The 72,089-nt window shown below is 38.6% G+C and overlaps 2 protein-coding genes across 2 annotated transcripts; both read right to left on the reverse strand.

Annotated features, from left to right (window-relative positions):
• Positions 1 to 10,426: 10,426 nt before the first annotated feature.
• LOC145776680 (uncharacterized) lies at positions 10,427 to 18,659 on the reverse strand. The gene has a single exon (XM_082587911.1). The coding sequence runs from the start codon at positions 18,657 to 18,659 to the stop codon at positions 12,777 to 12,779; it is 5,883 nt and encodes a 1,960-aa protein (XP_082444037.1). The 3' UTR covers positions 10,427 to 12,776.
• Positions 18,660 to 27,076: 8,417 nt separating this feature from the next.
• Positions 27,077 to 36,377, reverse strand: LOC145777151 (interferon regulatory factor 8-like). The gene is made up of 11 exons (XM_082588454.1): positions 35,984 to 36,377; positions 33,952 to 34,132; positions 33,632 to 33,709; positions 32,086 to 32,247; positions 31,702 to 31,772; positions 31,168 to 31,423; positions 30,714 to 30,886; positions 30,187 to 30,336; positions 29,538 to 29,675; positions 29,056 to 29,166; positions 27,077 to 28,607 (listed from the first exon to the last, which is right to left on the reverse strand). Exons 1-11 carry the CDS (start codon positions 36,332 to 36,334, stop codon positions 28,290 to 28,292), a joined length of 1,989 nt encoding a protein of 662 aa, XP_082444580.1. The 5' UTR covers positions 36,335 to 36,377; the 3' UTR covers positions 27,077 to 28,289.
• Positions 36,378 to 72,089: the final 35,712 nt, after the last annotated feature.

Genomic DNA, 72,089 nt, shown 5'->3' on the forward strand with positions numbered 1-72,089 from the left:
TCGCGTAGACAACAAAGTGTGCTGTACTCCACAGTGCGCATTTCGATTATGATGCGACAGTACAACAAGCCTAGTGAAGGGGTGTTTCGAAGGCAAAACAATCGGATGCTTTGCTTCTAGAGAAATCTCGGGAGAATTACTTAAGCGCCCTTCAATGCGGATTACACCAGCATCATCTACACAAGGTCTGTACTTTTTAAGTGAACGCAATTCTTTCAAGCGTTTCTTCTCACGTTGCGAAGCGCCAACACTACCCCGCTTTATCACTTCCTCAAGTGCATCCGGCGATCGTTTGGTCATTAAATGTAACACATCGCCATACACGCTTTTCTGAACAAACTTCACAGTTAAGTCTAAGACTCTATTAAGATAAGAGGCGTCCAGTTTTGGCTTCATAAAGCTACGCTTTTTCGTTTTACAGCACAAAAATTCAACAAAAGCAACCAAATAAGCGATTCTCTTTTTCATAACATACAAAGAAGGTGCGGCCTCGATCAATCTGTGAAGGCCACCCTGTCCAACGTCAAGCGACCCCTCTTCGTCACGAAGATATAGGCTATGGACAGGTACTGGAGTGGGGTTTTCTACAGATGGAATTTCTTCACACTGATAGAGAAGACTAGAACCATTTAACCACAACTCTCGAAACTCTTTCTTTGTAATAAGATTTGGCCTTGTGCCAACATCAGCTGGGTTCATATCGGTAGGGCAAAAACGCCAATCCTGGGCTCCAGATAACAATAAAATATGCTCAACTCGACGCGTAATAAACTTATTCAAACGTAAATCAGGGTTTTTAACCCACTGCAACACAGTCCGAGAATCACACCAAAAATACTTACTGCAGTCGGGCATCTTCAATGCCTCGTAGGCCTGCTTCACGAGTCTTGCTGTATTTAAAGCGGCAACAAGCTCTTTCCTAGCTATCGGCCAAGAAAACTGATTTTTTACAACAATGGTAGATTTACCCAGAACGAAAGACACACTCGGAACTCTGTTAACCAGTCTACGTAAGTAAACAACAGAAGAGAAAGCTTGATTCGAAGCATCACTAAACCCATGCAATTGATATGAAACAATATCATCAGAACTGCACACACCAGAGTTTGCAAAATACCATCTCGGTAACGAAAAATCCTTAAGCAGGTCCAAAGAGCGAAGCCACGACTCCCACTCTTTAACAAAGCTATCAGGGACCTCGGTGTCCCAATCAAACTTGTCTATCGCCAATTGCTGAAGTATAAGGCGTGCTTTTAGAAAAAATGGCGCTCCAAAGCCTAGCGGATCAAAATTTTGTCCAAGCTGACTGAGCATACTTCGGCGCGTGTGTTTAGCTAAGGGCTTTAAGGAACATGCGATACGCATCTCGTCAGACTCGGTTTGTCACACACAACCCAATGTCTTCGCTGATGGCAAAGTCATATTTTCAGTCTGAAAGTCAATGTCACGAATCAAAGGTGAAAGCATCTCATTATCCAAATTTGACAAGACAATCATAGCCTCCTTGTTAGCACTCCACTTAACAAGTTTAAACCCACGGCTATCAAACAAAGCAATTGATTCATGAGTGATTTGCTGAGCTTCCTCTAAGCTATCAGCCGAAAATATAAAATCATCCATGTACATATTATCTGCAATATTGCAGAGAGTTAGTTCACCAGCACCGCTGGGGTTCTGCTCGACCATTTTCTTTATAGCCAAGCAAGCGATATATGGGCTACTCTTTATTCCCCAAGGGTGTACACAAAAACGAAATGGTACAATCTTTCCACTTTCAAGGTCATCATCTTCAAACCACAATATACGAAACAAATCCCTTTGCGACTCAGGTAACTTTATTTGAAAGAAGCATTTAGTCACATCAGCCATGAGACCAAATCTACCAAGCCGAAATCTAGCCAAGACATCTACCAGAGGGTTTAACAAGTCAGGACCCGAAAACATTACATCATTAACACAAGTTCCTCGAAATTCAGACTTGCCATCGTAAACAATGCGCTTTTTTTAATTGTGACGTCACAAAGTATGGTAAATACCATTCAAATCCCTTGACATTTCCTGCTTCACCAGCACGCTCAATATAGCCATTAGATTTAAGATCTTTCATGGTGTCAGTAAGGAAATCACGAAGTTCAGGTTGTTTTAAAGCTTTCTTTCTTAAAGCAGCAGCTCTATCTGACGCCAACACAAAATTGTTAGGTAGATCAATATCTTCCTTCAACGGAACAGGTATCTCAAATCGACCATCTTTCAACTCAATATTCGGTTCGACAAGTTCTCTAGCCAAAATATCATTGCGAGACAATTCACAGGTTTCATTTTGCAAAGTCAAATCCTGAATGACTTTATTCAGGTCTGCTATTTCCATATCACGAGACTCAATTTTACGCTGAAAGCCAGAGATGACATCCGACTCTGAAGACGTCTGCACTCTGCACACTTTAGCAACGCTTTTAACTAAGGGTGACTTACCACCACAAGCCAACCAACCGAGAGGAGTGAGTAAAGCATGCGGTTCACTGCGATTTTCACCAACACGTTCTTCTTTTGCCCACATCAAATAAGCGTTGTCGTTTCCAATCAGTACATCTACAGTACTACAATCATTCAAATGAAACATATTCACGTCATGAAAATGACGGAAACTACTTAAATTCTGCTTATGTGGTAAAGTCTTAACATCGTCAGCCCAAGCTGGGTTAACCACCGAAGTTATATCACAAAACAGTTCATTCGTCTCTAACGACTGAATGTTGAGTTTAACAAGTTCAGCACAAGTAGGTTTCTGACCAGCCAGAGTATCCATTTTAAACGACGCTTTATCATACGGTTTAAGACCAAGTTCGCACACCAAGTCACTCGAAACAAAGGTCAACTGCGAACCAGGATCATGCTGACAATACACCAACTTCGATTTGCCAGTCATTGGATTCAAAACACGAGCAGCAGTAACGCGGTTAAAAGCTGCTTTAACATTTCCAATCTTAACATTACGCACAGGAACTCTGGCACCAGCATCATCTTTACCGACCGAATCCAGAGAATCACGTGACGTCACATAAAAATCATGCAGAAGAAAATAGTGTTTCCTATCGTTGTTAGGCCCACACTGACGACAGTTGTTTGCATGATTACAGTCCTTAACCATATGCTGGCGCAAACAGTTCAAGCATTTTCCAGCTTTCACAATGACATCTCTCCGACCTTTAGGTGTCAAGCGCAAAAATTCTTTACAATTAGACAAAAAATGATATTCAACTTGACCACGTGATGAACAACAAAAACATGCCGGTATGTCACTACGTCTGGCCACACCGCCGCGCGGTGCGCCAACAGCAGTCGAGTACTGCGAACTCCCTGAAATCACATTATCATGGGGTTTTACCGACGTCTGCCTAACCGGACATGAAGGCAATTTTCCTTTGCCAAACTTTTTAAATTGCTGCGACTCACCAGAATCGCCCATTAGCATAATGCTAAAATCAGTCGACTTGCGCGTTTCCTCTCGTACTACAAATTCAAACAAACTCTGAAAGGTAGGTTCCTCAGTGCTACCATACTGATCACCTAAAAAGTCAAGATAACGCTGCTTAGCGTCAAACGGGAGTCGCTTAGCCAAATCCAAAACAAAACGTCCTTCTAATTTATCACGCTGACCATAAGCTTTCGCGTAAAGCAAACACTGCGACAATTCATCTTTAAACTCTTTCAAATCACTGGAAGAGATAGAAGTCAATTTGCTACCATAGCGATACTTTCTAATTTCTGGTTCTGCGAAAAGACCTCCACGAACTCCAAAACGTTGGGACAAGCGAGCTAACGACATTTCTATCCTGTCTTCCTCTGACAAGCCAGGAGTGTCAGAAACCAAATTAGCAATCGTTTGTGCAGCTGTTCTAACACAAGCTGCTTGCAACAAAGTCAAACGAGTTCCCTTAAAGGGCGAAGCTGCCATCAAGGCCATAACACGATTTTTAAAGAAGACAAATGGCATATTATTACCATCGTAACCAATCAAGGCCGCCTTATCGAAGAACGTCCTACTATTTTGGTATTCAAAAAAGCAATCCTGCTGTTGAGAACTCGATTTAGCGGGAGAAGACAAGCTATATCCCTTAAGGGGCTGAGTGGGCTCAGTCACATGCACAGCCCGATCACGATCCTCACACACGTTAAAATCAGGAGACACGATACGCCTCTCACAACCACCCAAATTACGTGTAGCTGGGCGATCAAAAACTAGCGGCGCTGAAAACTGTGAAGGGGGCAAAGCATTACTGCTAATGGCGGCCCCGTGACCTGTACGCTCTGGGGGAGGAGTTCGGTTGTAATTTGCAGACCTTGGCTCTACAGCCTTCGGAAGATCCTTAGCCGCGGCCCCGAGACCTCCTGAAACAGCTGGAAAACATGTGGATTGTACTGGTCCACTTACGGATTGAACAGGCGTGTGGAAAAGGTTAGGTAAATTAAACTGTGATTGATGTTCACTTCTGGAATGCCTAGAAGAGCCCTTCCTAGAGCTACGCCGGGAGCCCAACTCTGATCGATATTCGGCTAAAACTACCTCTTTACGTTGTTCAGCCCTCAACTGAGCGTCTTTGAGTGCGAACTCAGCAGCTCTGGCTTCGGCCTCAGCTCTCGCGGCAGCCTCAGCTCGTATGGACTCAGCTCTCGCGGCGGCCTCAGCAGCTCTCGCTTCGGCCTCAGCTCTCGCGATGGCCTCAGCTCGTATGGCCTCAGCTCTCGCGGCGGCCTCAGCAGCTCTTGCTTCGGCCTCAGCTCTCGCGGCGGCCTCAGCAGCTCTCGCTGCGGCCTCGGCTTGTATCTGGAGCTCCTCTCGTCTTAGCTGTAGGTTAATTTGTGCAACTATCCGTGACGAGCTCTCAGACATCCTAGTGCTTACATTTGAGGCGCTATCCTCAGGATGTATGTCAGCATCCAACCTATCTGAGAACTCACTTTCTTTTTGTTCGAAGTTATTTTTTAACGAGTTAAATTCGGGATCTACCCTATCACGAAGTTCTGCTAAGATTGCAGAGTTAAAAATTTTACTCAAGAGAGCATGGAAATGCCGTAATTCCTCTTCTAAAGTAGATAAGTTAGATCGAAAAATTAACAGTTCCTGCTTATCACTCAAAGAACCTAGGGCTACAGAAAGTTTCCCAATTTGAGTCAAAATATCCCGTCTAAGATGCCGGGCCTCTCGAACTGACTTAGCCTCATCGTTAATGGGTCCCTCCCCAGAATGGCCTGCCCGACCGCAAAGAACATCATCATGCTTAAACTCAGTCGAGTCGACGGCGGTCGAGTCCCTGTCACCACCGAGTGTAGACATATTAAATGTTAGGGCTAAATTTAACAATTAAAAAATTAAGTTACACAAACACACAAAATTACAGTAGTTATAAAAAACTTAACTGCAAAGACCGTAAAAATACAAAAAAGAATTTAAATGCACGATACCGTAGCTGTACGAGTATGTGAAGTCCAAACGTCCACAAAACTTGCTTGGATTCTTCCACTTGAATCTTCAAGCACAGATGGATTGCCTTTAATCTTCTTTCTTGCCAATAAATGTCAAAGTTATTTTTCTTCTGTACCAAACTGAGAAGAAATGTCTTTACTTTTTAGCTTAAAGTTCTTCAGTTGCCTACCGAGAAGAAATGTCTTTAATTTTCTTTGCTTCTTTAGACTACCAACCAATAAGATCTTCTTTTATTATTTCTTTGCTTCTAAGTGCTTCTTAGCCTACCAACTACAAACTTCGTCTTTTATTTTTTATGGTCACAGCGGTAAACCATAATTTCTTCGTGGGAAAATTGTAACTTAAAGTTCCCGGATCCTTTCGTCTGCATATAATGACCGAAGAAACACACACTTGAACTTCTTTTCAAAAAGTGTATTTCTGTAAAAATTAGCCCACGGCTACCGAAAACGAGGGGGTGCAACGCGTACACCACTGAAAACTGTCACTACAGAACAGATTACTTGGATAAAAGACGGAACCTTTGTCCAGCTAGCAAGCACTAAGCCAACAGTTAAATGTGCGGCCAACTTTCAAACAATCATTTTACGAATGACCAGAATAGATAGCAATATCTCAAATTCACGTATGCAGTACTGTGACGCAATAATGAAAGACAATTATGAAGTCATTCCAACAGGTGTTTAAAGCTGATGTAATATTTCCTGTTTAAACAGGCCCAAACAGGCCCAAACAGGCTTGACACAATTCTTATGAACGCTGGTGCAATTTTGGCACATGCTTTAGGAATTTCCATGACGTAATATTCAGTAGACTTGAACGGTTTTTATATGACGTTTGATTTGGTGAAAATTGTCGGGAACACACAATACCAGCACTTTACATAATACATTAACAATGGAATAACACAGGGCAACATAAAAAAAACTGTGTAGAGAAATAAGCGGATGATACGTTTCAGGAGTGATCATTGTACAAATTCTTTAATAAACATTTATATTTAAATTTAAAAACATTATAAGACTTTTCTTTTATTTCTTTTGGTACTTGATTCCATAGTTTCACTCCATTAAAACATAGCATCTTCTTACCAGAGTTTGACGTTGTAGAGGGCAAATATAAATCATTCTTTTGGTTCTGACGGGTTTTATGATGGTGAATTTCGTTTACAAAAATAAAGCAGCCAGCAAAGGCCCGGGGCAGCATTTTGTGCACATATTTGTACATAAATTTTGCTGTTTCTAATTTAATAATATCGGCAATTCTGGGCACATTAAATTGGTGATAAAGAACAGTTGTATTTGTTGACCTCGGCAAAAATAAGCATGATCGAATGAACTTGTTTTGTAACACTTGTAGTGGAGCAAGCAATGTAGAGTTTGCTCTTCCCCAATTTATAATCGAGTATTGGATCTTGGATTGAAACAAAGCATAATATAAAGTTTGTAATATTGTTAAAGGGGCAATGTATCTCAGCTTAAATGCTATGTCTCAGACCTTAGCAAGCTGCTTTCTAAGACTAATAATATGACTATCCCTTGTCAATCGCTCATCCAAAGTTACACCTAGATAGTTTATACATTTCTTCCTTTCGATGGATCGGCCACTGATGGACAGACTAAAATTTTCTGCTGCACTTTTTTTGTTGCAGAGGATCATATAAGTAGTTTTACTATAATTTAATGAAAGTTTATTGGATTTCATCCACACATCAATTTTTCCTATTTCTTTATTGACATTTTTTTGGAGAGATGTCAGGCATTTGTCTGACATATAAAAGTTTGAGTCATCAGCAAAAAGTGTAGTTGAAAAAGAAGATGCATTTGGAAGATCATTCACATAAAGAAGAAAAAGCAAGGGACCAAGGATTGACCCATGTGGGACACCACATTTAACAACATTGAAATTAGAATTCTTACCATTAATTTTTGTATTTTGCATTCTATTTGTTAGATAAGATGTTAAAACGTTTAAAAACTTGCTACGAAAGCCATAATGGTGAAGTTTTTTTTAAAAGTATGCCATGATCAACTGTATCGAAAGCTTTACTTAAATCAACAAAAACCGAGCATGTGTTTGTTTTGTTTTATTGTTTTATTATCTTTATCCTGCATTGCGGGAAAGCGGACTTGAGCGCTATGCATCGGTGTTCGCCTTCCGACGTACACCTGACCTACAGTCTCTATATTACTAGTCTGGAAGGCTAACAAAAAAGACAGTTGTCGTCGCTCGTGAAACAGCGCTCCTAGTGGTGGTAGGGTATATTATGAAAGCAAAGCACCAAAGGTATGCAAATACAGGCATATTGTCTACTATCAATGGTGAAATTGTGCAAGATATTGTGGTTGCAGACTTGTTTTTAACTAATGTAGAATGTTTAGGATGTTAGTTCCAGTAGCCTATTTATCTAGAAAAATTTGTTTGGTTTACTTTTCTGAGGCTTAGGTTAGCATGACTACAAGTAGTTAAAAGATGATGTGAGTTCAAATTATTAAGGAATTGAGTTTTGGCTTCTTCAGCAGAAGACCAAAACATAGGTTGTTGAAAGGCTGGTTAGTAGATAAACTTTTCTGCCAGGAATATTAGGCACTGGTTAGTAGGTAGGAAGGCACTTGTTGCCGATGGAAATTGACCTAGACTCAAGATTAAACAGTAGGCTACTTTTGTCTATTCAAAATCTATAAATATATATATATGTACACTGTACAGGATATTAATACTGAAGAATTTTTAAAAGATATTAATTACATTATGTAAATCTAGATAAGGTAAATGTAAATCTAGATAAGGTAAATGTAAATCTAAATTATGTAAATCTAGATAAATCTAGATATCAGACATGTGCAAATTATGATGCACTGGTCAAATCTATACTTGTCACAATCAACAACTTTGCTGTTCATTAAGAATATGTGAATTACAGTCAAAAATTTTTCCCATTCTTGTAGCTAGTTTTCTAGGTTAGGCCCAATAAGTTTATTCTATCTTGCCATTGAATATTTATTGTTTGTCAGTTTACACTACAGACTGCAGATGTACTGGCAAAAAACTTGTTTGTTTACTACTGATAAAAATATAAAGTTACGTATGTTATCTCCTTTCTTGTTCCACTTAAGATATTTTGCACCAAAATGAAGAAGTGCATTTGACATGACACATTTGTAGCCTATATATTATGAGTTCTTATTCACTACCATAATCATGGTTGATTTTGAGCCAATTCCATTAAAAATATGCTTGTGCTAATTCTCGTAAGCACATACATACGGTAAGCAAAATAACTATGTTTGAATTAAACACCGATGGGCTAAGGTATTGGTAACTTACTTTTGAATGCAAACAGCTAGCTTCATAGAAAAGAAAATACAGCACTTCTATATTTCAGATATGTCACATTTAGCATGTTACGCGTGGGCCACTCATGATATAGAAAACAATTTATATGCATAATACAAAAAGAAAATGTTCATAAATACAGTATATGTTTATTACAATACAGCAATAAGTGTACAGAAAGGTTTTTTATTATATTGTTTTAAATAGTCATTAAAATGTTGTCACAATGTTTGGAGGCTCTTCAAGACATGAGTGAAGAAGAACTTATCGTACAATATTTTTGATGAGGTATGTTTAACTACACTTAATACTTTTGCAGCTTACTCGTTAACAATTCTCCGCAACAGCATAATCTGTTAACCGGGTTATTGTGATTATTCTTGTATTTTTTGTTTTTGTCTTTTTGCATGTATGGTAATTAATATGGATAGCCGAGTGGTGAGAACCCTGGAACGGCAATCGAAAGGGCGCCGGTTCGACACCGCTCGAGCATGCGGCTGTGTCTGTGGCAGGACACTTAAAGGCATGCCTGAAGATGGACACGAAGATTGGCTTCCTTCTTCCCGTCCACTTAATCTAAATCTTCAACCACCGGGTGTAAGCCTGGATACGACAAACAAAAAATATGGACTTATTGGTCTGATGCAAATAAATAGTAATAATCATATTATCAATATCAAATTTGGAAATGTAGCCAATGAAATACATAACTGCAGGTTGAAAAAGTTAGCTTTCGAAAGCATGATAGGCAATATACATGGGGGCACCTTGACTTAGATAACCGCATGGTTTTTTCGGTGCCTCCATGGTGTAGTTTCCATATCAAAAAAGCGATTTGTTATATCTACTGATGTGTACATTGAAAATGAATGTGGAGCTATACCGAAATAAACTTGATTGATTGATACACCATTATGATGGTGCTACTATAGAAGTGCATTAATTCAATAATTCCGTAGCTACTAGCTATATTTACATTTTAAGGTACCGGTAATGAACCTTCTTTGGGTGCCATTTTTTGCATTTGAACGTGACTTATTTTACACAAAACATATGCATTACATTACTGGTATGCTAAAGAACTATGGCATCAAATGGCCACCCAAGTTCGGAGAGATTAATTGCACTTGCGGAAGGTGATCCATTACTGAATTTATTTGTATTTTACAGTTGAATGAAGATTTGGAAGGTGGAAGTTCGCCTATGACGGGGATATTCCCTTCGAAAAGTGGGGTATTACACCGACATATTGCGCGCAATGAAATTAACAACCTTAATCTGCCTAAAACATATCATGACTATTGTGAAGAAAGCTTATTGCCGGACTTGGACTGTGCAAGGTGTACAGCAATCCATACAGAAACCCTCTACGAAGGCGCTTTTGAAGAACTTTTCTAGGCCCTTACTATGTTGACGTGTATTGTTTTCGCTGTGATGGTCAAAAAAAAAAAAAAACTGAACTTAAGTGCTGTATGCGTAGCCTATGAGAAGTCATATTTTTTGCTACAAGACTTTTTACATGGTAGAAAAAAAACAGCTAACCAATCGCATAAGCTGAACAGCAAACATTGAAGGAGAATTCCTGTTGTATTTTGTCATCCGTTTTTGATTTGTACAATAAACATCACAGCATACTTTCATCGTATGCTTTTCAAGCTGATTTCATAGCACATTACTTTGAAGAATAAAATAGGCTTTTAGGCGGGTCAATATAAGGTTTGACCCCAAAAAAATTTATACAAAAGGTTTTATTGTTCTAAGTGTATGATTAGGTTGTACTATACCCCAGAAAAAAAGTATATAAAAATCTGACCCCGGGAAAGTGGTCAATTAAATAATTTGAAAATGGTGACCCCCCAAATTTTTCAATGTACACAAAATTTTTTTTTACTTCAATTAACACACTATAAATGTATTAAACACATATAAACATGGTATCTATGCACCAAATGAACATATCAGAATCCGTCTGTGATGTCATTATGATGTCATGGAAGACATAGGCGTAGATTTTTTAACATGTAAGAAAAAATCTGAGGGGGCAAGATGATAAAAAGTGTGAAATATGTACCCAAATTTGAACAATTCCATAAAATTACACTGTCAAAGCTACAAAAAAGAACAAAAAAACAGGGTGGCTGCCCCCTCAAACAGTTTCTACAGGGGGGCGCGCCCCCCTGCCTCCCGGGAATCGACGCCTATGATGGAAGAGTATATGCACTAAACGTCAGTAGATGAAGTACCATTTTTCAAGTTATGATTGTTACATACTGTACTAGTAGTCGTCACAATTATCATCGGTACTGTCTGTGTCGTCTTGATCCAATGGAAGGACATTGTTTGGGTTTTCACAGGACACAAGTTGGCATTGTCCACAAGCAGAGGTACACGGAAATCCGTACCTCCTACATGTACATCGCCGTGTTGTGCAAGCGATCGTGCAATTACAATGCATAATCTTTAACAGATTGTCCGGTGCAGGGTTTTTCAGAGTCATTACTGGTGCGAATTGTTTGTCCTCAATCTTCCAACCCCAGCCAGTAGGGTCCAAATTGCTTTCTAGTCCTAACCATATCTGTTGACACCAATATCAACGTGATTCTATTTAATGAATAAAGCACTAACAAATAACACTAAAAATGCAGACAGTTACAATACAAATAAAAAATGGAAATGTACTTTGTGGGGTAGCCGACAATAGCACATGTGAGTGCCAAACCAAATGATCCCAAGTTATGATCAAGAAGGCCCAACCCACCCAAATACTACAACTAACTGAGCTAACAAAAAAACCAACCCAGGCTAGCTCAGAAGAAAAAGAGAGGGGAAAAATGGCAACTCCAATCCAGAGTTTCATATGCCACAGATTACTTGCAAGTCAATGTTCAGAGCTTAGTTCAATTGTCCAAATGCTTTAAGTCTGTTATATCTGTTTATCTGATTTTTAAACATTAAGGTTAAGTGCTGCAAAATAAATAAACATGTGATAAGGAGGGAGGAAGGAAGTTTTCTTAGAAAGGCACTAGATCTAAAGGTGGATGGGAAGAGGAAACGCGGTCGTCCAAGAAGAACGTGGAAACAACAAGTGAAGGATGATTTTAAAAAAGTCGGACTGAAGGAGGAAGATGCAAGGGACAGGGTGAAATGGAGAGAAGGGATTAGAACAATTGCTGCGCGGAAACAATCGGCCACCCCCACTAGTGGGGAACAAACCGACGATGGATTATGATGATGATGAGTTAGCACAAACCTTTTGAGAGAAGCCACGCTGGGAGTCGAAGAGGCCATGCAGTGAACTTTAGCACACCCTCATGCTAGGGTAGTTCACACAAAAAGAGATTCAACAGATTCTGCACGCCAGAGATTGTTATGTTTTAGTGGCGGCAGCAGAGAGCAATACGAAGTGTCAAAAAAGGGGCAATTCTTCAAGCGGATTCTACACCGGCCCCAATATAACTGTACCAAACAGATTATATTCATATTAAGACGCTTGACACAACACAATGGCCGACCCCAGCAGTGACAAGTAGGACTGAGAACAGCTAGATGAGCACAAAGAGGAATGGTTAGATAAACGATAAAATTTAAAATGTGAAGGCTACCCCTACAACGAGTAGATACAATTGCAGCAATAAACTTGATGCGGCATGTGACATAGTAAAAAACACAAAAAAAAAAATAGAAGGCAAGCAAGTTCAAAAGTTCTGATTCAGACAAATGTTCTGTTGATTCCGTCGCTCGTCGAAGGCCGAAAGTCTGAATCATAAGAGTACACACAAATAATACAGTAATTATAAACAAATGTCCTGTGCATTCCGTCGTCGAAAGGTCGAGACTATGAAGGTTTACACGAAAGGCATGGTTTTCAAATAAATGTCCTTTTCATTCCGTTGTTGTCGAAAGGTCTAACACAGGAGTGTCGACACAAAAGGCATGATTTCAACAAATGTCCTGATCAATCCGATGCCTCCAATAGGCAAAGTTTGCGGATGTCCCTATTGTATGACGATGCCGCGGTCTTTACTCGTACTGTTCGAACATGACCGTCTGACCCGGGAAATACCTCCTCTACTCGGGCTTTGGGCCACATACCCCTTTTCAAGCACTCGTCTTTCACAAGTACAATGTCCCCAACCTGCAAGTTGCGCTTGGGTTGCAACCACTTTTGCCGAACTTGAAGAGTAGGCAAATAGTCTTTCAGCCACCTACTCCAAAACTGGTCAGCTAACCAATTTGCCAGACGCCACGAACGACGGTAGCCGTCTGCTTCGATAAATACATCGGTAGGTAGAGATGCAGCCAATCGTCCGGTCAACAACGAGCTTGGAGTCAAAGCTTCCAGGTCGTCAGGATCAGAAGTAACTGAGGTCAAAGGACGATTATTGATGATGCGCTCGACCTCGGTCATGAATGTGATGAGGCTCTCGTCATCTAGTGAACGTTCTTCAGTCAGCGAGAGCATAATCTTGCGGACGGTACGAATCATACGCTCCCAGACACCTCCTTGGTGACTAGCACCGGGCGGATTAAAACTCCACTGCGTACCGTGTTGACTGAACTTCTTGTGGATGATGCTGTTATTCCATCGTTGTATTCCTTCTTTTAGTTCTCTGGCCGCACCGACAAAGTTTGTACCGTTATCGGACACGATCTTCTCTGGTGTTCCTCGACGGTTGGTGAATCGTTGATATGCCAGCAGGAATGAATGGGTGGAAAGGGAATGTGAAATCTCTATGTGAATGGCACGGGTGGCCATGCACGAAAAAATGCAACCATAACGTTTTACCCAGCTACGACCTAACTTAACCATAATTGGACCCATGTAGTCGACACCCACACATGCAAATGCCGGCTTACCTGGAGTAACACGAAACTCAGGCAATGGCGCCATAATCTGCTCACCAGCAACAACGTTTCGAAGACGACACTTTCTACAAGCGTGCAAAACACGTCGAACTACAGAGTGACCACGAACAATCCAAAATAACTCTCTACTGGCAGCAAGTGTGTGTAGGGCACCCATGTGACCCTCACGTTGGTGGTAAAACTCAATAATTAAATTCGTAACATGGTGCTTACTAGGCAAAATAACAGGGTGTTTAACATCCTGAGAGACAGGGGACTTGTGCAATCTGCCACCAACTCTAAGCACACCATGAACCACCACAGGGGACAGCCTTTTAACAGAGGAAGTTTTCAACACAGTTTGAGATCCACCCACACCAAACTCATTACAATTCTGGAGCGAACTCATCTCCAAAGGAAATGCTTCTTTTTGCACTGCCTTTACAATCTCAATTGTGGCAGTTTCTAACTCAGATACCGATAAGTCGCCCTTGAGATTTACAGATGCACCTGATTGATTGGGAAGCTCAGTCTTTGACCTCAGGTATCGCCGAAACCGCAATATCCAAGCAACTGCCCTCTTTAGACGAACAAACGAAGAGAAATAGTTTAACAAGCGATTGAGAGGGGACCCTCCAATAGGTTCCTCAGTTTCAGTTGCATTCACTCGGTACATGTTTTTGATCTCAGGGTCATCTTCAGGTAAAGGAACCAAAGTTTCAGGACCGGCTGGCCAAAACTCGTCACTGAGTTGCAAGAAGTCTGGTCCTTTAAACCACAGGTCAGCTTTGGAAAGCTTGTCTGGACCAAGACCACGAGACGCAATATCTGCTGGGTTTTCTTTGGTTCCAACGTGACGCCACTGTGATGGTTCTGACCCAGCATGAATTGCTGCAACCCTGTTTGCCACAAAAACTTGAAACCTTCTAGCAGTGTTCCTAATGTACTGTAGTACAGATGTGGAGTCAGTCCAAAAGAAAGTCCTATCAATCTTCAAATCAAGCTCATTTTTCACTGAGCGAACCAAATTGACACCAATCACCGCAGCTGACAGCTCTAACCTCGGAACAGTCATGGGCTTCACTGGAGTCACTCGTGACTTCCCCATGACAAAGGCACAATGCACATTTCCACTCTTGTCCACCATCCTCAAGTACACAACTGCGCCATAACCGATATTACTTGCATCACAGAAACAATGCAATTCTGTCACAATAGGTTTGAACTGTGCTGGACGAAAACACCGACTTACTTTCAAGTCTTGCAGTGCTGGCAAACATCTTACCCACTCTTGCCAAGCTAAGGCTTTAATTTCAGGTATTGGATCATCCCAACCCAGGCCACTGATGCATAAATCCTGCATGATACGTTTTGCAGGCAACAAGAATGGCTGCACAAATCCCAAAGGATCGTAGACCTGGCTGACCATTGATAAAATGCCACGGCGTGTCACTGGCTTTTGTTGCACATTGATCTTCACTCCAAAATTGTCATAAAGTGTGTTCCACTGCACTCCTAAGGTACGCTCAACAGGACCCTCGTCTAGATGTAGATCTAAAGAAGGTTTCACCACACACTCATCAGGCAAAGACTCCACCACTTCTTCCGAGTTACTAATGAATTTAGTAAGCACAAAACCACTTTGCTGCAGTAAGTCTTTAATTTCCAGAACAACTCTTTTAGCATCCTCAGATGTCTCAAAGGATTTAAGGAAGTCATCAACATAAAAATTACTTTTTATGGCATTCACTGCCTCTTGGCTGGCCCCTAACTCATTGTCTTCTGCCACTTTTCTGAGTGCAAAGCCACAGCAACTAGGGGAGGATGTTGCACCAAATAGATGTACCAACATTTGGTAGTCTTGAGGAGGTAAAGAAAGATCATTATTAGGCCACCACAAAAAACGCAAGCTGTCACAGTCATCTGGCTTCACCCTCACCTGGTGGAACATACTTTTAATATCTGCAACTACTACAACTGGCTGCTGCCTGAACCGAAGGAGAACTCCAACCAAATTGCTAGTCAAGTCTGGGCCTTGAAGCAGATTCTCATTCAGGGAAGTTCCTTTGAACTTTGCGGCACAGTCAAAAACCACTCTGAACTTCCCTCCAGTGGAATGGTGGGGTATGTACCAAGTTTTGGATGAGGGAGAAAGTAAATCATTTGGTACTGGACGGGCATGACCATTTTCTACATATTCCTGGATCTTTTCCTTGTAAAGCTCAAACAAGTCATTGTCCTTTAAAAACCTGTGTCTCAGCTGGTTCAGTCTTTTCTCAGCAAGCGATCTATTGTATGGAAGATTTACATGGCCATTCTTCCAGGGCAAGGCAATTTCATAGTGTCCATCAACCTTTAACACCGAATCCTCCATTATGGCTAGAGCTTCTTTGTCTTCAACTGATGGCGCTACTTCGACTACACCAGCATCTTTAAAATCTGTGTTATACATTTGCTCCATTTGTTGATGGAGCAAGACATTTTCACTCCTAACAAAGTTTAGGTGCACCATAGATTCTGGATTTTCAACGCCAGTGGGACCAACTAATGCCCAACCTAATCCTGACCGACATGCTACTGGCTCATTACTTCTGCCTTGACGGAACTCTGTAGCAATGTGCGCTGCCTGGACATCTGCACCAATTAAGATATCAATTTTCCTTTGGTCCAACATAGGAAAGTCCAGACCATGAAGATGGGCATGACGCTCTACAATGTCGTTGGAGGGGATGCTGCTTTCCAAGTCTGGCAAGCTTGGTACTGCTAACACATCAGCTAAAGGGATGACCTTTTGTTCTCTAATGCCCCTTGCTGACAGTTTGAGCTTGAATCCTTCTTGTTGGGTTGTCCCATTTACAGTTGAAAGGGAATACCCAACTCTCTTGCCGCTGCTTCCAAGCTTCTTCATCAAACTCATGGTGCACAAAGTGGAGTTTGAACCTTCGTCCAGAAATGCATACGTGTTCACACATTTCTGAGAGTCAGATCCCCACACAGCCACTGGGACTACCTTAAGTCTCACCTCACCATGTATAGAGTGTTGCAAAGTGGTGGTACTACACACTTTCTTCTCTGGTGCTGCATTGGACACAACACCGGCCCCATGAGGACTCTTGGCATTCGAGCTTGGGCTATGATTCCTACGTCCATCCTGGCTAGACTGATGTAGCAAGGTGTGGTGCTTCTGTCTACAAATTTGGCATGTCCTGGACGAAGGGCACCTTCTGACAAAATGGTTTCCAAGACAATTAAGGCAATGCTTGCTGGACCAAATTAGCTTCCACCTATCAGGTCCAGACTTGTCTTTGAAGGTTTGACAATTCCAGACTTGATGTGCACCTTTACAAGCCAAACACCTCGTAGAGTCTCTGACTTCCTTCGATTGACCAGCCTCTGCATTCTGCGCTACGACAGTTTGATTCAAGAATGTTGAAACTCTACGTGGTTGTCTAGCAGTGGGTGCGACAGTACTTGATGCCTTTTCTTTTCTTCTTCCAACGAGCTGTCCAAGGAAACTTCTATCTGCCTGGGCCTTCCTCTGAACAAACTGAGAGAGCTGAGAAAAGGTCACAGCTTGTCCTCTTTCCAATTGATGGCTGACAGAAGATACAAACTTGTCTTGCATATAGATAGGGAGTCGACCAAATATGGAGCCAATGACTTGTTGTGTATCTAGACCTGAATTGGGAAAGTCACTGCAAGCAATCTCACAGCTACGCATGTCCCTAGCTAACTTAACAATACTCTCTGCATCATTAGGTTTGATGGAAGCTCCCTCAGTTAACTTTCTAGTATAGGCACTTACAATGCTGTGCATTTGACCATAAGAGCTTTCCAAAATTCGCCTTGCTTCCAGGTAGCCCAAATCTGGAGAAGAGCTGAGGATGCAGTCTGCAATGCTTTCTCTTGCTTCACCAACACAGAAAGAAATTAACTTGTCTAGTTTTGTCGCTGCATCAATAACTCCCCGAATGGTGTATGCTTCAAAATGCCGGATGAAACGCCGATAGTCTTCTGGGGCACCATCAAACGGTTCCATGCTGGATTGGTTCCGATTTATGGAAGTAGTCATAGTGTACAATGCGTCAACAAGTCCATTGATGTCAGGTTCATGAGGTCTTCTGTCTTGAGAAATGGATGTCCAATTTTCATCTTGAGTTGATCTAATTCCAACAGAAGGAATTGAATTGAAAGCAGGCGGGCTCAAGCGAACAGGTTCCACTGGAAAATGTTCCATAGTATAGCCGGAGGGAGTCAAACGGCCAGGCCTACGTTCCTCTACTCTGGTCCTATTTAGTGACGGCTCTGAAGGGCCTACTTTATCGTATGTTACATAATGACTGCCTGTCTCACCCTGTTCACTATTTTGAAAATGATCACTGGACTGAGAAGGGGGCGGTGGCCGAGGAGGGTACATTTCCGACCTGTACTGAAGGCGATAACCAGCAGACCTCTCCTCTTCTTTTTGCTTCTTGTAGTCATTTGCAGCCTCCCTAGCTACACGAATTGCCCTCTCACGTATGTTTTGTTTGACAGCCACTCCAGGTTGCACAACTTGTCCAATAGTGGCTGGTGCTACAGAAGACTGGCGGAAGGTTTGGGCATTACTCGACGAGCTTGGCATTTTAGGACTAGTTTGCCCAGAAAGGCGGGCATCCATTTTATCTTTGCGCTTCTGTACTTCATCCCATCGCTGGCGAGCATCTTCCAATTCAACAAGGTATTCTTGCTTGACAGGGATTGCAAGCATGTATTGCGAACATGCCCCTATACACGACTGGTACGCTTTATTGTACTCACTTCGAAATTGTTTCACTTGATCCACACCAATCCCATCAGCTAAGGCACCCAAGACATCTCTTTCTCTTCTGGTGAGAAGACCCAAGTGAGACTGCCGTGTCTTTTTTAAGCTGTGCAGCTTTTCTGCCTGGTAGCCCTCTTCACTAGCTACATTTTGCTTAACCTGTGTCCCTATACTCTTTCGAGTATGCATACTTATATAATTACAATACCAAAAATTTACTTAAACACAGATGCCAAGTTATCACAACTACTGATACTTGAACAAAACAACCCAAATGTACTTAACAAAGAGGCAAATTAACTTTAACAACAGTGCAACCAATACACTAGAATAAGTCTACAGTATAAACACCAACTGTGTTTACCAAGGCAACTTAATCACAAGTTAACATACATACCGTACTAAAAAATCAAATACCTTACCAAGCTATTGTGACTAACCACACCAAAATGGTTTAACCAATGAACCAGAGTTAGGCAACAGTAGCAAAGGCAACAAATTAAACTTTCAATATTCTCAAAGACAAGCCAATTAAACTAACTACACACAAGAGTTCAGCCAATGAACTAGAGTTAGTTTACCAAACAATTACCTTGTTTAAAAATGATGTTGACACCAATATCAACGTGATTCTATTTAATGAATAAAGCACTAACAAATAACACTAAAAATGCAGACAGTTACAATACAAATAAAAAATGGAAATGTACTTTGTGGGGTAGCCGACAATAGCACATGTGAGTGCCAAACCAAATGATCCCAAGTTATGATCAAGAAGGCCCAACCCACCCAAATACTACAACTAACTGAGCTAACAAAAAAACCAACCCAGGCTAGCTCAGAAGAAAAAGAGAGGGGAAAAATGGCAACTCCAATCCAGAGTTTCATATGCCACAGATTACTTGCAAGTCAATGTTCAGAGCTTAGTTCAATTGTCCAAATGCTTTAAGTCTGTTATATCTGTTTATCTGATTTTTAAACATTAAGGTTAAGTGCTGCAAAATAAATAAACATAGTTAGCACAAACCTTTTGAGAGAAGCCACGCTGGGAGTCGAAGAGGCCATGCAGTGAACTTTAGCACACCCTCATGCTAGGGTAGTTCACACAAAAAGAGATTCAACAGATTCTGCACGCCAGAGATTGTTATGTTTTAGTGGCGGCAGCAGAGAGCAATACGAAGTGTCAAAAAAGGGGCAATTCTTCAAGCGGATTCTACAATATCATTATTTGATAGTAAGCACGCAGGGAATGGAATATTGTAGAAGATGCAGTTGGTGGGAGTCGGGCTGGCGCCACGAAGGATGACACTGAAACTACTTTCTTTTCCAACACAGAATGTCGCAAAGATGCCAGCGAATCGCTTTGCTTTCCAGCATAGAGTAGAACCATTGACTGTTTGCCATACTCTTCAATTGCATCCACCCTCTGGCCAGGTTTTGTAAATGCAAGTGCCAAGGATTCTAGCACTTTGTCGCCTTTGGTGGCTTTCTGAAAGAGTGTTCTCTTTCCTATTCCGAAGATTCGTGAGGTAGTATCGCATCCTGTAAACGCATGGATGAAGAGTAACTGAGAACATAGCTGTTGTCCGAGACATTCCTTTAGGGTATTAATATTGTACACCCTCTGATCTTTAGACCTCTTGTCCGAACGAAAATACATTGTCTTCTTCCGACTGTCCATATGATAGAGGAGAAGGATCAAGAGATCTGTGTCTTCTCCAACCACGGTTGTAGTGTGGTATTCAGGAGTCTGCTACTATTCGGTGAGTCCGATTCGGTGAGTTCCTAACCTCTAACCCCTAACCCTAAAACGGCAATGATAATTAGGCCACGGTACCCGATAATTTAAAAAAAAAAATTGAAAAAATCCCCCGCTAAGGGATCGGACTCACCGAATCGGACTCACCGAAACGGGCCATTCCGGGTATTCAGAAGCTGCAATAGCTGCCTGAACAATATCATAGTCGGCATCTCCTTCAGCGTTTATAACTGTGGGGCCTTTCTCTCGCAGTTTGTTGCTTATCATATTGATCAGCCCTTGCTTATTGCAGCCCTGTGACAAGAATTCCTCCTATTCATATTCGAGTTGCAGATGAGAATAAAAGAGAATGCATTCTTGAGACAATCTGTATGTTCCACAGACATACTGTACGTATATTGATGCTTACTCATCAAAGCAGAAGACTTGCTGTGACGTTTTCATAGTCCATAGAAAACCTGTACGAAATTTAAGTTTGCGCATTATCAGTCTGGAATGGCACGAAAAAGTTAAATCTTGTCAGCCTTCATTAAAACTCATACCTGGAAAAAAACTTTGTTCCAATTGCAGAATGAAAATTCAACAATTTATAGATACTTCTGGAAGAGCTTCTTCATCTAGTGAAAGCGATATACAATCACTGCAGGTAGATAGTGTCAGTAGTGACTCATTGAACATTTTAAATGAAAGTTTAGGCAATTTGGGTGAATCACCAGTGAAACTTCAAAATAGGTCAAGAAAGAGTATGTACCCTAAGTGACAAAATGTTGTTCTGGAATTTAGAATTTATCATTGTTGCTCAGATGGATCTAAGGCTTAAAATTTTTAAGTAGCAGGACCCATATTAGTTGAAAAACATAAATTTTTGGCACAATCTTGTTGTTGGCTCCTCTCCCTGAAAGTCATTGAGGAGGAGCCATTCCAAGTTGTTTAGTGGTTAAACCATGGCCTCCCCCACACAGCCACAAGCTTGGTCGCTTTTGTGGGATTTGTCCATAGGGTGGTTGTGTCCAGGGAAGTTGGGAGCTTGGGGCATTCAAATAGGTGTCTTGGATGTGTGGAGGGTGTTTTTGCATTGTTTGGCACAATCTTCTTCAATTATAATATTTAATGAGCCTATTTTAAATTATAAATATACAAAACATCACTAGGGGAACTTGGCATAGCGCACTTGCAATAAAAAAATAGTACTGATTTTCAGACACAAGCTTTTGTTTTCACTTTGTGAGGTGAAATACTCAATAAGCCATTAATTTTATTTCTGATATCAATTCTCCTTGAAAATACCTTTAAAATGATGCATTGCATGTGATTGTAACTAGTGAGTACCATGGGTTATTTATGATCAAAAATTATGTTCCGCATGATTGAGCACAATTGGGTTACTAATAAACATGAGGTTAAAGGTCAAAGGTGATGGTCAAGAGCTTTAGTTTTGAGTGATATGGCTGAAGAAGTAAATGTCCTACAATACCTGAAAATATCAATCAGTACAATTTTTTACAAGCTGGGAAATATCTTCCTATAGTTAAACTTGTGAAAGCGAAATGGACTTTACGCTTCAGCGATCACAAAAAGCAGTCAACTTTAAGTGGCCGTAACTTTTGTTTTAGTTGACCAATTTCAAAAAAAATTAGTTTTTTGAAATCAGAAAGAAAAGTTTTATCAGTGTGTGAATTTTCATTAAAATCTGAAACGGAGGGTTACGAAATCCCATTTTTCTGGATCACTTGACATGGAATGACCCAATAGTTATGTTAATTAACTACTTTCCCGGGGTCGGATTTTTGTAGACTTTTTTTCTGGGGTATAGTACAACCTAATCATACACTTGGAACAAAAAAACCTTTTGTATAAATTTTTTTGGGGTTGCCCCCATATTTTTCATATATTGACCCGCCTATTTCTATTAACATCGTAACTTAAATAAGGCGCAGTATGCCGGAGTAGTTAGTCTAATGTTCATTCTCGACATTAGATCTCTTCACTGCAGAGTACTTTACCATATCTAAAGTTTTGGTGGTACTGCTAAACATTCGAACTGTAGGCGCGGTATCACATTCAACTCTTTGACATTGTCGACCGAAGTAGTGTTCTGCACCAGCAGTAAATGTTTCTCAAATTATTGCTGGTAAGGACAGGCATCTGAAGCTTTACTTAGTAGCATCTTCTCTTTATTGACATCCCCAACTAAATCTGAAAATCAATGACCTATATCATAAATAACATTTAACAATGCATGTTACAATTAGCACACGTGTTCATCACTAATCTCATGCCAGATTAGTGAATATTCTCAATATACGAGTACATTAGCAGTGAGCACCATATGCTTATTGCTTAAATTTAAAAAAAAATTAGATGTGTGACACGTTACGTGATTCACTAGGCATAAGCTCTTAATTTTTACTAATGTCAACCATCATGACATACAACATAAAATTACACTATTTTATTATGTTGATCTTACCCGATGAAACTGTTTATCCCACTGTGCTGTTGAAACAGAAAATCTTTTGTTTTCACCACTTGGAACTTTGTACGTACAAACAAAATCCCATATTTGTAGTGCTGTTACATTGTGGTAAACAGCAGTTTATTCCACCACATTAACGCTTAACTTGTGACATTATCAAGTTAAATAAACATAACTAAGACAATAAGTAGACTAATTGACCTTCAAAAAATGACATGCTTAAGATAATAAAGAATAAGAAATTACAACACAAAGGAATTTTTGGGAGTGACTATTTTGAGTGCCACAGATTGAAACATATCAACTTTTTGTTGTATCACTAAATAAAACAACTTTATACACTTTTTTATAATAAGTGTCAACTGAATTAGTTGATCAATCAATGTTTTTGGAAATGATGCTGGCTAAGTAGCATCTGCCAATTACGGTACTAAGTTCAAACCTACTTCAGCTTAAAGCTTTCACAAATATTTAGTAATTAAACCCTTCCATTATTAAGCTGCTGTATATACAGTACGGTACTTGGTACATTGAAACTTATGAACTTTAAAGATCACTACTTCAAACTATAAAGTAATCAATTCCTTAGTAATTTGAAAACTCACATCATATTTTAACTACTTGTAGTCATGCTACATATTAACTGTAACTAACATCCTAAACATTCTACATTAGTTAAAAACAGTCTGCAACCACAATATCATGCAGTTTCACCGTTGATAGTTAGCAATATGCCTGTATTTGCATACAGGCCCGTAACTAGGGGGGGCGCAGGGGGGGCGAACTGCAAAAATGTTGGCACCCCCTGGAAAAAATTATGTTAATTAGCTCTGTTCGCTGACTTTTCAGTTTTATACTCAATTTTCTTGTGTTATTTAATTGTAAACATTGTGTGTTTAAGGGTGTGGTAGAATGTTGTCTCTAAAACAAAGTTTGCCTAATTTTAAACGAAACTGCATTAAAAGAGCGAGTTTTGCCAATACCAAACATTCAAATATCTCAGCCAGGAATTAGCAACAAGAAAACATAGAGACTTAGCTTTATTACCGAAAAATGCCCTAGAAAACATGATCTTATCCTTTTGCTATGCCACCGGACAGCACCATTTTACAGGAATATTTATACCCACATGTTTGTTGAAAATGCTTTCAGAATGCACCAAATTCAAAGTAATTTTTCAAAATTTTCTGGGGGAGGCCCCCCAGACCCCCCGCTGCTGGGTGTCGCCTTTGGCGAAGACGCCGTCGGTCTTTGCCCGTCGGCCGTCAACCCCCACCCCCTTTCAAAATTCCTGGATACGCCACTGACTGTTTCTATGATAAACTAGTCTAATGTAAACGTTGTATTAGGCCTACGATTAATGTTCTTGCGTAAATAGGCTATACCCACATTGTGTACAAACGTCGTTTTCGTACATGATACGGTCGGTAAAAGTTGGGCCCCCTCTAGAATACTTTTTGCCCCCCCTGCTGCTCCAAGCTAGTTACGGGTCTGTTTGCATAGCCTACCTTCCAAGCAGATTCTGTGATTTGACCACAGTCTCTATATTAAAAACTTAAGACTAACTTAGTAGGATAATCTGGTAATAAGAAAAAATAGCCTAGGCCTATTTAGCGGTAATCTGCAAATAAGAATTTAGCCTACTTAAAGCTAAAACAACCTGCAGTTGACATTACTCGGCTAAGCCTGCCTATACTTTTGGCTACGAATTGCAAAAGTACCCAACTACCACTTGAGGCGCTGTCTCCAATGCTAAGACACTGCCTTGCATAGCAACGCCATTGAGCTTCCAGACTAGTAATATAGAGACTGTGCCTGACTCACGCTGCAGCCGACTGCAATGTCTGTTTCCGGTTGTCTACTTTACTTATGACTTAAGTTTGGTACTACCCATTACTCGAAATCGATCACTGGCTAGAGGCAATTATCGTAAAGTTTCTTGCCTGGAGAAACAACCGCAAGTGCGGGTGGCTGTAGTCGAACATGCAGGCTCTCGACTGCGAGCCCAACGCGCTAACCACTCGGCCACTGCTGCCGATGTGTATTTGTGATCATTCAAGTTAGAAAGTAAATCATCATAAATTTTTATTAATGCTAAGCTTGTTGAATCATTTTCACGAAAACCATGTTGAGCTGGGGTTAAAATATTATATTTGTCAATAAAATTCATCATCCGTTTATATACAAAAATTTCGAAAATTTTGGAAAAACTTGGCAATAAAGAAATTGGTCGCAAATCTGTAAAGTGTAAAGGTGAACTAACTTTTGGTACAGGTATTATTAGACTCTTTTTGAGTACATCAGGAAAGATTTCTTGCAAAACACATTTATTCAGTACTTTTGTTAAAAAAGGGCATATAATTACATTAACCATTTTGATAAATTTAGAAGGTATTTCAAAAATGCCTGAAGCTTTATTTGCTTTGAGGCTCCTTATAGCATCAGATACTTCTATCTCATTTATATCAGGAAAGCCAAAAGAAGAACATTTTCTGTTTAATATGAATGATTCAAAATTTACATTTGAATTTGGAATTTTAGCTGCCATTGAAGTTCCAATATTTGTGAAGTAATTATTTAATAAATTAATGAATTCAATAGAATCTGTTTTATAGCTTCTATCATTTATAGTCATAGTTGAAGGAAGCTTTTTATTATTCGAATTTCTTTTCCCCTCTATCATCTCATGAATGATATTGATAGAATGATGAGCTGTTGATTTCGATTTCCCCAATAGTTTATCACTTGCCAAGTTGCCTTTATGTTTGCTTTCATATTCACAAGCTATAGTTCGCTAGAAAGCCACTTTTTTCTGTTGAATTGTGTGGAAGTATAAGTTTCTTGCAGTTAGGCTACATAATTAACTTTTGATCGTGCAGTTTGTTTTTTAAGAAACAATTTATACTACCGTTCTTTTCTTCTCATTAATTGTCGTAGTTCGGTATCAAATTAGCAATTTGTTTGTTTGCATTTTTTTGACAATTGCTTTTTGACAACAGTAGTTGACAATTGCTCAGTTTTGATCTCAAGCCGTTCTTATTTAAGTCTATAACCGAGAACACCAGCTCCCACAAATATGTCCAACCAAACAAGCTCAACATTTTCTTTGCAAACTTTTGCATTCATGTTTTTTTTTGTCCGATTGGCTGGTAAAAAGGTATGAAAGAAAAAGGTTGCTGTCGGCTTCACAAACCAGCTCAATTGGCTGCAGGTGAGCTTAGCAGCTGGAGCCTCGTCAGGGTTCAAGCAGAAAGAATTAAAAAGCAATAAATATTTACATTTGCGACAAAATCCCGAAAGCGGTCGTTGCATTTGCTTTATTGCAATTATTGATTGATTCAAGCATATTTTCCAACATTATGTGGGTGGATTGGAGTAAGAAGCAGAGACAACAGAAAACATTCTTTCCATAATAACATTAAGCCTATTCAGTATTCACAGAGATGGAGAATGGAAAAGCAAGTGATAGCATAGGCTACAAAGCTATGTATAGGTCCTTGAAGTTTGAATGTTCAAGTACTCCAAACTAAAATGCGAGAATTTCCAAATAGCAATTTATTTAACTAGCGTTTTTTTCATCGCAAATCATAAAGGAAAATCAATTCCATTCTTTTTTAAAGATTATGCTACATGCAATACGCTACGTGGCTTTGCGTTCATCGGCTTATCACAAATCGCTCAGATAGTTCAGTTGGTCACTTCGTGAACGAAGAAGCTTCAAGATCAAGCGGCGCTGGTTCGACTCTCGGGATGTGCGCTTGACTTGAGCAAGTCTAAGGACTGCTTTCCATTTAGCGGTACCGAATGGATGGTATAGCCTCATTCCCAGGCAACAACACTTCAACAATCGGAAACTTCACTCTGTCAACCTCGGTAACCGGCTCTGCGTCAAAAGCCTCTGCAAATATGCAAAACTATACTAGAAATAACTTCTCAAGGCTTTGTCAATCCGAGGATAAAGATTCAAAACCAACCAACAACCCAAGCTAAAAAAAAAAATTTGCTTTGGAAGGAGAGTCAAGGATAGAAGATTTGGATGATGGAATTATTGCTGTTGTTTCGACAAAGAAAAATAAATTGAATTGAATTCTATCATTCCCTCTCAATTCCATCATAAACTTTTTGACATTGTATCAAAACATAGGCTACAGCATTTTTAAAATTGGCAAAGTTAAATCAAAGTTTCCGTTTGATAACGTTGCTTAAACTGAAATACCGCAACTAATTCATTAATTCATACCTCGCCAGTAGCATAGTTTCACTTCGGTTTATCTACAAATGGAGAAATCATCAAATTTGTAGATGAAAGATGAAATACCGAGGTGGACTGATAGTGCAGAGTAAGGCCAGCCAAACTTTTTGCAACATTGCTAAAAAGCAAAGTTTCACTTTATTTTGCATACGGTAAACAAATAAACAAGAAAAGCATATCGATTATGTACAAAGTATTTTTTAATATAAGCTGTCAGCCTGTCACCTAAATATAATAAACCTGAAACCAACATATCCACGAGGAAGTTATGGCTTTCATCTGCTGTTCAAAAAGAAAGACAAATTTAACTTAAGCAAGAGTCAAAATACAGATAACAAAACTGGAAGCTATACAGTTAACTACGGTAGGCTATGCCATGAGATCATCAAGTAGATATCATTTTGTTCAAACAACAACAAAAATGTTTCTAAGGCCAGCACTGTCGTTGTGGCAGGACCTTCCCAGGTGCCTCAGTGGAACAAACCGTTGTGAGAATACCAAATGGAGACAATTTGAAACACATTAAAAGGCTTGATTTTAAAACAGGCAGAAGCCATGGAGTGTCGAGAAAATCATAAGCATTTTCGCAAGTTTTCTGAATATTTTTGTACATGGCTTACAATCTATCACTGATATTTCTATAATAAAGCCTCGTTATGTGGCACAACAACTTTGTAAACAGTAGAAAGCTTGGTTGGCTGGCATAAACAGTTTTTAGGAAAATTGTCACAAAACAAAGCATCAAAGAAAGATTTCAATACTTTTGCAATGCCATTCAGTATCGCGGGCTACAGCTTTCTCCACCCTAGCTTAGCAGTGATTGTCATTGACACCGATAAAACTATTAGCAAAGTTGTCACAATAAGTCAAAACGGCAGAAAATTCGCAGCTCAAAATGCAGTAGGCATACTTGATTACCAACGATAAAAAACGCATAAATACAGTAAGGCCCCACTTTTCAAGTTAACCAAACGATCGACACTTATGAATAACATGCAACAGCGCTCGTGTAAATGAGGCATTTAAAACCCAAGCAAATGCAGATTATAGCTTCACAAAAAAATAAGAAAGCTAACTTAGCGCAAAAAAGACAAGCAACATGGAACTATAAAACAGAAACACGTTATTTCAACGTATTTTTTCATTCGTTTGTGATGGAAGCGTTTGCAGACAATAGAGTTGGATTTTTAAATTACTGTACAGAAGATCACTTTTCCATCATGCTTTCAACTTGTGCTGGCTATATTGTGTGGAACCAGATAGAAAAGAAAAATAACAAAAACTGCATCTGAATACTTTCCACAAAAGTGTTTTTTCGGTTTGCTGTTTAATCTATGATCTTGTTACATAGCCCGTCATGTCCACATCCTCTTGGATTGGCATGGGAGGGATTCGGAGGACATTTTCCTGAAAGAAACCACTGGTAAAGTTATTTTGTTGTTGGAAGGCAGGCATTCGAGTATCTGGAAGGTTCCGGAAAGGCTGTGGAGGATCAGAGTCCATACCAACCACACCAAGTATGTGTGTGATGAGGTCGTCAACGCATCTCCCAGACCGATTTGTTGCATGCTCAGCCAGTAAATCGTTGCTATCCAGGCTTGGGCCGAGGAGACTAGTGTTGAAGTTATCTGATGGATCGTATGGACCAACCTGCAAAAGATAGTCAAAGTTGTTTTTTTTTGTTTATTATCATGCCTAACAATCGAAACAAGAACACGTTTTGGTTTTAAACTTTTTTTTAAACTTTTGCATGTAAAATGAATGTTACGAAAAAGCATTAATCAATAGATCTATGTATCAAAGGAACCACTGTAAAATTTGGCATATATGAATAGTCCTAATCCAATGAAAATGATGACCAGTGCTTTATGCAAGGCCAATATAAAAAAAATTCAATAAACGGGTGATACGGAAATTTTAACAGCCCAATTCAGCTCAAAACGTATCGTCAGATAGTAGTTCAAGCAGAATCGATCTATTTGAAAGCGAGTCTGAGATCCTTTTTGAGACAAAGAAGAACGTGAAAATTTCAAATTGTTATTGCGTTGAATCGAAAGTTGATATTTATAACACAGAAGAGTAGATCTTGCTTGCAAACCTTGTCAAGAAGATACTTTGCTGCTCTCGGAATCATTGTAAGAGTGACAAGATTCTTGGAAATTGGAGTTTGAATTGACCAGTTTTGGCTAAATGATACTTTCAATTCCATCTGCAAACAATACGAATTGTTATCGTAATTGATACAGTGACAAGTAGGCTAGTAGTATATTGCAGCCTCAACAAAATATAAATACATCCATCAGTCTATAGGCTAGTTAGTGATTTCGATTTGGAGATATAATGCACCCAATGCAAAGTGATGTGCATACTGCATAGGCGTAGCTTATTGTAGCTACAGTACATAGATGATGGCAGCCTGAGTTTTAGAGTTTGAACACATAAAATATGCATAACCTAGGCTAAATAACACAGGCTATATCAATATAGCAACGTAATTCAACTATACAGCCTGCTAAAGGAACAGAAAAAGATACGACAATTTAACATGAAGGTAGACTCAATTGGTAATCGGTATTTTACCTCAGGAGGACTTCCACCGGCTTCAGAATATCTTTGAAGTTGATTGCAAAATTTTTGATAGTCAAACACTTTTACTTTCTTGTTTCTTTCTAACTTTTCTGGCGTTGTTCCTGTGGATTCTGGTCCAAAGTAGAAGGCCTGTTTCAAAGATAAAAAAGTATAAAATTTCGTTCTGTGAAAAGTGAAAAAACACTCTTGCATTGATAAAGGGATGAGTTATATTTTTAATAACGGTATCTCAAGAAATGGTCACTACCAATGTTTATTTTTTAAATCTGATTCTCCGTTTCAAGATATTTAGCCTAAAGATGCCCATTCCACGAGCACAGAGGTTGTTGGGTAGCAGAAGTAGTCTACATCAGCGAAAGTTGGTGTGATTGAAGAATTTTGTAATAAATTTAGCCGGTGACATTTTTCGGACGTTTACCAAACAGCCTATCTAACAAAACAAAACGATATATTTTGATGGCTTGACAATAGCACTGCTGCCTGCAGTCGATATTTTACAGCTACCGATATATCAAAAGAGCTACAATTTTTTGTAGGTTTACTAATCTTCGATGAATAAAAAAAAACATTTTCAAATGCTTCTTGGATACTAGATAGCATATTAATTTACTACAATATTGTATAATGATTATTCTCTTACTCTGCTTTGGCACAATCTTTGAGCATAGAAACAGCCATCTTCAGAATTATAGTACAGCACTAAACCTCTTTTTATATTGTTTAAAACATGATTTGTTAACTCGATTTGTTTCATACAGACAGCAAAGGGAGTGCAATCCACGAGTCCAATCTGAATTCAAATAAAATATAGGGAGTTAAGAGAAAACTATAGTCTGCGGTGTATTTGTAGGTTATAGTCTAACAGTCACGTGTGTTGCTTTATCAAGCACGGTAACCTACGTTATATGCTTTATGAAAGTGTCTCCAAACATATACGGTTTCTGCTCAATCGTGCAGAAGCAAAGTGGCCTACAAAATTGGCTAGAAAGTTATTTGATCAATGCTAAGTACGAAAGTACAACGACATTGAGTGCAACGACTTAACAGCACTTTTGGTATTTTTCGATGCAGTTTTTCTAACTACTTTGTTAAAGATCAAAATAATAACAGCTTTAGAATCAACTGTTGTAATTACAAATCTCGAAATGATTCGAGTTTGACTTTTACCTGCTGCAGAGACTCCGATCCAAACACGTTGCTGGGTAATTCGTGCTGAGCCACAGCAATCAATTGCAAGCTAGCATCTCCATAGTGAACTCGGCAGCCTGTTGGCTCAATCACGTGAGAAGCTAGCACATCCAGACCGCGATATTTTACATAAATTTCCATCTCGTGCGAGCCTGTAACAAACACAAATGATACCAACATGTTTGTGCAGTTGTTCTGATTTAAGATTGCAGTGATCTTTCGATGTCAAGATAAATTCTGCCTTTGTTCATATTTTTACGATTTGTTGACGTGGCTGACAGCAGAGTGGCAACGACAAGATTACGTGTTTTAATGGCGTGAATTAAGTAGCTACTAGCTATGCGTGATTTAAAATAATATTTTTGCTGATCGACCGTAGTGAAAGGTTGATCAGTGATGTGCTAGGAGGTTAAAATCAATCAAAAAGACTTACGAGGCGCCCGGTCGGGTGGCTGCAAAAAGCAAGGTTGTGGAACTTCCTTTGCTCCAAACTGCTGCTGGAAGTCTGGAACATCAAAGGTTTCTATTTGTCCGTTCATTATGTCACTGCCGTCCGGGGAGACCAACCCTTGATGAGGGTGAGGAATATCTATGGGTTGGGTTTTAAAAGCATCTTGCTGATATCCTTCGCCCGATGGGTTTCTCTCGGAAAAAAATGGTGCTGGTGGAGGTTTTATTGTCAGATGTGTCTGCAATAAAGCAAATTTGTATGTTACGTTATGTTTTTCCCATAGCCTATTCTGTTGGTTCTGTAATAAACTGAACATGGCTTGATGACAATAATGGAATAAGTTTACAAATTAAATACTGAAGTAAAAACGCACTTTTGTTTGGGAAAAAAGTTTATCTCTCGTAAAACTCTTTATCAAGGAGTTATTCAAATAAGACTATTGACAAGCATGCAACTGACACAGTAATTACAGCAGCCTAATTAGACTGTGTATAAACAATCAACTGTCTCACTAACCTCTTGCAGGCCTATTGGTGAATAAGGAAGCGCTGGTTGAGGTGAGTTGTGATTGTCAATGGTCAAGCAGCCTGTGATGATAAAACTTGTTGAAACATTTTCAACTAGGCTATCAAGATTTAAAAGCAACCAATTTATAATCAAGACCATTATTTTCTGACATTCTTCAAGCCTTCCTTGGGATACATTATGATTACACAATCGAAATCGTTTCTTTCAATGACAAATTTTTCGTTCAAACTGTCGAGATATTATCAAATAAGAAAAGTAGGCTATTTCTATGGGTAGCTCTGGAATTAATGTTGTTAAAGTAATGGGCCACTTCTCGTTTTTATCATTACTTTGAGTTCACAAATAAGATTAAAATTGTCAATAGAATGTTACCCAATTGAAAAGCGGGATCTGTTGATTGCTGCATCTGTTCAGCCATGCATGACGACTGAGCTCCACCATTCGCTGCGGTATATGGTGACAAAGCATGATTGTTCTCGGCGGCCATGTTGGCGTCATGACCATGAAACTCCATGTAATCGTTTGGCTCAGCAGCTGTAAGAAAAACAAAATTGTATTACTAGGCTACTGCGCATATCTAATCAATTGTTAAAAGAATTTTACGACCCAGTGTTTACGGTGAAAAAAAAGAGTTGGGCCCGGTACAAAGCATATATCTCCTTCATTCTAATGGAAAGACAAGGCATTTAAAAAAGTATATGTCTGTAAAAAACCGAAGCAAAATAGTAAATATGCACACAATCTACTGCTCTCAAATTAGGCCTTTTCAAAATAACAGAGCCAGTGCTCTCTTTATGAAAGCCTCTCCACGATAAAAGACATCTTTGACAAAAAATAAGAACCTCGAGTTTTCACTTAGGCTATTCAAGGCCACTTAAAACTTTTTAGATCCCGAAAATGATCCCGGCCCAAGACTACAGATAATATTCTGCAACAGCACAAACCAAACTGTTAGAAATGTGTGAACTGTGCAATTGTAATTGGTTTGATTTGTCAAGCATGTCGAATGTTAATGGCCAAATAACATTGGTGGAATATTTAAATATCTGATAAATTTTGATTGTTCATATGATGAGGTAATGGCTGACTTTGGAACTTTTGCTCATAAAAAAAATGACCAACGCTTTCAGGAACCCAGCATGCACATGCACATGCGTTTGTGATGTCTCATTTACATATAGGTTTGTGATTAATTGGTTCCTCAAAAATCCTATATTTCACTATCAGTAGGTCAAGCGTTGGTTTTTTGTCATGCTTTTACGACAATGTTTCAACCAGTTTTGTATTTCTTGAGATTGGCCAGTCGAGTAAGACTGGTCAAAATCGTGCGAATCCAAACTTAAAATATTGCATGCTGAATTGTTTTATGACCCTCACTCATCAAATGTGTGTCATCAAATGTGTGTGCATTTATGGTAACAAAATCAAACGGATGTTTCTTACAAAGACCACTTCAAGTTGCAATTGTCAACAGAGAAAAATATGCTTTGCCTCCAGGAAGACAATGGTCGTATAGTCAACGCAAACAAATTTTTTAAGTTAAAGTGGTTTTACAGAACCAGAAATGTCACAAAATCATTTTCATCCGCGTGGTGGCTACATTGGTCCAATTTCAATGAAGTTTCGAATCAGATCTGATTTAGTTTCATTTTCTCATCTCTCTAGAGAAATGAATTGTGTTTTGTTTTTGGGTCCATTTGCACCAAAAAACAAACTACGTCCACCTACTTACAAAATTTTTGAACTGTAATGTTACACGCAATCAACAGAGCGTTTGATAAAATTTTCTCAATGAGAACTTGAAATTTTTATTGTTGTACATTTCAATCTTAGCCCACATACTGTAAAATTATAAAAGAAACCTTCATTTTCAAATTAAACGCAAATAAAATATATTTCAAAGAAAATCAATTCTTACATATCGGAGAGTGGTGAATTGGATTGATTGGAGAACCTCTTCTGCATGATGTTCTTGGAAAGATCTCGGTTTCTTGAACTAAACGTAAAAGATCCTTATAAATCTGTCATTGTTCTTAATTTCAATCTTAATTGAGAGAAATTAAAACGCAACCTAAACGTTCCGGGTAAGCAACGTGTGGTAAAAGTCTAAAAACTTCTTTGAAAATACATTAAAAAACAGAGTTATATGTGAAGGGCTCCTTTTAGAAGAAACCCTTTTGTAACGTATCCTTAGTCTGTAGTACAGAAGTCAAAGTCCTATCTAAATAACAAACTTACATTTATCTTGCTCCGGGAGCAGTTGGTATACGCGGTAAGGCTCGTTTCCTTCCAAGTTGCTGCGTTCCTTCATTTCCTTGATGTCCGGTAACTTATTCAGGGCACACCGCAACCTTGTTTTCCAAGTGGCTGCCTCGATTTTGTCCCCTTCTCGGTATTTTCCACGATGTTCTGCCCAAGCCTACAAAAAGATTTTGAGTTTTATCATTTTTGTTGTAACAGGCTGTTAATTTTTGCTGCAGTAGACAAAAGCTATTGATTTTAAGGATCCCGGTGGTAGTTGTCATCAAGTCTCCCGAATTGTGTATTTATGCAAAACAGGCTGTGCTAAAATCGCAGCATGACTCGAAAAACAGACCGAAAAGCTATAAAACCACAAACACTAAAAACTAATCTTTTGACTGGTGAATACTTAGAACCATCAAGAAAAATCAGAGAAAAGCGCATTTAATTTTTGTACAATGGTAACTGTAAACAATAAATCTTAAAATTAAAACCTTTATTCGTTTGAAATTGCATGCACGATGATAGTATAGAATGTGCTTCGGGCAATTGGTGTTTGTTTAAGTCAAACACTCATCACCATATAATAGCGTATCTGTTAATCAGGAGTTCTTCCTTAATCGCAAGAAGCGTTACTCAATGTATGATTCCGATTGCCTATTGAAGCCTGCGCTGTGGTGTGTTTTTCTCTGGAGAGAAAAGCCGCTGAAATCCCCGGCGAGCGAACGGCCGTTTCTCACTCGGGTATTTCCACCTGGCAAATTTCCCACATTGTAATAGTATGGTGCAAAGAAGCGATATTTACTGATTAGTTGTGACTGCGACTGAAGCATAGCTCGATTCTCTTTTGACAAAATGAAATTGATAGCCAACTACCAAGCAGGTACTTTTTCTGGACTGGGAAAAAGTTCAGCTTCGTTGATGGTTTAAATTTAAACACTAGCCACATACGAGTTATCGGGATTGACATGTTTCCTAAAACAATAAGTTACGAAACTTAACGAAGCATTGCAAAAAATGATTTTGACAAACTTTTATGATTATCTGGTTCCATTGTCTAGCAATAGCAATGCATTATATCAAAGCGAAGACTGTTTAGAAATGTTTTTGAACAGTGAAAAAGCTTGCGGTGATTTATCAGAAACAAATCAATTGCATAGTAAGCTACTTTTTTGAAGTCAAAAGATTGGACTCGTAAAAAAGGTATGCTACAGGTTTATCACAAAAGTTCAAGCCTTTGTGAATTCGGCGTGGTAAAAGAACAGACCCTCGGCCCTAGAGGCTCACACGATGAAGAAAATCATAAAAGTAAACCAAAAGCTCTTGTGCTTCCGCTCCATTCAATGCAATTGCACCAGATAAATCAGGACTTTTAGAAGGAAATTGTCTCGGCTATAGTGCAGTGACTTTGTATCAATCGAGACGTGACACAGCCTTTTACGCTGACATCACAAAAAACTGATCGAAACTCCGAAATGACTAGAAGTTGGCGCATCAACAACATTGTTATTAGTATGCGACTAAACTGCCTAACTTCCTGTCACGAAATGACGTAGATTGTGCACTCCAATGTGCAAAAACGTCTGTGAATTTCTCTCGAATTGTCACGTTTGGCAACGGAGATATCTGGGACTTGTGATCACGCTACAGACAAAAATACGAACCGAAAATCCATCCCACCAGGAAAAACATATCAACAATAAAACACAAACACTTAAAAATATTACACTTAGCAATTAGGCTGCCGTTAAACCTGTGATGTAGCTAAAAAGAAATTTTTAGTGGGGAAAAAGCGATTGTTGGGGGGGGGGGCAAATATTTTAATATTTGAAATGAGTTTCTTTCAATGTAACCTATTAATTAATTATTTGATATTTCAACACAATGAGTTTGTTAAAACGACGTTAACTATTTCTGCACTGAAAGCAATGCAATTAATGTCAAAATACCGATACAGGCCCGCAACTTGTTTTTCTTATCTCATATAAAAAAAATTTCAAGATCCAATAAAAGTTAATTGATAACGAACCTTAAAAATCTTGCTGTCTTCTTCTTTCCAGTTATTTTTTCCGGCATGCTTCCATGGAATTCGAAAAATGGTTCGGGAGGCATTTTCCCATCTCAAGCCAGGAATCTCCCCGCTGTCAATCATATCAACCAACCAATAGCGAAGTCGTTTTGGCGGTTCGGCTTTGCTTGTGCTGGCATTGGTAGAAGACGGAGCAGGAAACGGCGGAGAATCGGGTTTCGGCGATGAAACACCGTTTGGACGAGGAGAGGTTACCATAAGTTTACTCTGGAAAGCTGCGTGGAAATTTACATTTCCCGAAGTCATTGCGTTTTCTACAGTGTTGTATCCCAAAACTTCGGTTTTCATCATATTTAAGAATGCAAAATTATAAAAATGAAAACCGGAAGGCACTATCTCTGTAACGGAATAACTCAAAGATGAGAAAACAAACACAATAATCGGAAAAAATATTTTCAAAATGCAATGTACTGTAAATCATTACATAATGTGAGAATATGACTACAGTATAATCTATAATAATCTAATCTCTAATGCATGGTCAAAAACGATTGCAGTTTTTCCTTTTTAACCGTGATATATTCCATATTGTTGCTTGCCTTTGTGTGCTTATGGACAGCAAAGCATAAATCAGTTCACACAAATTGACACCATGCCGAATAGGTACAGTAAATTATCTTGCCATAATAAGAAACTACTTCGGTGAGCAGTTTAGAAATTGAGAGTGACGTACAACTTTGGAAAGGATATCTTTTATCAGCTGTGAGCCTGCGGCTTGCGTTTTTAGTCAATAGGCTAGGCTACACTTTGAAAAGTTATGACTAAATGAATAGACCGACTAAAGAACTGAACTTATGTTTCGTAAAAATATAAAAACTTAAGGCGTTGATTTCTGATTTACCAACGTCTGGCTAGGTATCAAACTAGGTCGCGCAAAAGTTGCTGTGATGTCGAAATGTCACATTTACTACTTCATTCAACACATAACTGTCGTCTGCTACCAAACGCTATTCTGACTGAGATGATAAATTCAGTACACTTACTACTTTGCCTAGCACAAAAACACCGAAGTTAGCAAATATAGACTACGTGAAAACCCTTCATGCTGCAAAGCCACAGGTTATATCACGTTCGTTGAAGAGTTGGCCTATGTAAAAATACTACCACGTAGTGAGCTATATACCATTTTAGTGACTTCATTTCCGGTTTATTTTATAAAAAAAATAGAGAAGGAAGCTCAGCCTCTTGAATAGGAAGCAACGTGAAAACCTGTCAACAAATACACTCAAGCGAACTTGGGCAAAACAATTTTTGCAGAAAAATTTTAGAAACATTTTTAGCTGCATTGCAAAACCGACGTTTGTCTGATCAGCAACGGCAGCCAAGCAGTTTTATATGCCTGCGCACAGTACGCTCTGTCGGACAAGTTCTTTTTTCTTTTTGCACTCTTGCTCGTTTTGACGAAAGCTTAGCAGAGCCATGAAAGAAGTGTCATAACTCAAGGAAGCGTTGAGAAATCGCCGGCGTCGAAACCACCATCTCTTAACAAGCTATTCGTTTAAACTTGATAATTTAGTTGATTTATTTCATTTACATAAAGTACGTCAATGATTTTAACATACTGTACTCTTCATTTAAATTTTTGTCATGCGAAAAAATATGCGTAGCTATATAATATAAATAACAAGAAAAAAACTTTCGAACGTTTTCTACACATCGTCATGTCTTCATCAGAAATAGTCAAATAATTATCACATCTGCAACAGTAGCTAATCTCGGATTTAGGGGGGTACCTGGTCACGTGCCCCCCCAAAGTCAACAAAATTGCCATTTTTTTTTAAACTTTTTACGATATTTATTAACCAAGTCGGTGTAATTGAGCACGCAGGGTTTTAGCAGTGGATTTAAGGGGTGAAAAAAACTTACATGCCTCTCATAAACCTAGAAAATAATGCAAAATTTTAAAGTAAACACATTGCTTACTCAACTAGTTAACAATTAGGTACCTCACACCTATTTCAGCGTGTGAGGTACGGTACGTAAAATGTGCCTTGTAGGGGAAGGTCAGGGCCTATAATTGAAGTGGGACCCATAATACACTCTTGGCTTTCTAAATAATTTCAACTTTTTAGGTTTTTTACGTCATCATGTTTTTAATGCTTAAATAACCTTTCAACAATTCTCTGGTTGTTAAAACTGCACTGATAGTAAAGTAGGCTACACATGAGGACCTAAACTTTTACATGGTCCATTTTGTTTTAAAAATGTTACGTTGTTGAAACTTTGACGTCGCAAAACATTAAAATGAAAAGTTTCTTGATACGATGCTAATCTGGAATGTAAAGAGGCAGTGGCTCTTGAGGCAGATCTGAAAATTAGACAAACATCATGAAAGCTCTAAATATTAAACGCAATAACCCGTCTTTAAACAAGCAATTGTTTCCTCGCGGCTATTGGCTCTTACACCTCCCCAAACAACAAATCTGTCGTTTTTTTAAATTGATTCAACGTTGATTGCAGGCGTTGAATCAATGTAAAAAACGACTGATTTGCTACCTGAGTCATGTAATCTGTTTCTCGCTGAGTTGTTTGCTTGTTATTATTCTGGTTTCAGTTACTGACTTTCTGTACCTGAGTTCAATTAATTAAATTTCTAATTGCCATTTTCGTTTTTCATATTGCAGATGTTATCATTACTAAACTATATTCCTGACGAGGACACGACAATGTTTTGAAAACTTCACTAAAGTTTTTTACTTGTTAATTTGTTTATTTTTTGTAGTGTTAACAGTGATGCACTGTCACAGTGCACGAAACGTCAGTGAAGCAATACATCAACCTGTTTGTCGTTGCTTTTACTTTCACTTTCATCAGATGAACGTTGCAACTTGTGCTAGAAGCGGTTAATAGTGTTTGTTGTTTGCGTGTTAATTTATGCTTGTATGTTCTTTCACACGAAAAAAATTGAAATATAAAAATCTACTAAAAACACATTTACGTTACTAAGATTTCTACTGTTTTATTCAGCAATTTAATGAAAAACGCTTTGTATTTTCTACCATTTGAAAAACACACGTTCGTGGTTGTTAAAATAAAAGTCAAAACACTTGAAAACAGTTCGAGCGTTTTGGTATTTGACAACTTGCAAAATGCCTGTGAAATCTCATCTCATCTTTGGGAAATGAGATCCAATAAAAGTGTCGACATTTAGCAAACTGCGGCTGGTCAACATAAATTTTGTGGCTTTTGTATTGAATCGTGATATTACAAAAAAATTGAGATTAGGCCTATACTTTATAAATATGTTATCTGGGGCTGTCTACCAAACAGTGGCTTAGGCTACCTAGGGTATGGCAGGCATGGCTCGAGCCACGGGCGCCACACGCATAGGGGCGCAAAAATCGGTAGGCAAAAATTAAATTTGTGACTTACACTGTCTTCAAAATCTAATTTGCGGCCAATACAACACAAAGATAAAAAAGAGTCTCTCTTTTACTATAGCCATGGTTAAACAATGAAATTGTGACTTTGCAACAGCAGCTCATTGTGCTTCTCCTGGCTCATTTTGCGTTCAGTTAGCAACAATTGTAAGTTTAGTAAAGTCGCTATATATGCAGCGATTAGTTGAAGCTTAGAAGTAGCACCAGAACTTACTTATTCATTTTTATAAGAATTTATAACTTTGTAAAATGAAAACATCGTGGAACCTTGACAAATGAACACTTGGAAGAAATAATTCGCACAGCATTAACAACTTATCGTCCAAATTTTCAGAGATTAGTGAGTCAAGCACAAGACTCATATGGATAAACAATCATTGCGTCTTTATTGCTGTTGTGTTATTTTGTGTCAACTGATTTTGCGGCACGCTGGTGTTTATGGTTTATCCGCAAGCGGCTCTTTCTTTGAACAACTTTGCCCATCCCTGGTTTAGTTGAATGTTTCAGCTTCTCTCATGCGTCTGTGCAAGCTCATAACTTCAATTTTGGCTCGAAATTTTAAATTGGTTTTTAAATTTAAGCGTTATTTGGGCACCGAAGGTTTTAAACCCCTAATAAGGAGCTCTTATGGGTTTTCACTTGAACAAGTTCTAATCGAATGGTAAATGAATTTTAACAGCATTGATATATAAATAAAAAAAAATAGCCAAAAACGAAAGAATTCTGTTTCAAAACAGAAATGTTTGACAGTATAAACACATCCCCGACAGCAAATCATTTCGATTTTACATTGGTTTAATTTCTGCAGACATTGAATCAATGTAAACAATGATTAATGTACTGGCATGGATTGGAAGTTAGGTACCCGGTCATTTGGTCGACAGGACGTTAGGTCGACAGAGCGATTCATTTTAGGGTTAGGGTTAGTTAACTAACCTTACCCTAACCTAACCCTAACTCTAAAAAGAATCGTTCTGACGACCTAACGTCCTGTCGACCAAATGTTTTGTCGACCAAACGACCGTACACCGAAAGTTAGCAGGTCATCACAGAACGCCGTGCATTGTTGATAAATTGGGATTTTGTTAATTTTGAGAATTCATGTAATGCGTTCATACCGAATAAACCTGATGTCTTCCATTTTCCAATGTTGACTTTATCTGATTTCATACTCTCAGGGCCGTTGAGAAGATAATTTGGGCCAGGTACCAATGAGATCCTCGGGCCCTAAATTAAGACACTTAAAAAAACGCATCACATCCAACAAATATGACGCCGTTTTTTCAAGTTCTTCGGCACCTTGCAAAGATTTCGAAACCCTGAAATTATGGGTCTGCTACTATTCGGTGAGTCCGATTCGGTGAGTTCCTAACCTCTAACCCCTAACCCTAACCCCAAACCCCTAACCCTAATACGGCAATGATAATTAGGCTACGGTACCCGATAATTTTTAAAAAAAATTGAAAAAATCCCCCATTAAGGGATCGGACTCACCGAATCGGGCTCACCGAAACGGGCCATTCCGGAAATTATAGTATTCAGGATCCGGGTCCAAAAGTCCTCCCTTGACCCCTATCAACGCTGCTGCAACGCCTTGTTCAGTTTAGATTGTTTTAGGATGACATGTTGAATTTTATTTTTTTTAATTTTTGAGTCTGATGATGATTTGCTGAAGTTGAAAGGTGCCGCAATCCAGTGGGGATCATCATACAGATCCGAATTAGTTTTCTTGCCGTTTTTTTCGTGTTTCGTCTTCATCGATTAGCAATACACCTGTTTTGCCCTTCAAGCATCACAAATTTGATTGGGAATTGCGCTTTGCAGTTTTTATCTTGACTTTCTGATGCGTTTTATTTATCAATTTTTTAACTAAGGTTATACAACAGCCCATAAATTGTTTAAGAGCGAAATTTTTAGGTTTCGGTTCTTCATCTGGAGTCAGAAATTTGAAATGCGAACCAATTATAATGTGTGTGTTCTTCTGTAATTCCAGGTCCAACAACCAAACAAACAGTCGGTTTCGAGAGATTGATTTATGACTCACATTCGCCAATCTCAAAGAAATGTGATCTTAACATGAAACAAACATGCCTTACGTGTTTTACTGAAGATAGGCATATGCTCTTGAGCAGTATCGAACAGGCACCCTTTCGAGTGCCGAACCAGGGCTCTTACCACTCGACTACGTAGCCAGATTAATACGTAATAGTATTTATTATGATTACTGCTTTCATTATCGGCAATTCAGACTCGCCTCAAAAGGAAAAGTTTTAAATTTAGTAACCCCTCCATGGCTACGTTGCTGGTCAAAGAACATCAAATGTCGTTTTCTGGTTACGGTTATTTACCATACTTGATTTTAATCCGACCTAGCATCAAAAAAACTTTGTCCCAGAATGACCAGGCAGTCAACACGACTTAGCTTTAAGTGTACTTTTCTGTGTTAAAAAGAACATGTTTTTAGTCAAGATGTTTTTTACATGTTGACTCAAAATGCATCGTAGTTTCGTTTCTTTCGAAAAGCTGAGAGCTAAAACGTCGAACCACTACACGCCTTGTCACATGAGTGCACAATTTACTAAAACCGAAAAATGCTCAGATTCTAAGAAATCATATTTACATATTACATTATCATGTCAACGATAGTGAACGACTTGAACTAACGACAGTGAATTAAATGTCTGGTAATAGTTGATGAGCTCTTGGACTGATCCAGAACGTTGGCCGGATTAATTTGTTTCTGCGGATTCGAGTCGGGAAACACTGCTCTAAGGTAAAAGGTTCGAAACGAGAGGAAGTTCTTTTCTGCAAACATCATTCAGAACGAAATCCAACTTTGCAACAAAACGAAAAATTTGTCCAACTTTTTTTCTTCAGCACGCGAAAGTTTAAACATTTAATTTGTATTTAAACACAGTTAATGTAACGTTAAACAAGATTCATCATTTGGAAAGTTAGTTTGAAATGCAACGAAAGGAAACCAGGAGAAGAAATACTGTGCGAAAACAAAACATTTCAAAATTTGGAATATTTCTGTGTCCCAAATCCCAAATTGATAACTAAGGAGAACTTCATAATTATTTTTTGATTACACTGTGTTCTACGAAAAGGAGGTACGCCAAAAGAACTTTTATGGGTGTATAGATGGTATTCAGGGACAATATAATGGGAAGAAACTCGATAGTTATCAAACAAAAATTTTCCATTTTTTACTATTAGCTTGCGAATTAATCACCTTGATGCATTTCAATTCTTTGGCAGACTCAACTGTGTAGGCTTCTATGTTTGTATGCAATGTTTGGTTATTATTTTCTTGTGCTATGCATTGTACTTATTTGCGCTAATATGTTTTTTTGGATACTTGTCTAAGCAAATACTTCATGATTTAGAGAAACAAACGAATGACGCATAAATGTGTTTGCTTTAGCTGTTGGCTTACTCGGTTTGGCTATAAACATAAATTTATTTGAAATTGATGCAGACCATATGTTTGGTATAATATAAGATTTTTAAGCTACTTTGTTTTAGTGTACTGCAGAGATACGTCCACTACAGTGCTTGCCTTCTTGCTGAAGAATATTAGCTCATACCTAGACAATAAAAACATTAAAATAAACTATTTGACTAACTATTGAAAAAGGCACTGGATCACTATCAGATGACGTCATTATTGACATATAATTTCCACATTTATTGTGATGAACTAAGAAATAAGGTGCAATAAACAATTTGATGATGATGTCAATATGAAGCCGCATCCAATCCAGCGGTCATTTCAGCACATTAGGAATAAGATAATATTTAAAAAAGTCATGATATTGCGATTTTTGTTAATTGTCGCTATACAACAGCGAAGGTTTTTTAGCGACAGGGCTCATGTTTAATTTTGTATCAGATTTACGATGTCGCCACATTATCACCTGACTTATTCTCATTGCGTTATGCAAGAAAGAATACAATCGATGTCTTTTTTTTAAATCTTTAGTATGACCTGACTTAGAATCGATCTCAGCTTTACCAGCACAAGAGCCGAAGGCGAGACCTCTCGGCCACTGGGCTGGCATTAAGAAATCATCTGCGAACTTGTGAGCTGATTTTGATCTGAATAGGTTAACGTGTACAAGTTCATGTTTAAACATTTAACAGCGGGTTGCCTCGAGTGGCCTACTGCTTGAGAGTACTTGTCTTAAATCAACTCGGTTGCGGAGTTGCGTTGCCAAATATTTTTGACGTTGATTGTGGTACTAAAGCTGAAGTCAGAGGCGCCGGAAGCGGGAAGCAGGGGGGAGGATTCCCTCCTGCCCTCAATTTTTCTGTAGATAGAGGGGCAGGAGGGTAATGGTGCCCTTTTAAGGTCATGTAAGCTACTGCACATTTTGCAATATAACAATTTCTGCTATTCGCTTTTAGACTAATTATAATCTTTCATTTTTGCCTCAAAATGATATTCAGGGCACAAAATTCTGCAACACAGTAGGTTACCGTACATCATTATAACATACAGCATGATGCCCTTCTTTGTATACCGGACACTTGTAGGCTCTCATTACTCAATAGTGAGCTGATAAATAAGCATTATCGGTAAATCTTATCTTAAAACTTTAAAAAATTGGCCTTTTAATAAAAAAAAGTGTCCTTTTTTCATAATCCTGCCCCTCCCCCCCCCCAGTCAAAAATCGGTCCGGCGCCCCTGGCTGAGGTAAAAAAAAAACATCTTTCTTGGCACGTAAAGTTAACCGCCCTATTTTATCAACATCCTTTGCACTCAATTTCACTTTCGCACTGCGCACGTATTTCCTCAAATGCGCAACTTTATGCTTGCGTAATAAAAACAATTAGTAATGGAAAACAAAGCTTTAATTTTGAAAATGTTCTTACAAAAGATATTAGTCTTTTTTAAGTTAAAAATTTGTGAGCACACCTTAAAAATAGTGAAACGAAACGTTGGTTTAGACATGGAGAGAAACTTAAACGGTAGCGCCAGCTGATCGCTTAGCCTTTCTACACAATCGAGAAGCCAAGTCACTTAGCCTAAGTGTGAGCTAAATGTTAACATAAAAAAACATTGCCCATTCACCTCAAACTAAACCATCTAGAAGAATGATTCTTTCCCTATGGAATGCGACCAAAAGTTGAGTCCCTTAGTCCCTTGAACGGATGTTTTCTTTTTCTTACATGCTTTACACCATGTTGTTTTTCTCAGTGCTTTTCTTAAAAAACGTTAAACCTACGAGGCTGCTTGCTAAGTTCAGTTCATTTTGTTTTTGTTTAAATTGACTATCTGACACTGCGTTCATCTTAACTGTATACCACAAAACGTGAAAAACTATTTCCCTAAACATATTTTTGTATGCTAATGCAACGAATCGATTGGTCGTATCAGCCAGCTTAGCTTGAGGTGAAAAGACGAAAAACGTTTCATTGGCAATGCAGTAACTCTCGCAGTCTATGGATGATTGAAAAACTCTTTTAACGAAAATACCAATTCGCAGAAAGACTATTTTGTTGAGTGACTGCAACTTCTTATTTTCATTTAAAATCTAAACATCGAAACTCTGTAAAAGTTCAACAGAAAAAAGTTGGAAAAACGGCATTGCATTATGGACACAATATTTCAACTTCAAAAAGCATAAGTTGTCGTATCCAGATATAAGTTTATATCTGGGGTTAAAAATTGAGGTGAGGTGAAGAATACCCGTGTTATAGGATTTCGAGAGTTAGAGTCTCCATCGGTATCACACCTAACACTGCTTCTAGCAAAGCAGCAACGGTGCCACCAAATTACTTTCGACTGGGTGCAAATGGAATGAACAGTACAAACCATCGACTTCCCACATCCAGCACACCCTCCAAGTCAGACACTGTTTCTGCAAAAGCGATCGCTTCTTAGCTCGTGCAGAAAGAGGCCTGTGCGATGAAGGATCTCAAGCCATTCGCTTTGCAGTCAAGAAGTGTTTTCTTTGTGGCGAAATGGAAGTGAACACTGCAAGAGCTTCTGTTATTTCCTATTTAAGTTGACTTGCGTGCTTTGCTCTGTTGACACTTTAAAATGGTTAATGACGGAAACGCGGCTTTTACACCGACTCTTTTTCACAAACAAAAAAGTTGGCTAGATGAACTCTTGCAAAACCCAAAGAAATGGCTGGATGTTCAGGTGTACGAGCCAGGGGGCCAAAAATCAAAAGTTGGGGCAAAAATCAACCATTACTTGGATAAGTGTTGGCAGACAAAAAGCCGTAAAATTACTTTGGTTAAGTTACAAAAATTACAAGTTAAGCAAAATATGTAGCCTATGGGGAATTATATTTGGCACACGCATATTTATGAGTTATTTGTCTTGCATAGTGAAAAATATAACAAAAATATTATCACTTTTGTGTATTTACGACTGTATTATGTTGATTTGGAAGCCACAAAATATGAAATTATCTTGCATTTGAGTAGGCAAATTTTTTTATTACAATGCCCACATACATAAGCCATGTTCTTCAGCTCAATCGATAGCTGTTTTGATATACTGCATACTTGTGAAATAAAACTGGGCACAGTTGGGACATTTTTTGTTTAGCCTCCTATAAAAGTTTTAGTTCCGTATACGGCTATGACTGGGTGAACAATATTAACTGACAATCAGTGGCTGGGTGCGCAACCCATCAATCAAACTCTCATTGCTGTTTTCTAGCCGTTTTCTAGATTCTTCATTAGCGTTTACAGGTACTTGCATATAAGGTGAGAGTAGTTAATGACTTTTGCTTTTGACCATTTACGGTTACGCAATTAAAGGTATCTAGATTACAGGAAACGAGGCATCGGGTCAAGCTTTGTAGCCTACGGCGATGAATTAATTTGCATTATTGAAATAGTTTTAATCAGGGAGGTTTTAATATTGCAAAGTGACAAGAATAGCCTGCCAATTCAAATCTACGCACGAACATCTTGGTGTTTGGTTGCCCGAAAATAATTTCTATACTTAGGCTATTAAAAATGAGTATGAAAATACTACGAGGATAAAAATGCCACACAGTCATATCTAAAAAGTTTTAAAATATCTTTACAGCTTTGTTGTCGTGTGGTGTGCAAATGGCAGACCACGTAACGAACCTGTACACGACTACACGGCAACGTAGGGAGTGCACAAATCTTTACTTTGTCTGTTTTCAAATAATCACTTTTAAGTTTAAACACCGAAAATAGCTGTGGTTTCGGTCTAAATAGTTTTCAAAAGGAAATGTATTGCAGTCTCTTGAAAAAAGCTACTATTTCTCGTCTCCTTAAATTTTAAAAGAACGTAATTAAATGTTTTTGGTAAGACATAGCCACGTTTTAATGGTAAATGTCAAAAAAACATCTTTTGGGTAGTAGCAAATCCAAAGAGGTGGGGGGAAGGGGCACTTAGTCACATAACAAAAAAAAGTAAAAAAAGCACATCATTTTTACATGTTTTTGCAAAAAATTCTTTCTTACTGCATTCCCTCAATCCCAATTTATTAATCAAGTCGGCGGCATTGGACAAGAAAAGTTTCAGCAGTAGATTCAAAGGCGTCCTCAAAAACCAAGAAAATAATGCAATATTTCAAAGTGAACATATTGCTTACTCAAGTAGGCTACAGTAACAATTAAATTGACCGATTTCAGTGTGTGAGTTGTGAAGTTATATTAGGCTATAAATAACAAAAACATATTTTTCGAAACTTTGTTGATATTTCATGTTAAGGTATGTTTGGTATTTCTGAGTAACGTCAGCTCATGAAAGTAGCAAATGAATCAAAATAAAAGAATGTCATATTTCCAATACACAGTAGGCTACATAGCTTCAGGCTATGTCAAAAAATCAAAAACACGTTGACTGTTTGGGAGCTCAGATATTCTCCGATTGGAAAAAGATTCGATGAGATTTTTAACAACATGGCTTTGTGGTCGGTTGACAGAAAATTTGATTTTAAAAATCTTCGAACAACCGGGGGCGGCTGATCACTTTGCAGCTTCACTTTGTCGTTTACGAGCAAGATGCTGCGTACCAGGGGCTCTATCTACTTTTGGAATTCGGGAGGGGGGTGATTTTTGGACAGTGAGCTAAAATCGTCATAGTCATTTCAACTTTGTTTTGCTCACCCCCCCTCCACTGAGGGGGGGAGTGGTCACCCTCTTCACCCCCCCCTCTGGATAGAGCCCATGCTGCGTACCATTATTTTTTTACTTACTTTGTTAAACTAGGATTCTTTGTGCGCTGTTTCACTTTACAGTTATGCTGTAACTGGATTACACAGCAGAATACACCAATCAATAAAATCAGTCATCCTTACATCCAACCAAACATACGTTAAAACGATTCCGATTAGTAGGCCATCTTTGAAAAGGAAGGGCGAAAATAAATTGCCGATAATCACACAGCTGGAAAAAAGATTTATGCCTCTATCGCATGTTGGCTTAACGTCAACACTTTATAATGTATCCAGAGACAACGGATCAGCTCTTTCACGTTGAGATAAGATTAACTCAACACTGAAAAGACGGATTTTTCAGCTGGTTAAATGATGTATTGATAGAAATGTTGTCCCTTTTCTGTTACGTAGTAGCCTAGGCCCTGGTTTGAATTAAGGTGAGGGCATACCTAGTAGCAGACTTAAGGAGACACCTGGTCACATGTCTTCTCAAAGTCGTAAAGAAGCAACATGTTGCAACCAAGTAAGATAAAATGGCCAAAAACTTGTGGGTGGGTTACTCCACGCTCCGCATTTCTTATTTAGAAACAAGGTTGTGATGCTCTACCTACACTGCTTAGAGACCCGTTGCCAGGCATATCAAATAATTTTTTAAATGGTACGGTTGGGTTGTTTGTCATGTACAGCAGTAAGCACAAATCTTGGAAATGATGTGATTGAATCTAAAAATATAGTACAAAGTTGAAAAATTTCGCACGCTAAAAAACTTAACAGTTATGTCATACTGAGTAAAAACCTGTGTTCGTTGTAAATTTTATTCATCGAGATTTAGGTTACAAAAAATACGGAAAGATGTATTTATAAAACGTCACCGTTTTCAGTTCTAGAAATCCCTTCCCAGCCCTGGAAAATTACGTTCCCATTATAAAAAAATTTAGCGTGCAGTGTAGCCTATAATAGCTTAAACAAGCGAATTTTTAGAATAAACCGGAAATTTACTGAAAGTGATGCAATAACGACTTATAAGAGAGATTACTCAAATTCTAAATTTTGAATTAGGATGATATGAGTAATTACAAAATGTAAACCAATAGTAAAATATTTGCACTCAATCAAATCACAAATTCAACAACAAAAAACACAACAAATATTTTGAAAAAGCGAATTCAATCGCCAGGTTTATCCCAACAATCTAACTGTAATTCTAAAGTGTGGGCTATGGCGATCTACATACACAGGCCTTACCAAAGTGCAAATCCATAAAAATGACTCACTGGAGGTGGATGTGATTTTGATTTCGAACTCTTGGCTCAATGCACTTTTTTTCTCTGAAATAAAAGTTATGAAAGACTAAATTGCTGAAGTGTGATCGCTGAATCTCAAGTCGCTGCAAAACTCTTGGGTTCACTCCAAGAAAATGACAAATCTTTCCTTTAACCATGACAGAACAGCATAACCCGTATCTTTGTATTTGGTTGTTGTTGCTGTAATACTGTGTCATAGATAGTAAATAAAGACAAAGTACATTTATTGAAGATAGTACATTCATTGGAAAATATTAATGTATCTTAGAAATTATAATAATTATATAAAGCTTCTAAACTGGTGAGACGTTGAAGCATCATGGTAAGATTGATTTGCCCAAATAACTGGACATTTTTGCCCAAATTTCGACGTTTTTTTTCAGCGGGAGAGCGACCGCCCCCCTGCTCTCTATCTCCTACGGCTATGCATAACACGTGTGATTTGGAAGGGTGTAATTCAAATTTCAACCGTAGTTTGGTGTTGATAAAAGGCCCTGTTGGCTGTTGGTCCTTTTTAGATCGATTCAACGTCTACTGGCGTGAAATCAATGCAAAAAAATATTGATGGTTAGGCAACGAATTTGTTCATGTACGGGTGAAAAGGTTTGATGGCCACTTGAATTACAATAATGCGGTTTTTACTCTGAAAAAAAAGAAACTCTGAAAAAGCACATTTTACCATGCCAACATCAAGGATCCGTACAGCCATAACAGAACATCATTTTTATAATAATATGAAGGAAACAATTCTTTGTCAAACTTTTCAATACAACAGCTCAGAGCCATCTCCATTTCACACCATGCAGAACACTCGTTTTGATAAAAAGCATGCAAATAACGCTATCGTTGTGCTGCAAAATTCCCAAACAGCAATCAGCAGGCCTTTTTTGCATTTTGTCTGAATCAATGAACTGATTTGCTGTCTGGGTTTGTGTTTTAAACTGTCGTTGTGCAACAAGTCAACTGCATGCAAAGTTGACAAAATCCTTCATACTCTTGTCAGTATTTTTTTTTTTAAAGGCAAACTGAGCTATTGAGCATTGCAATGAATAGTTTGTAGGAAAAGCTTTGCGTTGAATCTAATTTATGACTTTTCACCAGTTTCAATGTAGTAAAACGTTAAACTGACAATAAATTCCGCAAGACGATATAAATAATGACATAATGACAGGTGGTATAAAGACCTTCAAGTCAGAAAATCTTCGAAACCGAACTATGCTCGGAGCGATTTCGCCTGTCTTGATAAAACTGTCCAGATTACTCTTTTTTGGTATATTTCAACGTCAAATGTATGTTACAAATTGTTTTGAAGGATGAACAACTGTTTAACTTCGTCAACAGCTAACGATGACGAATTGTTCACCAAAGAACTCATCTTGAAGTGAGCCACACCGAAACTCATGCTTTACCACAAACATCTTCATATATTTTATCAGACAAAATGCTGTCTGTTTGCGGTAGTTTGAAATGTGTTTACAACAGATTTTTTAAAGGGCGGGGAAACCCAAATTTACTTTTTGCGAGTTTTTTGTTTCAGCGTGATGTCATTGTGTACAACATGCGTTTTAGCAAAAAAAAAATCCAAATTTTGTTGCCCTTGTCTCGCTAAGGCCGCTTTTGTTTGATACCCGGTTGCGAGGTCTCGTTGCGCATCAAGCTGTGACGCTGTTCGCTGTGACGTCACAAGGTACATATAGTTGTGGCCAAAATTTCAAGACCAGACTTGATTTATGACCATTTTTGCATTACCTCAAAATAAGGCATCAGATATTGTTTCAGTTGCATCATCTTTATGCATCATCTTATATCTGATGCAGTATTTTGAAGTAATGCAAAAATCGTCATAAATCAAGTCTAATCTTAAACTTTTGGCTACAACTATATGTACCTTGTGATGTCACAGCGAACAGCATCACAGCTTGATGCGCAACGAGACTTCGCAAACGGATATCAAACAAAAGCGGCCTTAAAGTCCCCCTGACAGGTGGGATCTAAGTATAGTAACTTTTTAAAGCATTTCCTAGCGCAGAATTACACTTAGCGAACTTTTTAATCTTAACCTCGTAGCTCGACTGGTTAGGGCGTAATTTAATCAAACGACTGCTCCGCAGCGCCACCACAGGCGAAACTCCATATTTCACTGCTCTGGGACGACTTTGGTGGTATTACGTCATCCTAAGTGGACGTCGTTAGCAACGGATGAAACAAACGCTTCCTAGATGTAATTGGTGGATCACAGTTTGGTCGGAGTTGGTACAAGCGGTTGCTTTTTTCGAAGATTTATTGTTTTTTGCAGTTTAATAAAACTGTACTGGATACGTTCCTACAAAACCTAAAATATACTTTAAGTAAAAAATGAAGAAATCGTACGAATCATCATTCATATTTAATTCATCATCACTATTCAAAAATAAATAAAAGTTCTCTCTCTCTCTCATAATGTGCCTTCAGTTGGCCATTGAAATCCTGTGTAACGGCCATCTGGATCTGGAAAATTGTTTCGGATTCGCCAAACAATGCATGACGGCATCACAATCCGATTGTTGCTTCCGAGAGCATCACCTTGTAGTATACACTCCAACACATGCCTGTAGGCATTTTTACTTTAGTGGTATTAACAAAATCATCTTCAGTGAAGTGAACATATTCGACTAGTTTTGTATGGCCCATCCCACTTTCGAACACTTGAAGAAAACTTTGATCATTTTCTTCTCAGTACCTTGTTTTGTGGGAAAGTGGGAAAAGAAAGCACACGGTCTTTGTCAATGACAATGTCACATAAACAGCAATTTGTAGGCATTGCCTCAACCATAAATCAAAGGTGCTGTTTGTGAAATACTGTTGTTACACTGCAAATGGCTATAGCCAGATTAGGACAAATAAAAAAGTATGAAAATTGTAGCCCTATGAAACTGCAATTTCAATTGAATTGAGATGCTGTTTGATAAAAGTAAACTCAACCTATTTGATCGAAACCTGATAGTAATAATAAGTTCACTTTTTCATTTCGGTAATTCTTAGTTTGCGCATGCTTTAGATCAACAGAGCCCAACACATTCACGTTTTGCAATAGCCGTACCATACTTTACCAAGTCATCACAGAGAAAGAATGTATCCTTCCCGCTTACTGTGACGTCACAGCGGTGTTGCCGTTTTTATTTTTGCAATTGAATGAGTGCCAGATTCGCCGATGTCAACGAAAGTTTGCAAGCGTGTAACTTAGTAGCCTGTTGATATTTTTTACGATTTGCTGGTCAGAAAAGTTTGTTAGTGTCATCTTTTTGGTATCTTAGGTAAATTTAGCGAATTTATTTTCCTGTCAGAGGCACTTTAAGCGAGACGAGGGCAACAAAATTTGGATTTTTTTATTGCTAAAACGCATGTTGTAGCCTACACAATGACATCACGCTGAAACAAAAAACTCGCAAAGTTAATTTGGGTTTCCCCGCCCTTTAATTGTTTTGAGTTTTAGTGGAAGAAAAAAATATTGAATTATCTTGAAAAAGGTCGAGGCAGTGGCGTAGCTAGGGGGGGCGCGGGGGGGCGGACCGCCCCGGGCGGCACATCTGGGGGGCGGCACTTTCAGACAAGACGTTCTATTTTTTTGTTGATAATGCAAAAGTACACGGAAAATAAAAGCAAACAGAATGGCAACGTTCAAAACAGTGGCGTAGCCAAGGGAGAGGAGGGGTTTGGGGGTTACAACCCCCCTTTGGCAAGCATGTGATGTCACGATATTGAGAATGATGCTTTCAGTCCAAGACGGACTATAGTCCGTCTTGTTTCAGTCTCTATGTCTCTAAAACAAAGTTTGCTTAATTTTAAACGAAACTCCATTAAAAGAGCGAGTTTTGCCAATACCAAACATTTAAATATCTCAGCCAGGAATTAGCAACAAGAAAACATAGAGACTTAGCTTTATTAAGTTACCGAAAAATTCCCAAGAAAACATGATCTTATCCTTTTGCTATGCCACCGGACAGCACCATTTTACAGGAATATTTATACCAAGGGATTTATACCCACATTTTTGTTGAAAATGCTCTCAGAATGCACCAAATCCAAAGTAATTTTTCAAAATTGTCTGGGGGAGGCCCCCAGACCCCCCCGCCCGCGGGGTGTCGTCTATAGCGAGGACGCCGTCGGGCTTCGCCCGCCAGCCCTTACAACCTCCCCTTTCAAAATTACTGGCTATGCTACTGGTTCAAAACATACAATAATTCCACTTTAAGTCAATTAAAAAAATTTCATTTTCACATGCTTTTTCTTGAAGGGGCGGCAAAATCTGAATCCGCCCCGGGCGGCACATTCCCTAGCTACGCCACTGGGTCGAGGGAAGATGTAATAAACAAAGCTGTTTATTCTGAAAGGCTTCTGAAGTAAGTAGATAGTAGGTAGCACCTGAGGCTGTTCACATTTTTTCCATCAACGTTTTGATTTGAAACAAGTACAATCCAAGACGTTAGACGCAGGGGTCGGCAACCTACGGCCCGCGGGCCGGATCCGGCCCGCCAAGCAAAATTATCCGGCCCGCAGCATTTTTGCAAATTGTAGTTGGCGGGCCAAAACGAACATCCCATTATTTTATGCTGCCATTTGGTTTTACATAACAGAATTAAGATTACTAAATGTTATGTAAAACTTTCGCAATTTTTACTTTTCCATATTTATCGGTAACGCTCACTTGTAATCACGTAGCCTGTGTACTTATGCCGCAACAATGCTTAGTTAGGGCATTGTCGCCATTTTGAATTTCCTTGATATTCTTTCTCTGCGAACTGCATTTTAGAGAGAGCGACGTTGCAGGCCTGACAGATAGTTTGATAGATTTGAAGTTTTAAGAATTAGTTTGTTTGAAGGTTGATAATTTAGAAATATGTGTAGCTTAGGAAGCAGGAATTGGCCTTTTTAGTGACAGCCGGTCCAGACTTTTAAATTACTTTATTTTTTAGAGTTATAATTTACTCCCAGTTCCATTTTTCCGTTTTTTTCAACAAGTGATTCTTGTCTTTGAAGAATTTGCTGCTTGTTAGAATCCACCAAGCATAGGAAATTATCACAAAGCGCCTTTGTACCCGCGACCTATCGATCACGGGTCGCTTTGTTATAGTAAACTAGGTTTGGGGCAAAATTTAGCTTAAGCTTGCAGAAGGTAGCCTCAAGGTACTTGGCAGTTTCACCTTGAAGTCCGGTTATATTAGCCTATTTACTGCATGCTAGTTGCAGGCTACATGAGTTGCGTTAGTAATAGTCAATTAACCGTATATTTAACGGCAAGTTGAGAACACAACTTACTGATGACCACTTGCAAGATGTTATGATTCTTGCCTCATCCAACCTATCACCTGACCTTCAGAAACTTTCTAGCAGGAAACAACATCAAATATCACATCAATGTTGTGCTGTCAATAAATAAAGTACTTGGTGTTTTTCGTTACCAATTGTTACTAATTTTCTTTATATTAATCTATATAAGCCTATAGTAGCTAAATATGGAGATACTCTGATAAGAACGCCAATTTTAACAATATTATGAAAAGTAAAGAAAACGGAAGTGCAAATGGAAAACTTGTACGGCCCGTTGACATCTGCGCAGTTTTGTTTTGGCCCCCGACTGAAGAAAGGTTGCCGACCCCTGCGTTAGAGAGAACTTTTTTAAGAGTATTTACAGTACAATAGGATGCAATGTCCATATGGTTGATTGATGACCAGAAAAAAATAACCAATGTCGTATCATATTGAGATGCGCTTCATACGATTTCATCTTTATTTTCCATTTCGTCATCTTTTCAAAAAATAACAATCTGTGTCTGTTTTGAGACATCCCCAACATTACATAACAACTTTGTCAAACAACAAGGACCCCAGTTCAGCTTTGTTGTTGTTTCTAACTTGTCACAACATAGTAGAGGTCTAGAAAAAGGTAGTTACGCCAGAACGTAAAGATTGAGATATGGTTGAAAACAAAAGAGACACTAAGTAAAAATGAAGTTCAGTTGCCTCAACACCATGGTCAAATCGATTTAATCTCACTCATTAGCAGTGTTGTCAGATGCTTTTAAACTTTTCAACTCAAATTGCCCCTAAAGAATTAATTCATAAGTATCCCAATCGTTACAAGTTGAAAAAGCCCGAAATGAGAAAATTTGCGCAAAGTTAAGTCATCAAAAACATTTTTTCTGTTTAAATTTTATTTATTCTATGAAAGGCGGTTTAAAATGAAACAGAACCAAAGGTATCAACCAGCCTACACAACCAACAACTACCTAAGTTTTTCCCTGACTGGTAAACACAATTAGTCTAATTTTGCAGGAAAACCGCAAAACTGGCAACTCTGATTTGAGTGAAAAAAAACCAAGAAAAAGATTCAAAATTGAGATTTAAAAAGTCATCGACAGACCTGCAGCGTGCTGTATCAATGGTTTCAACTTTTGAGAAGCTTTGGATGCAGAATACACGCATTTTTTATATATCTTTCAAACGCTTGAACACTCTTTGAGGCAATCAACTTTAGAAATGGTGTCGTGCTAGAAAGCTTCAGTTTTCCAAAAAGCTTTTTCACTTAAAAATAAGGTTGAGGCCAGAGGCGTAGCAAGCGCCCTCCATATTCTCCGACCGGAGGGGCCCCCGCAAGAAATGAGGGCCCGAAAGGAATGAGACATTGACACCAACGAACTAATAGAATTGAATCGTTTTATTTATGTCACCGAGAAAAAAGAGGACTTACCATGGCAAGCAATAATTATTTTTTAATGTCGTTGTCGTCATTCTTTGCATTTGCAGTTTTGCATCTTTTGTATCTTTGCATCTTTGCATTTGCATCAGAATTTTTCTGACCGCACCAATTACTGTCGCCAGTGCTGAAAGGACCTTCAGCAGAATGAAACTGATGAAAAATATCCTGCGCTCAACCATGACAGATGACAAGCTTTCTACTCTTGCAATTATGTCCATCGAAAACAAGATTTCCAGATCCCTGACTATGACGCATGGATTAAGCAATTTGCGCAAAACAAGGCTCGAAAGAAGCGCTTTGCATAATTACAGAATACATGTACAGTTGTACACACTGTCACTGTAGACCTATGTATAGCCTACACAGTGGTAAGGGCAGCTAACGTAAAAGTTAGCTTTCAACAGTGGCGCCGGCAGAGGGGGGCAGGCTGGGCAGCTTCCCCCCAATGTTTTAAGCATCATCTTTTTAATTTTTTGTGATTCTATTCACGTACTTCGCCTGCTGCCTGTCACGTAACAATTACCGGCTTTTCAGCAGATTGGCTCTTGCTTGGTTCTTGAGTGGTGGCAGTTCATACAGCTGTGGGTCACTCAATGTTTCAACGATATAATGTAGATTTAACTCAACGAAGTCTACTAAAGTAATACAGTAAGTAACCAGTGGTTTGATGACTATCTCTGGCTGGAGTATTCAGAAGCTAAGGATACCACATTTTGCTTTCCCTGTCGAGTTTTCAACAGCTTGGTATGTTATAGTCCTGTTAACATTAGTTGAAGTTTATTCTATTAAACTGCAATTATGCTCCACCGATGTTAAATGATTTTTTATTCTTAATGTTTCTTTATCCTATTCACGAAGATTTCATGTGCAATATAATGACGATAAAGTTTAAAACACAAAATGAGCAAACAATTATATTATATACCGGTACGTATTAAGATGCAAAAAATGCAGTATGACGAAATAATGAAACTAAAGTCAACATGTTCCTACGTTTATTAGACGTTAAATACGTTTCACTTGTAGTAAAATTCTTTTCTCATTCTTTTATTTCTGAGGATATTGCGTTGCTTATTGCCTTTAATATGGAAGACTTGCGTCCCCGCGAGCAAGATTGTGCATTTTTTACATCGATTCAACGTCCTACAACGTTGAATCTATGTAAAATCAGCAAGTTTAGCTGGCGGGGGTTGGCGTTTTAATTGATTATTTTTACTTTTAGTGAAGCTTGTTTTTACGTCTAATAAACGTAGAAACATGTTGACTTTAACTGTATTGTTCCGTCATAGTGCATTTTTGGTATCTTAATAAGAAATATAAAAATTGTTGTCTAATGTTGTGTTTTAAACTTATCATTTGATATTGTGCATTTTCCTGATGAAATCTTCGTGGATAGGAAGAAGAAATATTGAGAATAAAAAATCATTTAACACCGGCTGAGTATCTATTGCAGTTGAACTACGCCCGGTGGCCGTCACAGTATATTTATGCTGTACCATTAACTTTTATTAGCCTCAATTCTCACAATGTCATAGGCTACGGCACCGGAATAAGGTCGCTTTTTGGAACAACCAAGGAGAAAATTGATAAATAATAAAACTGTAATAATCTCGCAAAAAAAGCAATCAACCTATGTCTCTAAAACAAAGTTTGCTTAATTTTAAACAAAACTGCATTAAAAGAGCGAGTTTTTCCAATACCAAACATTCAAATATCTCAGCCTGGAATTAGCAACAAAAAGTATAGAGACTTAGCTTTACTTCCGAAAAATGCCGAAGAAAACATGATCTTATCCTTTTGCTATGCCACCGGACAGCACTATTTTACAGGAATATTCATACCCACATTTTGTTGAAAATGCTCTCAGAATGCACCAAACTGAAAGTAATTTTTCAAAATTTTCTGGGGGAGGTCCCCCAGACCCCCCGCCGCTAGGTATCGCCTTCGGCAAACACGCCATCGGGCTTCGCCTGTCGGCAGTCAACACCCCCCTCTTTCAAAATTCCTGACTACGCTACTATCTTGCACTGTCAATATTCCCACCTCATTGTTGAAGGTCTGGCGGCGCCACTGGCTTTCAACCACTTTCAACAAAGAAATCACCGCATTTACAATAAATTTACTTTCTCTAATGAGTCGGCTAAACTTTCTAAAATATTAGCGACAATGCCAATCCGCTAACCAAAGCATTACCTTCGCTAATTAGCGGTTAGCGGAAATGTGCCTTCTACTGTGTAATATGAACCCTGCATACCGCATTCCAGTTTCGGCGTTGTAAGGGGCCCCGGACTTATGTTCGGAGGGGGCCACGTTCTTTGTTGCTACGGCCCTGGGTTGAGCGTTAAAATAGAGAAAGTTAAGTTTCTGACATTGCTAGAGAAACAAAATGCTTTAAATTGTGTGTTTTATTTTTGATGTGATTGCATAAATTCCTCGACATATTGTGTAACAAAGAAGAAATGGTAAGCTTACCATTTTCAAAATCGTCGGCATGTCTATTCTATAAACTGTATCCGGATTCCGGATCCACAGAAGGTAACAGGCCACCAATGCGATTGGAACAAAAACAGAAAGAGCATTTTTACATCGTTTCACAATCACTAGACGTTGCCAAAATAACCACGTTACCCGCTGAATGTTCGCTTAATCTCTATCAACGCTCTGCGGTCAGCAAAGAAGCCGTGGGCAAAATAAAGCTTTTTAACTTCAGTGAAAATCTTTCAAATAGCTTTGTAAGTCTGCTATTGATTAAATTTGATGCCGACGGTGACTAGTCCCATCACGTTGTTCGACTCACGTACTTCCAAGATTTTCGCTGTGCCGTGTGTGACGCAAGCATTGTATGAAATTAGAGAAATTTGCACTCGTTCTTGCGCAAGCGAGACTTGAATGAGTCTGAAAACACGAATGTTGACCACTGCAAACGATCATTTCTCTTTCACAAAACCAACAACTTGTTTTGGTCTTGTATAAATCAAACACATTTGTAGCCATTCTTCTCACTCTATTTAGGCTGTTATCAATAATAATCGAATGTTTTGTTATTGCCTGTTGCAAAGCTTCTTCACAGAAGCGAAGCACTCACCGAAAGTTGAGTATAAGAGATCAATCAACGTTAAATCAGAAACAGTAGTGTTGTCATCAACAAATAGATTTCATGACGTAAACTCGGCATCACTATTTGTTTTGTAGAATGTTGTTTAAGAAGAAAATGCCAGCTTATTTTGTCTTCTTTTGGCTCACCCGTCGTTGACCGAATGAAATACCTGCTGGAGATGCTGTTATCAAGGCCCAGTGCCGTAGCGAAACTCATTTGATTGGGGGGCACTCCAGAAGCACAAATATTTAATTTGACATGCAGTTTAGCAACATGTAATTTTTGGTCAATCTATAATGTTCCAAATTTTACTCAATTATCCAATAAACGCATTTGTAATAAGCCCTGGCTATTTTCTCTTTTTTAATTTAACCTATTTGCAATAATGCCGGGTTAGATACAATTTTGTAATAACAAGATACACACAACACGACAAAAACTCATGACAGACAAAAATGAAGCCATATATGAAATTCCGTCAGGGTGTCTTGATTTTGTGAGTTTGTGAGACTGGTTTGGAAAGATGACAAATCATAATTATTTAAATTAGGCTACTTCTTACAATATAACCACGAAGATGGAGTAGGCTACTGAGCATTCCATTCGTCAGTAGACTTACGTGCAGGGGCTCCGAGAGGGAGAAAGTCGGGCAACTTTTCTTCAAAGCAAAACATTGTAAAGGAAAAACGAGTAATTTTTCGTTTTTTCACTTTTGAGGAGGGCCCATTTTTACTAAAATAAAAATTATCAACTTAAAAGTAAACAAATTTTTAAATGAGATGCGTCGTTCCAAGTATTTTGTTGATCATTGCAGATGCTAGGCTACTTTAGATGTCTCATTCTCCCATTAAATCAGGCTATGTTAGATTGCTGCAATACGTAAAATCAGATGCTGTTAAGCCTGCTGATTTGGCTAAGGGTGTAGGCTACTATTTTTGCTTGACCAACTGTACCTTGACATGAAAAACTACGTTGGCCAGGCATATGATAATGGATCCAACGTATTTGGAAAACTGTCCAAGCAAGACTGAAGGAAGTAAACCTTTCCAGCCTATTTTCAGCTTATGCAATGCATGTCATTGTTTAAATGTAGGCCTACTAGAGTTGGAGTTCATGGTATGCAGTTTTGTCCAGATATCATATTATGTTTAAGTAGCCTAATTGATCGACTAAGCTTATGTCATTTTCAATTGCAGACAAGCCAGATAGGAAATTCTAAAGAAAGCTGTCCCATTTCCAAGTAGCCTACTTGAGCAGTTTCATACCTGTGCTTCTCTGCATTATGTGCATTACAGTCCTAAGCGAGTTACTAACCTACTCATGAAGCGATAAAGAACTGTTCATAGTGTTCAATGCTCCTCGGCCTCAGAGGCTCACACGACAAATGACAAATGGACAATAAGCTAATGAATTTAAAAAAATTAAAATAAGATGTAATCAAAGTTACATAAATCTGGAAAGAGTAGGCTATCCGCAAGCTTAAGTTGTTGTAGGAACCAGTGCCGGATTAACTATAGTAGCAGATGTAGCAGCTGCTACGGGCCCCGCGCTTCACAAGGCCCCGCGCTTGGTGAGCAAAACATTTTTTTTGCAAAAAAACTGTCGAACATAATTGGTAAGTAATTTTTGGCTTGCAAACTGGAATGGCATGGGAGAATACCATAGTTTTAGGATTAAATTACTTAGTCTCAACGTCTTATCCCTTCCTAATTATTGTAAACTTTAAAAACCGGTGATTTCCTCTTTCGACTGCACTGTACACCAGTGAGAAGAGTATCAATCTTGCCGATTGCCTTGGATAGAGTTATTACAACGCGTCCAACATGAACGGGAAATTATACGGAGAAAGCCTACAGGCACTTATCAAAAAAATAATAATTGGTGCTGTTGCAGAATATGTTCCATGCTATGCTCATTCGTTGAATTTAGTTGGTGTACGTGCTGCACAATCGTGTCCAGAAACAGCTCAGTTCTTTGACTTCGTTGAAAATATCTATCCTAGGCTATTCTTTGCTGCTTCAACACACCGTTGGTCCGTTCTGGAGTGTTCAGGTGATGGAGTGCTAAGGAAGCTCTCTGAAACACGATGGTCGGAAGAACTGATGCCATTAAGGTAATTAAAGAACGTTTTCTTTTCAAAAAGGAGGCACCGGAAAAACTTGCAGATGACCAAGTGCAAAAGGCAGAATGTCAACAGCAGGCAAATGGACTCCTTGAGAAAATGGAGTTGCTCGAAATTGGAACCTTAGTGGTTTTTTGAAATTGCTTACCCGATCGCTTTCAAGCAAGTCAAGCCTCTCTTCAAACAAAGATGCCAAATCTCAACATTGCTTCAGCGTTGTGTGCCTCTTTGGCAGGATCCCTACAGACTTTCAGAGAACAATTCGCCAAGTTTGAGTCAGAGGCGTAGAAGCTGACTTACAGTAAGTGCCCGATTACCGACCATAAAGCACAAGAAGAATTGTCCAAAATCGAACGCACGATGAGAATGTAGGCAATGGCCGCTCAGTTTCAGATGCAATGGATATCAACGAAAGGCAGATTCCCCGTGGAAGTTTTCCTTGCAGTATTGGACAGCCTGCAGTCTGCGCTGGAGCAACGTCACAAGGCATACACCAATTCGTAAAGCACATTGCTATTGATTGCTCCTCTCCAGAACTCAACTATTTCACTTCCATTAAAGAAAACAATATTGACACCACGTTTCCTGACATTGACAATTTGTTGCGCATTTATCTATGTACGATGGTAACTAACTGTAGGCTACTGGAGAGAGATCATTTTCAAAATTGAAGTTGATGAAAAACTAGCCTATCTGCAATACACGATGGGGCAAGAGCGACTGCACTATAATAAAAAAAATATCAAATCTGTAAAATACATTAAATCAATCTGCTACAGGCCCCGCACTTGGTTAATCCGGCACTGGTAGGAACTATGAATTTAAAAGAAAAAGATTTCATTTTTTTCAGAATGGAAAGCTCCAACAATTCCGCTTCACCAGCTCAGTCCTACAAACGCAATTTATTCTACCGTACGTTATGTTGCAAAAGATTCGCTAGCTGTTGGTAGTTTGCTAACAAATTACAAATGTATCAACAAACTCAAAAATATTATCAAGTTTATAATTCTATGAAAATATCATCATATGACTGATATTCTATTTCGGACATGTGGAACAAATTTAAACAAGTTGTCCAACAATGACATTTTGAATGAGTTGGCAGGCTACTTTTGAAAGAAAGCTGTCCAGGAAACTTGAGTTGCAAAGCGGAAGGCATCACCCCATGATATCTACTCAAGGAAATCATTGATTGCAACTTTCGAAAGACCTTTCCACATATTTTTGTTGCTTTGAAAAGTTGTTGCGTAAACCAGTACCTACCTCCAACGGTTGCGAAAACGTGATTTTAGCACACTGAAATCAAACATTGTTTACGCTCCATCATGACTGACACCCGAGTGAACAGTTTATGCATGTTGTGCATCAAATTAGACGTTGCAAATCTTCATTCTTTGATGCTGTGATCCGTAACTTTGCATTGCAAAAGGTTTGGAATGGATTGAATGCTTTGTTGAGCTATTATTATTGCCTGCATTGTGTGTTTGCAATTTTTCTCCATCTACTATAGGCTATACTAAAATTACCAGTTATTTTTGATTCACATCGTGAATGGAACCAACGCAGACTTGTCAAAGGGAGGGGGCAGTAGCCTACCACCCACCCAAAAACGGCTCTTTCAAAATTTCACGCAACAAGCAGACAAGAATTCAGCAAACACGCCCGCAGTGCCAAAACTCCAGGGAGTTTGAACAAACTACGCATTATTTGGATGTGGTGCATTTTTCGTGGCAAAGTCTATCTGGGACCCGAGGATCGTTTTGGTACGGGCCGGGGCCTGAATTCTCCTCTCAACGGCCCTGGCTAAAGGCACCGTGTAAGAGATGTGCATGTGCACACCATATAACTTCAGTGCAATTTTTTTCAAGAGATAATATTGAGCAACAATGGCAATTTTGCTGCAAGTGTAGTAGACAAGTAAAGTGATTTATGTTAATTTTCATCCTAAAAATAAGTTTTTTCATATAAATATATACGTTGTTTAAAATCGAAACTTTAAAGGAATTCAATTTCACGCTGAGGAAAGTTGGCAAGTTCAGCTTAAGGCACATGATGCAACGCATGATACAAATTCGTTAATTGTAGGCTATTGTTGCAATGTTGCTGACAAATGTTTTTTCGGGGACTACTTTTCGTGTTGTTTTCAGACGCAGTCATGATTTCTCTCAGAGTCCCTGGACTCCCTGCTCATGTGTGTCATAAACCTTGGAAAAAAAACACATTTTTAAATCAGTGGCGCAGGCAACCACAAATTTTCAATCGAGCCTATGTGTGAAAACTGTGGTCTACCAAGGATTAGACCTGCCACCAGTGAAAAGTAGACCAGTTGGCCTATTCAAGCTGGTGTTTGCTTGAGTGGATGTAATCCCTGGGTCGATGTCAGCTTATTGCTTCATGCAGCCCAACTATTAAAGCAAGTAGGCACAAAGTTCTTAAGTTTCGATACTAGGTGGACATTTTTTTAATTGAAATCCGTCACAGAAAATTTCTTCGCTATTGGTATCAGAACAAAAATTTATGTCCTTCTTAACCTCGGTATAAACAAAATGATTAGGTTTTTAGGCTATAATTTACGCTGATGAGTGGTAAAGAAAAATGGATAATAAGTTAATAACTCATGTAAAAAAGCCATCATGGCAAAAAAACGATTAAAAAGTTTAGATATTCTGCTCAATGGATGCGTTTCACTTACAAGGATGAAGATTTTAGCAATGTAGAAACGCATAGAAGTGCTTTTTTCCCTAAAATTACAGTAGTTAAATTTGCAGGCTGCACTCAGCAAAACCGCAAATCCTTACTTAGCTGTCTACTAAAAGATGAAAAATGATCCAAACTCTGATTGTGACCAAACGACGATAATGATGTCATAAATGCGTTTGTTGATAAGCTACTTGGTTGGTAACAATGTTTTAAAAAACATCAACTTTATTAATGACGTATTTCACTGCTGTTTTTTGTTTTGCATTTGAGTTTTCAAAACAAAAAAGTTTCCAGTGCATGAATTACGCAATTTAAATGACTGGTGGACTGGTGGTCCTCATACCCCCCTCCCTCCACATCCTCTGATAGCCTACTTCATAATTTTCCAACCAACCTTAAAAAAAATTTTTTTTTTAAATAAGTTACTGTAACATCAAAATGGTTGGGGGGCACGTGCGATACACAAATCGAATCTACATTCATAACGAATTTGTTCCAATTGTGCAAATAAAAAAATAAATTTACAAGTGATTTGAAAAAAGCGCAGAAACCGCAACAATGAAAGAAGCATCACAGCAGCAAAGAATCTGCATTGGACAAAACCTGTTTTGTAATAAACAATAAGATGTTTGCAATGAATCACTTGACACGATGTCTAGTTTCGATTCCATTAAATTAAACAAAACCAACTGAACATGAAGTTAAAAGGTCTTGTGAAAAGACAAGAAACGTTCCTGCATTTAAAAAAAACTAAACTAACCTAGTCTCAAATTTTAAATGATAGTATTTATGTTGAAAGATGGATGTCCTTCGAAATCTTTTGTCTTCTATTATTCACGTTTTGGAACAAAGAGACAATTTATTGACAACTTACACAAAAAACTCAACCTTGGCCATTGTCTCTTTTGAAATGTGGATTTAGAGGAATTTTGTTTCAAACTTGTCATTGCGAGAGCAATTCAGCTAAGTTCAATCAAACCATTTTACAGTGAGGTAATTTTGCAGGTTTGTTTCATCACCTACCCATACAGCAAAATTTGTCATTTTACAATTACTGTACATTGATTTAACGTCTGCAGACAGGGGCGCCGGAAGCGGGGGGGCAGGGGGGGCGGATGCCCCCCCTGCCCTCAATTTTTCTGAAGATGGAGGGGCAGGAGGGGCAATGGTGCCCTTTTAAAGTCATGTAAGCTACTGCACGTTTTGCAATATAACAATTTCTGCTATTCGCTTTTAGCCTAGTTATAATCTTTCATTTTTGCCTCAAAATAATATTTACGGCACAAAACTTTGCAACACAGTAGGCTACAGGCCTTAAAACTCGTTTTTTTCCGGCAGCCGTCGTGGCCTACAGGGAGCTCCTTCTCGGCGGCCAAATCTGCGTGCTTGGAGGCCAAAATACAAAATAAAATTAACGATAGCACAAGAAAATAGAATTAAACTTGCAACAATGCTAAAATGATGACTTATAGCGTTGTTGAAGTCTGGGCCTGGGCGAAGTCCTACAATAGAATCGTTGCACCACGCAATAACTGCTTTATCGGGATTGTAATCTAGTAGGCTACTGCGGGACCATCTAACGATACTCGCACGAGTGTCTCCAATGTGGCTGATTTTAAAGAAGTTCGCCACTCACCTAGAATTCTGTTTAGCAACGAAAAATAACGTTCGACATGTGTTGACGGTAACGGCAAGGTAATAAAATAAGTATTTCAATGATGTGAAGGACATTACTAAAACAATCATAATTTTTGCAAAATATGATCAAAAAATGTTTTCCCCTGGGATGTCAACTAACCTAGTTCTCCTTTTTAACAACGATTTAATGTCCGACAACATCAAATCGACATAAAAACGACAATATTGCCAGCCGATGTAAATTAGCACTTCGGATAAAGACTTTGTTAAAATAAACGTCGGGAATTACAAACAAGACTTACAGCGCTGGTGATCACAGATGGATATATTCCAATATTTCATCAATACCGTAACAAATATTTCCGCACAATACAACAGTGGTGATTACGACGCGCCGACCTAATTTTGCATCACTCTTTGATACTACATATTTTCGACAGTTAATCCACGATCATTCTATTACGAAATTAAACAATTGGCTAGAAGAGACCGGCGGCCAAACTTGGCCGATTGAGTAGGTAGCACCGGCGGTGATTCAATCAATCAATCAATCAATCAATCAATGTTTTATTTGTCAGTAACAGGAACATAGGTACATGTTTGAAATATGCAATATACACAGTACAAAAGTTACACAAGTTCCCATACCGACAGGGAGACAACGAGACGACCATACGGTCTACTAGTCAATTGCCACCCTACAGATTGATTGATTGATTCAAGCACTACTTAGCGGCCATGGCCGCAGGCTGCTTTAAGGCTTGACAGTAGGTTACATTATTATAACATAGCATGATGCAGTAGCGTAGCCAGGAATTTTGAAAGGGGGGGGATTTTGACGACCCAACGGCGGGGGGTCTGGGGGACCTCCCCCAGAAAATTTCGAAAAATTACTTTGAATTTGGTGCATTCTGAGAGCATTTTCAACAAAAATGTAGATACGAATATTCCTGTAAAATGGTGGTGTCTGGTGGTATAGCAAAAGGATAAGATCATGTTTTCTTCAGCATTTTTCGGAAATAAAGCTAAGTCTCTATGTTTTCTTGTTGCTAATTCCTGGCTAAGATGTTTGGTATTGGCAAAACTTGCTCTTTTAATGCAATTTTGTTTAAAATTAAGCAATTTTTTTTAGACTGAAAGCATCATTCTCAATATCGTGACGTCACACGCGTGCCAAAGGGGGGGTTGTAACCCCCAAAACCCCCCCCTTGGCTACGCCACTGGCATGATGCCCTTCTTTGTATACCGGACACTTCTAGGCTATCATTACTCAATACATAGTGAGCTGATAGATTAGCATTGTCGCTATATCTTATCTTAAAACTTGAAAAAAATTGGCCTTTTAGTAAACAAAAGTGCCCTTTTTTCGTAATTTTGCCCCCCCAGTCAAAAGTCGTTCCGGCGCCCCTGTGCAGACGTGCCACGTACCTCCATTTTAATTTTTTAAATCCGTCATCGGTGCTTTGCTATTAGCTTTTGCAAAAAAACAGAAAAGCAATCAGAGAACGGCTTTCTGCTTAGGCTATCCAGTTGTCCACGCTTTGACTAAACACATTGCTTTTGTCAGGGCCGTTGACAGGATTTATCGGGCCCGGTACCAATTTATTTTCGGGCCCCCTTTCATCGCCAAAGTTATGAATATAAAGGTTGTGTACGAACTTTTATTGATGTCGTTTAAGCATGGTCATTTAATAAATTTTGCGCAATATTAAAATTTCTTGAACCGCAAAACTTATTCTCTCTATCTAGTGGTTGCTTTTTTGAACTTTTATTTGTCACATGGCGTTAGAGTATTACTTCCCAATTCCATTGATGTTTCCCTGGTCATTCTAGGCTCACCAGAAGAGAATTTACAGCACTGCAGACAGTCAGAAAGTTTTCAATTTGATTTCGGAAAGATGTTTGGGGGGGGTCTAGGTCAAACATTTGCTGATTGCTGCAATCGGAAAGGCGGTTTTGGTCTGATTTTTAGTGCAGAAATAGGGATAGCAATCTTCTTACCTGTGCCATTTCAGCTTTTAAGTTTGAACAAATATTAGCCTCCCAGCTAGAAAGCTACGTATATTACACGTTGATTTTTGGTTGATTTTAGGTAGTATGGTATCTTAGGTAGAATTCAGGTGTTATTAAGGAGTTTGTGTACACCAACACAAATTCACTTGTTTAAAAAACATTTTTTTAGAGACATATTTTAGCTATCATTTAGTATGACTAGTGTGTAAATATGATTCTAGAAGTTTTATCAGGGATTATTTTTTGAATATAACTCTTGCAAAAATAACACGTGTTTTCCACGTATATTACACGTGTTCAAAATCCTATGATTATTTGACTAATTTTTAAGGTATATAAGGTAAAATCACACCCAGAAGAGGGCATACAAAAGAGAAAAAATGTTTACCCGAGCAGAAGGATGTTTTATCGGAATTTTTTGTATTTTGATTATATGTTGTTTCCACGTGTATTGCACGTTTCAATCTGTTGAAAAGTAACACGTGTTTTCCACGTATATTAAACGTGTTGAAGTTCTTTCGTTCATTTGGGCAATTTTTAATCTGTGTTAGGTAAAACTACCTCCCAAGGACGGTATAAACAGAAAGAATTCTCCACTCAAGTGGATTGGTGTCAACCACGCTCCTCCGCATTTTTTAGGATATAAGTTAGATTATGTGTTTTGTAGGTGTCTTTACACGTTTTTATTACGTTATGTAAAAAGGAAACTTCATGACATTTTTTAGTCGCAAATTAATGTGATCTTTTAACGATAGTTCTTAGTGTAAATTTAAGTGGTCTCGCTTACTGATATTAAACAATTACTTACTAAGGTTTGGTACGGTAGCCACTTTAACAAGTCGAAATTCTGCCACTAAAAATGACTAGAATGAAACCGCCAACCAATCATAAGCTCCGGTTTAAGTGACGTAAAAATGGCGAAAAGAAGATGATAGAAAGCAAATTAAGTGATGGGTTTTTTGTCAGCTGGTTGGCTTAGGGGTTTTGTCAGCTGGTTGGCTTTCATTGACGTGGGTTCGATTCCCACAACTGCTATTGCTCTTTTTCTTCTCTAACTCCAAATAAAGTTCAAAACAAGCGTTAACTCTCCGGATGAGTGCTAGAAGGGTCACAATTGGACAGTAGCCTCTTATAACAATATGTGTTATACAAATGTGTTAAATAAATACAAATGTGTTAAATTGTTGATTTCAGATACGGTACGCGGAAATTAGGTAGAATGTGGGTGTAAAAACACGTAAAATCCACCACCAAATATACGTGTAATACACGTGAAATAGTGTCGACACTTATACGTGTATTATACGTGAAAATTAACGTAAAATACACGACCTAAGAAACTTAGAATCTACGTGTCAGATACGAGGAAATTAGGTGTAATGCGGGTGTAAAACACGTAAAATCCACCACCAGATATACGTGTAATACACGTGAAATAGTGTCTACACATATGCGTGTATTATACGTGAAAATTAACTTATAATACACGACCCAAGGTACGTAGAATCTACGTGTCAGATACGAGGAAATTAGGTGTAATGCGGGTGTAAAACACGTAAAATCCACCACCAGATATACGTGTAATACACGTGAAATAGTGTCTACACATATGCGTGTATTATACGTGAAAATTAACGTATAATACACGACCCAAGGTACGTAGAATCTACGTGTCAGATACGAGGAAATTAGGTGTAATGCGGGTGTAAAACACGTAAAATCCACCACCAAATATACGTGGAAAACACGTGTATTAGTGTTGTCAGATCGAGGAAATTAGGTGTAATGCGGGCGTAAAACACGTAAAATCCACCACCAAATATACGTGTAATGCACGTGAAATAGTGTCTACACATATGCGTGTATTATACGTGAAAATTAACGTATAATACACGACCCAAGGTACGTAGAATCTACGTGTAATACACGTGAAATTTCTAGCTGGGCTGTTTATTTTGAAATTCGTGTTTGGGGTAATATTCGTGCTTGCTTAGAGAAATCACTATACTAGACTAAATTCTTATTTTACTGTTTGGTGGCAGAAGTGGCTATTTTATCACCAGAAAGCTGAAGTGGGCCCGGTACCCAAAAGGGAGCCCGGTGCTTTACCATCTGAGGGCTGAAAGAGCTGTTTTAACCTCTAATGGCAATTTCTTTAGATCTGATTATGATAAGATCTCGATAATGTTGGAAGTTGCGGGGAATTTTTTTAATCCGGGCCCCTTAAATATTCCGGGCCCGGGTCCAAAAGTACCACCTAAAACCCCCTGGCTTTTGTACCAGTTTTATATTTAGTTTTCTTGTTAGCCTACTTTATATTTAGTTGGAATTAAAACAACTTACCTACAACAAAAATGGCAGTGTTAAAATATAATAACGGACGAGGCCGAAAGATTTTTCTTTTGGAGATGGCAGGAAACAACAAAAACTGCTTTAATCTGAGCAAGTTGATTGAAATAACCCACATACATAACTACGTAAGTTATATCAAACAACCAGTGGCGTAGTCAGGGAGGCAAGGGAGGCAATTAATTGCTCTCCCCCTCCTTCCGAAATATTTTTGTGTATTCGACCGCCAACTAACAGGCTTGTAACCTACCGTATTGAAAAGCTACAAATAAGTTTATTAAAAGAAATTGTATTTCTGTGGTCAAATTTATGCTGCATTGAGCCGTGCAAAACTGTCGCCGCAACAGTAGTCAAAGATATGCAATTTTGTTGTTTAACGTTTTCTTACCTGTAGCCTACCTGTATGTTGCTACGTATGGATAGCTACACTTCAGATCTAATATGAACATCAAATAAGTATAGGGCTACATTGCATTGTTTTGTGTAAGTCTTTTTATTGCCAACTGAAACCTTCCATTGAACCAACCCTTTTAGCTAGGCCAACTCTTTTTATTCTCAGTTCTCAAATTATATCAATATCTAAAAATCAGATTTTGATATAAATTTGAAATGAAAAAACGGACTTCATTTTCTGATACTACACCCTCGAAAACCCTCTTATCTTTATTGCACCAAAAATTGTGGTTACCAGTGTTATATATTGAATACTTTGGTAGGTTTTTAGCTGCACATAAAGTTTCATATTCTCCCCTTGTCAGTAGGAGTCAGTAAAGAGGATGAGAGCTTCATCAACAACACCAGGATATCATTATCTTATCTACCAGTTCAGCCATTCCACCACCCACCAGGACAAGAATCAATAACTTAAACTGAATCTCGAACCTCAATCGTTGTTGGCTATCACGTGATGCGCAGTCTGACCACAGAAAGAGCTCAATACTCAACGGGCTTTTGCCTGAAGATTTTTATGTCCGGTTTTCTTCTCCATCCTATCATTATTATTATGATGACTGCTCATCCACATCAATATTGGAACTGGCAAATGCAATCCAGAGCATTTTTCATTTGGCTGTCATTTATTACTACATGTGTGCTTCTCTTTGTTTTTGCTTTATTTTTTGCTGTTTGTTTTTTTGGTTTTGTGGCCGTGCTAACTGCAGACAAATAGCCTACTACAAAATTTACTATTCAGGCACGTTTTAAACCTTTCAAGGTTTTGTCACATTTTCTCGTTCAAATAACGAGCTGGTAGGTCTATATCGGCTATTGTAGTTAGTAGTATCTTTTTCGTCCCGAACGCGTTAATGACGAAAAATAAATTGATTGATGATTGATTGATTGCGTCACTTTGGCTACCCTTACTTTCTTGGTTTCGACTTTTCCGCTAGAAGTGTTGCCAGATGGAGAAATTAAGAATTTTAAGAACAGATAGTGGGCTATACTAGTGATGCAAGCCCGCCAAGCCGCGCTGCGTACGCGGCCGCTTTTGAATTTTTTCGCTGCGTGCTGCGCCGCGTGGAAGGTTGAAATGACAAAGCCGTGCCTCGCCGTTTGCCGCGTAAACTTTCAAGAAATTAAACTTTCGTAAACGTAAACTTTCAAAAATAATTAATTAAACTACCATTCAACGTTTTATAGGCAGAGAAAACTTTTTCTCAAACCGTAGAAAATTTCATTATCAGATCACTATCAGATCATTATCAGATCATTATCATAAACGTAGTTGCACTGATGAGAATTTGATATTCGAAAACGCGTTCTGCAACACTGTTTTTTGCACTCTGCAATGCTTGATGCAGATTTATCTGTAGATTTCCATCACGCATTGAAGCGGTGATCTGATAATGAAATTTTCTACGGTTTGAGAAAAAGTTTTCTCTGCCTATAAAACGTTGAATGGTAGTTTAATTAATTATTTCTGAAAGTTCCTTGGTTTCATATTATCTGTAAACTTTCAACTTTTCAAGAAAATCAGTTAAGAAACTTCAAATTTGAATTGGAAACACGGATCAGCTTTTTTTCCTTCGGAATCGGAAACACTAACCTGGAAAGCTATGCAAATGGTAGACACTAGTGATGCAAGCCGCGCCGCGCCGCGCCGCGTACGCGGCCGCTTTTGACTTTTTCGCCGCGTGCCGCGCCGCGCCGCGTGGAAGGTTGAAATGACAAAGCCGCGCCGCGCCGCTTGCCGCGTAAACTTTCAAGAAATTAATTTTTCGTAAACGTAAACTTTCAAGAAATTAAACTTTCGTAAACGTAAACTTTCAACTTTTCAAGAATCAGCTATGAAACTTCAAATTTAAATTGGAAACACGGATCAGTTATTTTTCCCTTCGGAAACCCTAAGATGGAAAGCTATGCAAATGCAAATTGCAAATGGCTTGCAGTTGACAGGGTTTTAGGGCTTGCTTGTCAGGGAAGCTGTACGAATGTTTTTGGTTAGTAGCCTAGCTGATAAGCTCAGTTACCAGGCTATAGGCCTAGCGCAACTACCGCATTATTTACTATATCAGTTAGCCCAGTGAGTTCAGGCTATAAGTTTTAC

Source organism: Aplidium turbinatum, chromosome 9 (assembly GCF_918807975.1).
Source record: "Aplidium turbinatum chromosome 9, kaAplTurb1.1, whole genome shotgun sequence".
Classification (NCBI taxonomy): Eukaryota; Metazoa; Chordata; class Ascidiacea; order Aplousobranchia; family Polyclinidae; genus Aplidium; species Aplidium turbinatum.

Bases quoted from the DNA above. Each gene is read 5' to 3' on its own strand.
- LOC145776680 (XM_082587911.1), bottom strand. From the start codon at position 18,659: ATGCATACTCGAAAGAGTATAGGGACACAGGTTAAGCAAAATGTAGCT.
- LOC145777151 (XM_082588454.1), bottom strand. From the start codon at position 36,334: ATGATGAAAACCGAAGTTTTGGGATACAACACTGTAGAAAACGCAATG. The intron at 29,167-29,537 runs GTAAAATACCGA...TATTGTTTGCAG, and splicing joins CCGGTGGAAGTCCTCCTGAG to ATGGAATTGAAAGTATCATT. The intron at 28,608-29,055 runs GTTTGCAAGCAA...TATCTTTTGCAG, and splicing joins CAAAGTATCTTCTTGACAAG to GTTGGTCCATACGATCCATC.